The 68,716-nt window shown below is 50.8% G+C and overlaps 3 protein-coding genes across 5 annotated transcripts; 2 read left to right on the top strand and 1 right to left on the bottom strand.

The window, feature by feature from the left end:
* Nucleotides 1–24,288: 24,288 nt before the first annotated feature.
* Nucleotides 24,289–30,934, top strand: RND1 (Rho family GTPase 1). Its single transcript, XM_059404831.1, has 5 exons — nucleotides 24,289–24,511; nucleotides 25,324–25,411; nucleotides 28,017–28,126; nucleotides 28,999–29,133; nucleotides 29,853–30,934. Exons 1-5 carry the CDS (start codon nucleotides 24,392–24,394, stop codon nucleotides 30,096–30,098), a joined length of 699 nt encoding a protein of 232 aa, XP_059260814.1. The 5' UTR covers nucleotides 24,289–24,391; the 3' UTR covers nucleotides 30,099–30,934.
* A 3,132-nt stretch (nucleotides 30,935–34,066) lies between these two features.
* On the top strand, nucleotides 34,067–48,985 carry DDX23 (DEAD-box helicase 23). Its single transcript, XM_059403013.1, has 17 exons — nucleotides 34,067–34,157; nucleotides 37,555–37,763; nucleotides 39,463–39,573; nucleotides 40,506–40,599; nucleotides 40,711–40,776; nucleotides 41,319–41,457; nucleotides 41,725–41,858; nucleotides 41,985–42,097; nucleotides 42,348–42,491; nucleotides 42,589–42,814; nucleotides 43,117–43,262; nucleotides 44,846–45,023; nucleotides 45,653–45,895; nucleotides 46,314–46,465; nucleotides 46,679–46,787; nucleotides 47,538–47,712; nucleotides 48,067–48,985. Exons 2-17 carry the CDS (start codon nucleotides 37,555–37,557, stop codon nucleotides 48,288–48,290), a joined length of 2,463 nt encoding a protein of 820 aa, XP_059258996.1. The 5' UTR covers nucleotides 34,067–34,157; the 3' UTR covers nucleotides 48,291–48,985.
* Nucleotides 48,986–49,755: 770 nt separating this feature from the next.
* Nucleotides 49,756–63,115, bottom strand: CACNB3 (calcium voltage-gated channel auxiliary subunit beta 3). 3 transcript variants are annotated; one of them, XM_059403012.1, is made up of 13 exons: nucleotides 63,035–63,115; nucleotides 54,735–54,857; nucleotides 54,399–54,521; nucleotides 53,836–53,951; nucleotides 53,602–53,666; nucleotides 53,365–53,384; nucleotides 53,079–53,159; nucleotides 52,830–52,888; nucleotides 52,573–52,682; nucleotides 52,122–52,273; nucleotides 51,819–51,914; nucleotides 51,569–51,718; nucleotides 49,756–51,116 (listed from the first exon to the last, which is right to left on the bottom strand). In XM_059403012.1, exons 1-13 carry the CDS (start codon nucleotides 63,038–63,040, stop codon nucleotides 50,802–50,804), a joined length of 1,416 nt encoding a protein of 471 aa, XP_059258995.1. In that variant the 5' UTR covers nucleotides 63,041–63,115; the 3' UTR covers nucleotides 49,756–50,801. The 3 variants fall into 3 exon arrangements, with proteins under 3 accessions (XP_059258995.1, XP_059258994.1, XP_059258993.1); XM_059403011.1 differs by lacking the exon at nucleotides 63,035–63,115 and adding an exon at nucleotides 61,892–62,040; XM_059403010.1 differs by lacking the exon at nucleotides 63,035–63,115 and adding an exon at nucleotides 58,518–59,134.
* Nucleotides 63,116–68,716: the final 5,601 nt, after the last annotated feature.

The raw sequence follows: 68,716 nt of genomic DNA, 5'->3' as shown, positions 1-68,716 counted from the left end.
AAAGCAAACTACTCCTGATGGTCCTTATTGATAGGCATGGAGAAAAATGCATTTGCCAGATCACCAGCTGCCCACCAGGTACCAGAGGACACAGTAATTTGTTCAAGCAATGAAACCACATCTGGCCTAACAGCTACAACAGAGTCACCACCCAGTAAAGCTTAGGATGACCTGCTGTCATTCTCCAAGAGCCATCTGTCTTCTGCACAGAACAAATAGATGAGTTGAATAGGAGTGTGGTAGGAATGACCACCTTGCATCTTTCAAATCCTTGATGGTACTAATTTCTGTAATCCCTCTGGGAGTGCAGTATTGCTCTCGGTTTACTATTTTCCTAGGAAAAGGCAGTTCTAGTCACTTCTACTTGGTCTTTCCTTAACTCCATGGGTCAGAGAAGCAAGCCGGGGATTCTGACAAATGCCGATTGCATCTAGTCCAGTTAGGTATCCAGATCTGGGAAATTAGCCATAAGATGGGTTCAAGGACCCATTGTCCCACTGTGGGTTGGACTTGAGCTGAAACTCTGTGATCACCTGAACTCCATGAACCCCTACTGTCACTGGTGGGCCACAGCGACATTTTGGGTCTCCTGGAATTTGTGTCTGTTCCCAGCCAGTGTCCAGTAGTTCCCCCAAAGTCTGATGATTTCCTTTCCCCCAGTGCACAGTTACCCTGATAAAAGGCCATTGGTTCTGACGGAGGGGGGGGGGGAGGCTAGGAGAAAGATTAACAGTATAAATCTTTGGCAGTGTCCTGGGGTCCTCCCTTAAGAGGACCCAACCTCCCCTTCATTTGGGGGGTTACTGGTCTATCCATTGGCTCAAGTCTGGAAACTCTGATTTTGTGATTCAGATTAGAATTTTGTTCACTTGGCCTAGAACTTTTCTGTTCATATAGATCAAGTGAGAATTTAGTAGGCCTCTTATCTATCTCACTTCTATCTCACCATGATCAACTAGCCAATGCCATAAGTCTTTGTAAATCACACTGTTGTGTGTTTTTAAAAGTTTATTAATTATTATTATTATTATTATTATTTGTAATCTCTACACCCAACACAGGGCTTGAACTCATGAACCTGAGATCAAGCGTAGCGTGTTCTTCTGACCAAGTCAGCCAGGGGCGCCAAGTCAGACTGTTTTAATTTCTGCTTTGACTCTGCTGTCCATTACGGTAACTGCTCCCATGTTGCCTTTGGTGGTTGAGGGCAACCACTTGGTGTCGGCTGCCCTGGGATCCAGTTACTTTTATTGCATTTTGTTTTACTAATTTGGTGACTGCAGTTCCCACCATAAGGTCTGGCCCAGAGAGAAGAGCCATCACAAAGCTGTATAAGGATGCTGACGCTCCCGTCACAACTTCTATCCCCCCCACCCCCTCCGCAGTCATGGTGAAAGTTATGTCATCCGAACCTTCCCGATGTGTGTGAGTAGATCTTAAATGACAACTCCATCCTAACATTCCAGTTCCCCTAACCCTTTGAATCCCTTTCTCTACGTGAAACCAAGTCAGGGCTGGCACTTTCAGCTTGCTTAGTGTGGGTCACCTTCTGGTCCATGTTTCTGACAACCAGTCAAACTGTTAAAATCCTTTCTAATCTCCCAGGAAGCAATATTAATTGCAGAATCCGTGCTTAATGAGCTCATGTCAATAAACTGAGCCAGAGCCAACTTGAATGTTTCTTCCATCATTACACCATACCCTTAATATCCATTTTCACACATGTTCTCTAAATTTCGGTCAGTATAAATTAAAATGCTCAAGTAGTTCTTTTGGAATGTAGTACACGTTGTGGGACACACTTTGCACCTCACCTTTAGGGACCTGCTGGGACTCGAGTCTGGTTATAAGCCTGAAGCAAAGAGGGGTGGTGCGTGTGGGTCCTGAAGAGAATAGGCCTTGTCTTGCATGACAACTGCTTCAGGGGAGGCCAATCCCGGTTCCTCAGGAAATGCAAGGTCAATTTCCTCAGATGGGGGGATAGGGAGGCCAATACCACAGGGGTAGAGAGGCCTTTTCTGAAGAAGACTTGTTGGAATTTAGGGGCTCAATGACCACACCTTCATCAGGGCCTTCCCACACATCCCCATTCCAGTTTTGAAGATCCCATTCCTTGCCAAACATTGCCCTTGCTTTAACAGTAGACACCCTGGGAGACTGGGAGTTCAAGTTGTGTTGTAATTCAGATGAGAATCTGTGTTTGGTTTTCAGCCGTGTCCACCCTGCTGCCAGAGGAGAGAGGGGCTCTTTGAGGACACATGTAGTAGCTTAAAGGTCACTTATGTGGCACTTGAGCTCAGAATTTGAATCTCTAAGCTCTTCCTTTTCTTTCCTCGTTTGTCCAGTAACAATCAGAGCAAGAAGCTAATCTCATTATTTTTGTTAGTTTGCCAAAAATGTTAGAGTATCATATACACAGTACCCAGGTCCTTGTTTCTTATAGGGGGTTGATTAAGAACATCCAGTGGATTATTTAAAAATATATATTTAAAAATTTTAAAAAATTAGTAAAAATTTAAAAATTAAAAAAAAAAAGACATCCAGTGGTAATATTTTGCATACCTCTCTTGCCAGATCATGCCCTGGACAATCAGTGTTCTCTTTATCAATGGAAACAGAATCATGAGTGTCTTTATATCTCATCAGATTAGAGAGTCAATTCCAGAAACCCCAGAACCAATTCAGAAAACTCAACTTTAAAGCTCTCTTCATCAAGAACCACTCCCACTACCAACCCAAATCTGTAGTACTCAGGATTCTCCAGGGAAACAGAACCAATAAGAGATAGATTAGATAGATGATAGATAGATAAAGAGAGACATGACAGATTTATTATAGGAAATTGACTCATGTGTTTCTGGGGGCTGAGAAGTCCCCAGATCAGTAGTCAACAAGCCGTACGTAGTGTGGTATTGCCTTTTATTGAAATGTATGTAAATAAAAGCAATAAGCTTATATGACTTGTATATTGTTCCTGTTCTGCTGTCAGTGCACATTGGGATTGTTTCCCGTTTAGAGCTGTCACAAATAATGGGACGGTGAATATTCTCGTACATGTTCCTTGGGGGCACATGTGCATGTATTGCTATGAGTCTGTACGAACACCGGTTCACAGACTGTGCACACATGAAACTTCATCAGAATAGACTGAGCTATTTTCCAAAGTGGCTGTGTCAGTTTCTACACCCACCAGCAGTGTATGAGAGTTCCTGGTGCTTCACATCCTCCCCGCACTTGTTATTTTCAATCTTTTTAATTTGAGTGTTTCTGGTGGGTGTGTATTTTCTTAATGATTAATGAAGTCAAACACCCTTTCCACTGTTTATTTGCCGTCTGGCCATCCAATTTTGCAGGATAGCCATGCAAAATTCTTGCTCATTTTTATGTTAGGTTTTTTGTTTTGTTTTGTTTTGTTTAAAGATTATTTATTTATTTATTTGACAGACAGAGATCACAAGGAGGCAGAGAGGCAGGCAGAGAGCGCGGGGGGTGGTGGGGGTGGTGGTAGGGGAGCAGGATCCCTGCCAAGCAGAGAGTAGATGCCAGGCGGGCTTGATCCCAGGACCCTGAGATCATGACCTGAGCTGAAGGCAGAGGCTTAACCCACTGAGCCACCTGGCGCCCCTTATGTTGGGTTTTAGGTCTTTATCTCATTGATTTGTAATACTTTGTTTTATATACCAGAGGGAGGTCCATTATCAGGATATGTGTTCCAAATTTGTTCTACTTTGTGGCTGAACTTTTCACTTTCTTTTCCTTTTCTATTCAAATGCAGTTAGCATACAGTGTTATATCAGGTTCAGGGGTATAATACAGTGATTCAACACTTTTGTATATTTCTCTGTGCACTTTCTTTTCATTTTTGCAAAGTTTAATTCACATACTATATTATTAACCCTTTTCTTTTTCGTATTTCAATTTTTTAAAAGGATTTTGTTTATTTATTTGACAGAGGGAGAGAGAGAGAGAGAGAGTGCACATGAGCAGGGGCAGAGGGAGAGAGAGAGGGAGAGGGAGAAGCAGGCTCCCCATTGAGCAAGGAGCCGGATATGGAGCTCGATCCCAGGACCCTGGGATCATGACCTGAGCCAGAGGCCGAGGCTTAACCAACTGAGCCAGCCAGGTGTCCCATTTTAATTATTTTTTGCTTGTTTCTAGCCAAAAGAATATTTTAAAAGTTTCATGTGGGCAAATGTATTGGTGTTTTTCTATAGGCTTATCATTTCCTTTTGTATACTGTTTAAGAAGTCTTTCCCAGGGTGCTTGGGTGGCTCAGTTGGGTAAGTGTCTGCCTTTTACCTGGATCTGATGGAGCCCTGTGTCAGACAGAGCTCCCTGCTCAGCAGGGAGTCTGCTTGTCTCTCCCCTCTGGATCTCCCCACTCTTGTGCTTTCTCTCTCAAATAAATAAAATCTTAAAAATAAAAAAAATATATCTTTCCTTATCCTAAGGTTTTCAAGATATTTTCCTGCCTTACTTTCTAGAGGCTTTATTGTTCTGCCTTTTACATTTATGTCTATAATTCACCTTACTTTATGTCTATAATTCACCTCACATTTATGTCTATAATTCACCTCACATTTATGTCTATAATTCACTGGAAGTTGATTTTTGCATATTGTAATTTTCTATATCCCTCAGGGATATTTCCTCATTACTCTGCACTGTCCCCTTTATGGTAAACCAAATGTCCATATATATGTGGGTTTGTGTTTTAGTTATTTATTCTATTTTGCTGGCCTGTTTCTTTATTCCTGTACCACATTGTCTCAATCCTGATAGCTTTGTTATAGCTTTGTTATAAGTCTTTATATATGCTACACCAAGAACTCACATCTTCTTGGAGAGTGTCTTGGTTATTCTTGGCCTTTTGAGTCTCTATGTAAAATTATGAACCAGCTTGTCAGTATCAACCTGTTGGTATTTTACAGGGCATTGCAGTGAATCTCTAGATAAGTTGAGGGAGAGTTGCCATCTTTATAATATTGAGTCTTCCACTTCTTGGACATGATATATCCCTCTATTTCTTTATTCCTTAATTTCTTTTAATATTATTATATAGCTTTCCTATTAGAAGTCTTAAACATATTTTGTTAGAATTATTCTATGATATTTGATATTTCTAATTCAAATGTAAATGGTATCTTTTATAATTTACTTTTCCCGTTTGTTGCTGATATATTGATTTATATGAAACATTGATTTTTGGAAACTGATCTTGTATTCAGCTATATTGCCAAATGGACTCTCTTAATTCTTAATTTATTTGTAGGTTTCTGTAGATTTTCTTTTTTTTTTTTTAAGATTTTATTTATTTATTTGACAGAGAGAAATCACAAGTAGATGGAGAAGCAGGCAGAGAGAGAGAGAGGGAAGCAGGCTCCCTGCTGAGCAGAGAGCCCGATGCGGGACTCGATCCCAGGACCGCGAGATCATGACCTGAGCCGAAGGCAGCGACTTAACCCACTGAGCCACCCAGGCGCCCGGTTTCTGTAGATTTTCTATATCACAATTATATCATCTGTGAATAATGACAAGTTTATTTCTCCTTTTCCTTAAATCTTTTATGTCCTTTTCTTGCATTGGTTAAGACCTCCAGGACAGCATCAAGCAAAATTGAATAGAAAAATGATAGGGGCATTTTGTTGTTGACCTCCAAGGGAAAACTTTCAACATTTCACTGCCAAGTGTGTGATGTTCGGTCATGGGGACTTTGAAATTATTCTGTATCAAATGAAGAAACTTTTCATCTATTCCTTAGTTTAACATTCTCAGTGTTTGGTTCATACAGTGATTTACACTGATTTTCAAATTGTAAAATAACTTCAGTGCAGAGCCTGCTTCTCCCATTGCCTGCCACTCCCCCTGCTTGTGCACTCTCTGACAAATAAATAAATAAAGTCTTTTTAAAAAGTAAGAAAAATAAATGGCAATCATAAGTGTTTATACTATAAACAATTAGAAGACTTTGCTTATTGGACTTTGCATCTGTGATCAGGAATCTAATTTCCCTTTCTCTTAATGTCTTTGTCAGTTTTGATATCAAGGTTATGCTTGCCTTATAAAATGAGTTGAAGAGAGTAGCCTTTTCCTCTATTATTTGGAAGAATTTGTGTTCAATTGGCATTTTCCCCTTAAATATTTGGTGGAGCTCACTAGGGCCACTTCAGGGCCTGGTATTTGATTTGTGGGAATTTTTATTTTTATTTTTTTAAAGATTTTATTTATTTATTTGACAGACAGAGATCACAAGTAGGCAGAGAGGCATGCAGAGACAGAGGGGGAAGCAGGCTCCCTGCTGAGCAGAGAGCCTGATGCAGGGCTCAATCCCAGGACCCTGAGACCATAACCTGAACCGAAGGCAGAGGCTTAACCTACTGAGCCACCCAGGCGCCCCTTGTGGGAATTTTTAAAATAAGAGCTTTATTGAGATGTAAGCCACATACTATACAATTCACCCACTTAAAATATGCGATTCAGAGGTTTTTAGTACATTCACGGAGTGGGGCAGTCATCACCACAATCAATTCGGGAACATTCTCACCACTCCCAAAAGAACCCCAAACCATTGGCAGTCACTCCCCTTTTGTGGGACTGTTTTATTTAAGGATTTTATTTATTTATTTGAGAGAGAGAATGAGAGGGAGCATAAGAGGAGAGAAGGTCAGAGCAAGAAGCAGACTCTCCGTGGAGCCAGCAACCCAATGTAGGACTCGATCCCTGACTCCCGGATCATGACCTGAGCTGAAGGCCATGGCTTAACCAACTGAGCCACCCAGGTATCTTGTGGGACTGTTTTAAATTACAGATTCAGTTAAGAGTTTTCACTTCCTTCAGGGTCAAACCCAATGCCTACATTCCAGGATTAGCTCTTCCCTGAGACTCCTGCTCCAGGCTCAGTGTCAGCAGTGTGCCCTGCACTGGGCACAGAGACAAGACAGGAGATGAGTGCATAGGAATGAACTCAGGCTTTCAAGAACTCTGAGTTACAGCCTCAGGTTAGAGCTGAGCTTTTAGACAAGCTTAAACTCTGAATCTGCATCTTTGTCTGCCAAGTGGGGAGAATAAGCTCTTTTCTCTTTTTCAGGATGGAGGTGGGACATGAGAGAATGTGTGTGAAAGCGCTTCGAAAATTGTAAAGTGTTAAGGTGTTATTAGCGAAGGGTTGCCGGTTGAGCTAGAGAAACACACATGATAGCTAGACATGGACAACAATAACCATATTTCTGAGTACTCACTGTGTGCTAATAACTGTTTGCAATGTTGTATATGCATCCCCTCATTGGATTCTTGCAATAACCCGGGGAAGTACTTACCAGAAGTACTTACCAGCACTTAGCAGAAGTAAGTGCTGCTAGTATTTTTATTTTACATTTACAGATGAGAAGTGTGATGCTTAGGGGGTCAAGTAAGTCACCCAAGTTCACCCCTCTACGAAGGACCGTCCGGCCCATGGGGAGGGTTTGGTCAGTTTGGACTGACCAGTGGGCCAGGAGGGGACTGCACTTATGGCCTGTCCACGAAGATGCCTCTCCTCACAGGGCACAAAGTATGCTAATAACCCCGATCAAGCAAACCCTCCCCGCCCCGGGTCTCTCCTCCTCTCCCGCTTCTGTGAACGTTATCTCTTTGGCCTTCCTCTGCACCGTCCACCCCCCACCCCAATCCAGATTCTTCTCATAGCTTCACAAATCAGCTCTGGGATGGACGCAGAGGCTCTTGTTTCCATGGTGATGCGGGGAGGGAGGCTGGTGCACCCCCACGCCAAGTGTAGGCAGGCAATGCAGAGAATTGGCTCCGGATCCAAAGGTGTCGGCAGTAGCCAGGCTCCGGGAAAGAAGATGGATCTCGCAGAAAGCCGAGTGACTGGAGGAACTGGAGTTCTAGAAGAACCTCCACCCCCACAGCGCCCCCGGCCCTCCCCAAACTCCCAATTTGGGAGAAGTTGGGACCCTTGGGAAGGGAAGCGGTGAGAGCTCCAAAGCAGAAACCGCTGGCCTTGCCTCGATGGAAAATAAAGCCTTCCTTTGCAGGGAAAGACTGCCCGGTGGGGGGGCCGCCCCCTACCCGGGACCCCCCAAACCACCCACCACACACCCACAACCCCACCCTCTCCACCACCTGAAATGTTTTGCCTGACTTGGCTTTCGGGCTCTGACCTCATTCTTTGCGCGGCGCTGAAAGGGAGAAAGGCAGCCGGCAGGGGGCAGAGTCTCCCTCGTTCAGAGCTCCTGCAGGACTCTGTCCTCTCCTCTGCCACCCCTGCTCCCCTGCTATCGCCACGATTATTTTCAGCGACAGGCTGCAAAGGCGCAGTAGGTTATGTCAGGACTGGAGATGGGTTCCGGCCACTGGAGCTTTGTTCTGAAGCCGTGGGACCCATGGTGGGAGGGATGTTTGAGGCCACGGAGTTAGGGGCTGGACTTGCAAAGGTTTCTTCTGAGGTTGGACTGGATCGGTTGAACATATTTGAAACACCCCAACCCTGAGGTGGAGGCATAATCATCCATTCAGTAACTGTTCATTGAGTATCAACAACTCTATTCATGGATGGATGAATGCAATCAAAGACAAGTGTTTACTGCTGCCTACTCTGTGGTTCTCAACCTTGTTTTGGTGGGGGCTGGAGAAGGGTGTTACATGTCCTTTGAGATTATGATAAAAAATACAGACTGTCTCCCAGGAAGGACACACTACGAATCCATAAACATTTTCATATGATTTGAGGAGCCTTGTGAACCCTTGGAAGCTCATCCATGGGCCCCAGGGCATAAACTCCTGTCTGTTATGGGCCCTGTGTTGGGCTCTGAAGATCCAACAGCAGATGAGATAAATATGATCTCTGCCCGGCCTGAGTTTGGCAGGCTAGTGGGAGACATAGCTAAGTAAAGGGATGCTTAAAGTACAGCAGGGAAATCCAGATGCTAGGAGACCCACTGGCCTAGACCAGGAGACTTACCAAAGCCTTCCTGGAGGAAGTGGCAGGTGAGCTGAGACCCGTAGAAGGAGTAGGAGCTGGCCAGGCAAAGACCTGAGGAAGAAGACTGGGCAGGGAAAAGAGCACATGGGAAGGTCCCAGGGAGGTTGAACAGCCATCCTGAGACTCTGAGAGCAGGCTTGTGTGGCTTGGCCCAGACATGTCAGATGGGGGACTGGAGAGAAATGAGATTGGAAGGGGATGTCTGGGTGTCTTAATGGGTTAAGAGTCTGCCTTCAGCTCAGGTCATGATCCCAGGGTCCTGGAACTGAGTTCTGCATGGCCTGCTTGCTTAGTGGGGGGCCTGCTTCTCCCTGTCCCTCTGCCTGCCCCTTCCCTGCTTGTGCTCTCTGTTTTTCTCACCAATGTATAAAATCTTAAAAAAGAAAGAAAGAAAGAAAAAGAAATGAGGCTGGAGGGATAAGCGCCAGTTTAGGGGTACAACAGAGAAAAGGGGACAGTTGTGGCCCTCAAGGACATGCATAAGAAAGCCAGTTCATTCCACTGGGAATGAACACAGGGTCATAGGGGAGCAGTGGGAGGAGCTTTAAGTTCAGTCTTGGGGATCAGACCCAGGCCTAGGAAATGGGGCTCAGTGATATACTCCGTGTACCCAGAACACCCTCAGCTTCTGAAAACAGCTGGATGGGGAAAAGGCTGGGAGGAGTCCAAGTGCACCGTGATTTGACTGTAGCCTATCATTCCGAACACCTTTTATTCTTCGGTGACCAGGGCTGGGTGGGAATGAACTCAGCTCTGCCTCCTTTTTGAAGTACCAGACTTGTGGCCAGAGGCAGCCACAGCTAGAAAAGCAGAGAAGGAGAGAGAGCAGTAGGCTTGGCCCCTGGCTGGAGGTCTGAGAGTGGGGCGGGGTGACTAAGAGAGCATGGAATGAGACAGAGAAGCAGATGTCGCCATGATTTATTGCCAATGATTTATTTGACTTAACAAACACTCATACTGTGCTTACTACCTGCCAGGCACTGTCCTAAACACCTACTAAATGTTAACTCATGACCTAGGAGATAGGCATGATCATCATCCCCATTTCACACATGGAGAAATTGAGGCACAGAGTAGTTAAGTAACTTGGAAAGATCAAGTAAGTGGCAAAGAGCCACCGTCTGAACCCAGCCTGCCTGGGTCCAGAGTCTGGGCTCTTCACAACTAAACCATGCTATCTCTTAAGAGAAAAGGCAATTGCAAGAGTTAAGAATTGAACCCCGGGGGCACCTGGGTGGCTCAGTGGGTTAAGCCTCTGCCTTCCGCTCAGGTCATGATCTCAGAGTCCTGGGATCGAGCCCCGCATCGGGCTTTCTCTTCAGCGGAGAGCCTGCTTCCCCTCTTCTCTCTGCCTGCCTCTCTGCCTACTTGTGATCTCTCTGTCAAATAAATAAAATCTTAAAAAAAAAAAAAAAATTGAACCCCGGCCTCCCACATAAGACCCATGACAATTCCACCATTGCAGCTCCTAGGACACTGAGAAAGTACAAGGAGCACCCTCTATGTGGGAGGGCCCAGGGAAGTGGGAGACGCTATGGGGAATGGTGGGGCTTTGCAACTGGGGAGAGCTGCTGGAGACCAAGGCCTGGGGATCCAGAACTGGAGAGGGAGGGGCAAATGGTTGAGAAAGACGGTCAAGGGGCTGGGCAAAATGGAAACTCCTACTGTGACCTAGGAGGTCTAGTCTCTTTTTCTCTTGTCAACTTCATCTCTTCCCATTCTCTCCTCAATCACAAGCTTCTCATCACACTGTTCTTTCCTGCCCCAGGGCATTCTTACTTGCTATTGAATCTGCCCTGAACACTTTGCCTACAAGCATACGCAAACACTGTCCCCACTTTTCCCAGGCTGACCCCCCCAACTCATCCTTCAGATCTCAGCCTCACTGTGGGTTCTTCAGAGAGGCCTTCTGGGAGTCAACCTCTGAATTAGATTTCTTTTGTTATTGTCTCATAGTAGTATCAGATTATTTTCCTTTATCACCCATGTCATCAGTTGAAATGATAGATCTGATTGTTCGTTTAATGCCTGACTCTCCCATTAGACTATGAGCTCGTTGAAGGCAAGGATCCCATCTTCTTCTCCACTGGAAGCCATGCTCCTGGCATCGCGTTGGGCGCACAGGGATACTCTGTAACATTTTGCTTAATGAGTTCATGAATTTAGAGGGATCTCAGAGGCCTACTTGTCTGATGCTTCTCTCTTCTCCTTGAATACTACCAGTGACAGAGAACTCACTGTGTCACCAAGAGGACCATTCTACTTTTGAAGAGATTCAATAGTTAGACAGTCTTCCTTATCAAAGAAAAATTGGACTCCTTGTTACTTCTTGGTCCTAGTTTGGCCCTTTGCAGCTGGATACAATCAAGATAGTCTTTGTATTACAGAGCTGCAGGCAGCCATCATGTTCACTCCTTCTGCCCTCAATCCTTCTCTGTGTCACCTAAACAGTTCTTTCAGTTTTGGTAGGCCTAGTTTCTTAGCCCTTCTCCACCCTGTTCCCCTTTCTCAAGAAACACCCCCTTTGGTCAGCACACAGGATGTAGCCTGATTTATGAATTCTTATCATCCTCCCCAGCCACCCCCACCTGGAATACAAGGCCAGCAGGATAAGGGGGAACAGGGAGGAGAAAGTGAGAAAAGAGAGCTGTTTCTTCCTCCCCAGTGTAAATGGGGATGTATTTCCCCAGGAAACAATGTTATTAGGGATGGTTGGGGCCCCGGGCTAGTCCTGAACTAGATGTACCATTGTCAGCTTCGTTCTGGGTCAAATGGTCTTTCTGGACCCATTTAATACTTTTTCTCTGGGAAAAATGTGTTTGGGTTCCAAACAGCCAAGTTATATATAAACCCTTTAGATAACCAGCTTACGGATTGGGAACTGCTTCTATAGAAGTATTTAGGTAACACCGAGTGGGAGAGTGAAGGGATGAGAACAGAGTGGGCTTGCTCAGAGAAGTTTCCAAGAGGTTTTTGGAGCAAAGATGGTGAAAGTGGTAAGGCACACAGGCGTTAGTCAGACGAACCTCAGACAAACCTCCGTTTAAATCTCAGCTCTGCACTTAATGTTTGTTGAGACCTGCTGGCTTGATCTAACTTCCCCTTGGGCTCCTTTCTCTAAGGAGGACGGTAGATTTTACCTGACAGAGTTGGAGGGGGCATGAAAGAGAGATTGCTTGTTGCCTTCAGCATGGTGCCTGGCACAGGAACACTGATGGGGGATGTGTATTGTCCTGTTTTCAGAATGGGGGTCTTCCCCCTCCACTGAGGTGACAGGCTAAAGTCCCTGAAGCCGGCCGGCCCTGTTCCCGTATGTGGAAGGGAGTCCAAGCTGATAACGGTGAAGACAGTCTTCTGCTACCCTAAAGAGACATTTCAAAGGATGGCTTCAAAGAGGGGGCTCCAGAGGGGAGTTAGGGGGACAAGGGCATAGGGGGTCTGAGTGTCACCAAAGCCCCATCATGCTTTGGCACACGCTGCTTCTGCAGGGTGTGTGTCTCTCTGGGCCCCACACAGCTCTGCTGACTCTATGCGTCAGAATGACACCGTGTGCGAACCTTCTACCGGTCTCAGTGGGACTCAAGATTCCCCTCTCTCTGTCAGGCTCCATTACTCAGCTTTTCACAGTTCCAGGCCTTATCACTTAGCCGTCTGCCCTCTGGCCTCTTCCTTTTGTTTACCAACTTGGCTGGCTTTCTCCTCTGGGAACAAAGGAGGTGTTCAGTTCTGGGTAGTGCCTGGCTCCCACTACCCCACCCCCACTCCCTTCCCTTTCCAGGAGCATCGCCCCTCCCTGTCTCAGGCAGACCCCTGGCTTCTGAGAGGCCCCTTCCCACAGTTCCAGGGAGAGGAGAGACTGAGCTCGTTGCTGGCACCCCCTTTTTCTCACCCTCTGGCCCCCAATCTTGTCCCCACCAAGGCCCCTAAAGCTTCACTTGTCTGGGCGGGAGGCAGCTCCTCTCCCCATTGTCTGGCCAGGATTTGGAAGCTCTGGTTTCCATAGCAACCCCTGGGCATTTAATTAAGGGAGGAGGCCTTCATCTCTTCTAGTCCAGGCAGTTCCAAATCTCTACCCGAAAAGGATACCCTGAGGGGGTGAGGAGAAGCATTGTCCTCCAGCACAGCACAATTCTGGCTTCTCCGCATAGCCCATTATAGCTTTCCCAGCCCGCCCCCTCCCACCTGCCACCCCTGTCCCCACCCCAACCAGAGCGGGCTGGGGAGACCTCGTGAACCAGCGAGGGCAAACCCCAGGTCCCAGGATAGCGGGGGTTCTGAGGGGCGGTGGGCACCCTCCCCCGTGTACACTGTTGCTTTGTTTCCTGGTTGGGGCTGGGGTGGCTGATACTTCGACATTGACCCTACTATCCAATTGCTTTACTGTGGAATGGGTTCAGGGGCTCTTTGAAGGGAAGTGAATCAAAAATGTTGTATAGAAGTTCATTACAAGCCTTTTTTGGGGTACTGGGTACACAGTTTCTATCAGATCCACAAAAGGGATCTGTGAGCTCCAAATGGTCCCTAGCTCCGCCATTTGCCAGCTGTGAGACCTTAGGCAAATTACTTAACCTCTCTGTGCCTCCTGGTCCTCATATGTAAAGGGGTTTCGTATCTCAAGCTTGGTGGCATCCGCTGAGCACTAAGTAAGGGGCTGTTGTTAAGAGTATTTGTTACTGTGAGAGATGGTGAAATGGTAGACCCCCCCACAGCTTTTCTGCTCCACACTGATAGCCCTCAAGGTGCCAGGTCCTTAACCTGGGAGGCATGAACCTTCCTCCAAGCCACGGTGGGCTGGCTTCCCTCTCTGCCCCACCCAGGGCTTCTGGAAAGTGCTCGAAGGACTCTTATGGGAAGCTGGCTGCTCTCCTGAACTCGTCATGGGGTGGAATTTCCATGCTCCGGTCACTGAGATCCCAGTTCCTGAAATTCCTGCCTCTGGTTTCTCTGCCGTGGCTCTGACCACTTTTCCCCATTTCTGGTTAGTTGTGTGTGTGTGTGTGTTTCCTTTTCACTGTATTTTTAGACTTAGGAAAAAATAAACACAGTTCACACACTAACACCTTCCTGATGGTTGGGTTCCTCGCAGGCCTGAGGGTGGGGGCCTTTGTTTCCCCTGACCGGTCTTCAACTCGACCTCCCGCAGCTACCTCCTTACCTTCAGTTGAAAATTCCCAGACTTACCCCACCCATCTTTCATCACTCTGCCTCTCCCACCCCTTCAGCACCGATCAAAGCAGATTGTAACGGCAATTCTGAACTGTACGTGCCTCTGGGTCTTTTATCCTGGTTATATTTTTATCTTGCTTCCCTCCTGGAAACTTCCCCCACTGTTGCATTTTTTTCTCCCTTCGGAAGAAGCAACTCTATCCAGGCAGCTCTTGGCTGGTCCCACTGATTCAAAGAAGGAGCTGGGACATCAGAGGAGCTAGGGACCGGCACCCCTCTTCCCCCGGTTATTTTGAGGCTTCATCCTCAGGAAAACCGATTTTACCTAGGACAGCTGCAGAGAGATCTCAGCACAGTAATTTGAGGAGAGCCCCCAGCGCAGTGCCCTGCAGTGGCAGAGGCCTCGATGGTGAAGCTCTTACTCCCCCAACAGAGGGCCCCCCAGGATGCAGGGCTGTAGCCCTGTTTCCCCCAATTCAGTTCTCCCAGCAGCCAGAGTCACCTGGATGGACTCCCGGCAGCCGCCAGTGTCAGAAGGCACGGGTGACACAGGGAAGTTGTGAAGGAAAGATGTGAGAAGGGCTGAGAACTTGCCTGGGGAGAGAGAGAAAGGGACTCACTCAGTCCGCACAAAACCGGAAGAGGGAAGGACAGGCTTCTTAAGAACAGCCTTTGGGGCTCTCTGGCAACTCTCCTGACTCCTTCGGGAAGAGGAAATGGAAGGGTTGGAGAGACTGAGGCTGGCCCACAAAGAATGTCCTAGCTGTGGATGAAACCTCTGGCTCAGGAAATCCAAAGTCCTTGCTGGGGAAGCTGAGGCTCCCAGAGGTCAAGGCTTAAGGAAGGTCACGAGTTAGACTGCGCTGCGCCCTGGACAGGACCTCAACCCACCCAGCGCGGAGGCCAGGCCCCTGTAAGCTCCTGCCCCGGAGGCTGGCGGGGCCCTGTGGGCAGGTGGAAGGCGGGCTGCATGGAGGCTCCCAGTTCACTTAAGACTTGCACCCCATCGGGAGGCCTGGAAAGAACGTGAGGTAAGGCCAGTAATGCCTTGCAATACTAAAGAAAGCTCGGGGAGAGGTCGGGTAACCTACCCAAGGTCCCATGACTAGTGACTCTGATGACTAGTGACTGTGAGGGTCCGGACTTGGATCCAGGCAGGCCAAGGGCTCCAGCCAGCACTCCTACCTGTGCTGCCGCTGGAGGTGTGGGAGTCAGGCTGGGAATGTGGCCTGGCTGACTCCGGAGCCAGCATGCTGACGATCCCCTTCTCCCCCCGGAGCACTGAGGACTGAGTGAGACGATGCAGGTGGAGCACAGGACACAGAGAGAAGCCAACAGGGCTGGTTTCATTGTGTCTGGCTGCCTCCAGTTCTGCCTTCTCATCATTTGCTTGGCTCCTGGGCTTCTACCTTTGGCTCTTGCCAGCCTGGAAGTAAGGCCCTGTCTTCAGTGGGACATAGGATTGCGGGTAGACGGGTGACTGCCTGACCATCAGACCCTCCAGTCTTCCTCTCTCCCTGCTGGACCCTGCTGTCTGGAGTGCATTCTCTGGTATGTCCTTGAAGACTGACCGTAGGTACAATCAGAAGGGCTCTCAGAGAGCAAGTCCAAGTTCGAATTCTGTAGATGACAATACTAGGGCCCAAAGGGAGAAAGAGTCTTGATTGAGTCATTCCTTCAGGTCTGCAAATATTTCCTGAGCGCCGGCTTTGGTCCAGGCACTGTTCAAGGCCCCAGGGAAAGGCAGGAACCTCACGGAAAAGGCTCAGCTGCACTCCCCTCCCCCCGCACCTTGTCAGAACAGAGGAGAAAGACAAGCAGTTAAAAAAAAAGAAAATCAGTCGACAAAGAACATAAACCAGAAAATATTGTAGTGACAAATGCCAGAGAACATGAAAGCGAATGATTGCATGGCAACTTTAGCCTAAGTGACCTCTCTGGGTAGGTGACTCTAAACATGAGATCTAGGGGATGAAAAGGTACCAACTGGGACCTTCAAGAAGGGCATTCCTGGCAAAGGGAGAGCAGTAAAAGGCCTGAACCTAATTTCCAAAGTAAATGCTTTGGCCCATTTTAATTTCAATATAAATGTAGACATATACGTGAGTCTGTGCGCTATCTATGTGTGTATATATACATAAATGGGTATGTATATAAGCGTGAGTGTGTATATGTTTTGGGTTGTGATTAACATGTTATTACTGGCTGTGACTTGTCGACAGAAAGTTGGAAAGCCATTGTTGGAGGAATCAAACCAAATTCAGTATGGCTGGAGCGTAGTGGGAGGGAGGAAGACTGCAGGGGAGGAGGCCAGCTGGGGGCAAGGGCAGGTCAGGGGCAGGTCATACATGGCTCCAGAAGCCAGGATAAGAACTTGGATTTCATTTGAGGTGAACCCGACCCCACGCGAAGGCTTAACCCGAGGATGGCCATGATCTATGTAGTTTCTTGGTTTTGTTTTGAATCTAGCCATGTAGAGATAGAACAGTCTCCTTGGAGCTCCTGCCAGAACACATTTGCCTCACTTTTGCAGATAAGACATATGGGGAGAGGTAGAGGGGAGTGTTACACTTATGTCCATCTTTGCCTGATCAAGAGGGACCAGATCAAGGAACCCAGGTGAGGCTCCCCAGGGAGGTGGAAAGAAGGTGGAGGGAAGCAGAGGAGGCCAAGGGAATTGCTGCATGGGAGGATGGGCTTGGGAGTAGGTCTGGCTTAGAGTCCCCATCCTCATCCAGCTCACTCTCATGTTCCTGAGGTCTTCTCCTCCCTGAGGATTCTGGCCCCCAAACCCGGCACAAGGCCTCCCTACTACTCACCCCATAAGTGGCCACCTCGGTCCTGCCCCAGCCCTGGCGATGGCAAGAGAAGGCAGGCAGGCCTGCAGCTGTGGTCTCACCAGTCTCCCGCTCCAAGTGCCTGCTCTGGGTATCGTTGTGCTTCCTCTGGCTACCTTCTGCTCCTCCATTCCTCCAGCCAGGTTGGAACCAGACAGAACACAGACTTTTTCCCCATTTCCCCGACTGCCCCACCCTCTGCCATTCCCATACCTTCCTCCTAAATCTCAGTCCAACTCACAGAACTTTGTGTGTGTGTCTTTTCGCCTCCCATGTACATCTTTACTCACACACACGTGTACATGCATTCCCAGGTCCTCTTTCCAGACTTCTATCTCTTGCTTCCAAGCTACCCTATTCCCCTAGAATATTCCCTATACTCTGGCCCCACTTTTTTTTTTTTTTAAATAAATTATTTCCTTATTAGAGAGAGAGAGAGAGAGAATGCATGACAGAGGGAGAAGCAGGCTTCCCGCCAAGTAGGGAGCCAGATGGGGGCTTGATCCCAGGACGCCGGGATCATAACCTGAGCTGAAGGCAGACACTTAACCAACTGAGCCACCCAGGAGCCCACCTGCCCCCTTCAGCATCTCATTCTTGTTTTACCTTCTAGCTCAGTTCTACTTCCTCTAGAAAGTTTTCTTGGGAAATTCTCCTCTTTCCTTTTGTTTCTCCTTCGTCTCTCACCAGACTCCTGTAACAATACCCAGCTCCCAGGAAGAGGAGTGCAGAAAAGCATGAGAAGGGGAAAAGCCCCAGGAAGGGGCCTGGCACTCACACCTTGGCTTTGGTTTTCTCCCGGGGAACATAAACAATTTCCCAGAATATCACCATCAACCAGGCCATTCTCTCACCATGCTAGGTCAAAAACAAGACTTCCCTGTAGTCACACCCACACTCAGACAAAAACAAGAACATTGTCCAAGCCACAAATATGACCAAATACCCCCCATCCCAGCCCATGGCAGTGGCTGCTTTTTCTTCCACCCATCCCACTTTTGGCCCAGTCGTACTCCTCCCACCTTCTCATAAGATGTATTAAATTTCCCAATCACAGAATTCCCCAGCTTTCTGATAACAGAGCAAAGCCTCACTTCTTTGATCTCTCCCTAAAACAACAAATAAAAGTCCAAATCCCAGGTCCTTTCTATCCCCCTTTCCCTGGATGCCCACAGCTCCACCACGGTGCGTGTTCCCGTTGTTGAAATGAATCCCTACACCCAGCTTTGTTCCACCAACACTGTTGCTGGTCTTTGGCTGGAGGGCATTGAGAATCAGGAGCCACATATAGGTATACACTTTATGTAATTTTTTAAAATAAGATTTTATTTATTTATTTGACAGACAGAGATCACAAGTAGGCAGAGAGGCAGGCAGAGAGAGAGGAGGAAGCAGGCTCCCTGCTGAGCAGAGAGCCCGATGTGGGACTCGATCCCAGGACCCTGAGATCATGACCTGAGCCGAAGGCAGAGGCTTTAACCCACTGAGCCACCCAGGCGCCCATATGTAATGTTTTTAAACTACAGACTCCTATATTTTGGTTTTAAGTGCATTCTATGGTATTTTATTTATTTAATTTTTTAAAAGTTTAATTTATTTAAGTAATCTCTACACCTAATGTGGGGCTTGCACTCATGACCCCACGATCAAGAGTCACATGCTCCTCTGACTGAGCCAGCCCCCATTTTATGATATTTTAGCACCAGATTTCCTTTCCTAATCCTGTTCTCAGGCAAAGCGCCCCACCCCCTACCCTGACTCATCCTTCCTGTCAGTTGGATGGATTCTTCAGTCCTTGGGCAGGCTGAGCATTTTCCTGCATCCTTACTCTTCCCTCACTAGTCTTATATCAGAATCAAGATCCTGGGGGCACCCGGGTGGCTCATTCAGTTAAATGTCTGACTTGGTTAAGACTTTTGTTTTCAGCTCATGTCATGATCTTGGTGTCATGGGACAGATCTTCGCATCAGGCTCCATGCTCAGCTCAGAGTCTGCTTATCCCTCTCTCTCTCCCTCTCTCTCTCTCTCAAATACATACATACATAAAATATTTTTAGAAAGAATTGAGACCCTCTTCTATCACCTTCCTGATAATGTAACCAGATCTGAACCCTCCCTCCTCATTACTCCTACTGCACTTGGTGTTAATTACCCAAAGCGGTCTTGCTTTCTTCTGCCTCACATCTGTAAACTCTCTGAAGGCAAGCACTGAGTCTTTAAAACTTGGTTAGCACTCCAGGGGTTGCTCCAGCTAAAATGCCCAAAGGTCAGGGGCTCCCCAGTGCTTGGAGCCAGAGATCCTTGAGATCATGAGAAGTTTTGGCTTTAGGCTAAAGGAACAGGGCACCAGAGTCCTATGAGGGGAACTCTGGTCCCCTTAAGAAAGAGAAAGCATTGTCCCACCATACTCATAGGGGTTGTAGGTGGCAGGTTGCCTGGGAGCTCTTTGTAAGAATCCCTTGGGCAGAGAAAGACTAGGCTTGTGTACCCTCTGGTAAGAATCTGAGTGAATTTGAATTTGCCATCACTCTGAACACCTTTGCGTATTATGTCACTGTCCCAGATAAGGAATTTATCAGAGTAATCAGAGCCAAAAAAAGATAGGGCAGTCCTGAGCTTTGAACCTGTGGTACACACACAACACACACACAACACACACACACATCCCCCACACCATGCTATCCTATCCAGGCTAGTGGTTTTTAAACCATGTCCCCTGTAGTTTGGGGAGGGGAGACTGACTGAGCCCCACTCCAAGTCCCTCAGTCTCATTCAACCAGAGCCGTTTGGTTTTTCTTCTTTGAGTCCCACTCCAAGTCCCTCGTTCTGATTCAACCAGAGATGTTTAGTTTTTCATCTTTTTTTGTGTGTGTGTTTTGGGATGCTACAAAGACTTAATGTGTAAAGGAGCTTTACTACATGTAAACAACACCATGAAGATGTAATCAGCAAAATCCCAAATCTGGAGGACACTGTAGAATAAACAACTTGCTTTTTTCGACAAATGAATCACAAGGGGAAAAAAGGGAGATAGAACCTATGAAATAGAAGACATTTAAGAGCCATATCAACCAGATTCAACTTGTGTGCCTCGTTTTAGATTAAATCAATGTATGACCCAGTTGGGAAAATAGTAACACCGACTGGATATTTGATGATACTAAGGAGTGAGTTATTTATTTTTAGTTGTGATCATGGTATCATGGTTATGTTAACACATTGCTGTTGGAGATGAGTACTGATATATCTATGGATTAAACGATATAATGTCTAATGCATGTTTGGAAGTCAGCTAGTACAGGTGTAATGGGGGGGAGGTAGGTGGGGGGAATAAATGGAGCAAGATTATGGTGGTAATTATTGAAGTTGGATAACAGGTGCATAGGGATTCATTGTGTTATTCTTTCTCCCCTTTATTTATAAAAAATATTTTATTTATTTATTTGACAGAGAGACACATGAGAGAGGGAACACAAGAAGGGGGAGTGGGAGAGGAAGAAGCAGGCTTCCCACCAAGCAGGGACCCCGATGTGGGACTCAATCCCAGGACTCTGGGATCATGACCTGAGCCGAAGGCAGACGCTTAATGACTGAGCCAGCCAGATGCCCCTTCTTTCTCTCTTTTTAAATGTTTGAATATTTCCACACACACACAGAAAGCCTTCTAAAAAAAAAAAATAAGGTAAAGGAGACTATATGAATAAGATTTGGGATTATAACCTTATTTTTTAAAGTAACAGATTTATCAAGATATGATTTACATACCATATAACTGGCCAATTTGAACTGTACAATTCAGTGGTTTTTAGTATTTTCATAGAATTGTGCACCCATCACCTAATCAAATTTAGATTTTCATCTCCCCCGCCAAAGACACCTTGAATCCAGTAGCAGTCACTTCCCATTCCCCTGATCCTGATAGTCCCAGGCAGCCACTCACCTATCTGCTGTTTCTTCAGTCCATCTACTCGGAATATTTCACACAAATGGAATCAGACAATATGCGGTCTTCTGTGCCCGGCTTCTTCCACTTTAGGATAAGGTTTTCAAGTATAACCTCTTTCTTGATAGTAAAGAGCCACCTTGTAAGTTTATTACTCTGTTTATGGATTTTTAAATAAAGAGACTTGGGAAAGGTTTAAACAAACATAGGGAAGGGAGTCTAACAAGAAAGAAAGAAAGAGAGAGAGAAGGAAGAGAAAGGAAAGCTAAGAACCCCATTCTCCAACCCAAACCCTTCACTTACATGCAAGGTATGGGCCCAGAGAAGGAAGTGACTTAGGCAAACATCCTAACAGCTTGTTAAGGGCAGAGCAGGGTCTAAAACCCACACCTGCTGAACTTTGACTCCGTTCTCTCTTCAAGTTGCCACGCTGCTGTTCTGAACTCACACACAGACATACATACACATCTCTTTTCCCACCACAACTCATAACCATGTGACCCACTAACTGTCTTGCAAATCAGCCATGATGGGGGCTGCTTTGTCTCATAGCTCAGGCTTCCTGCTGCCCTGCCCTGAGACACAGCCACCCAGGCAGGAATCAGTGTTAGCACAGCCTCCCAGAATTCCTGTCTCAGAGGAGCTCCAGAATAGCAATCTTGTTAGAAGCCAGAGGAAGCTGTTTGGGTGGCAGGGAACAGATTTCACTTCCATGGAATGTTTCTTCAGAGTGGCTGGTGGAGAGGGTGTATGGGGGGAGGCTGGTAGAGAACATGGGGGAGAAAGAGGGCTAAAGTCTTTGGGTTTGGGGTCCAATGGGGGCTTAACCGAGTTAAGTGTTAAGAGGATGTGGGCTCCGGAACTGAGTCCAGATGAGACTGAGGGTGAAGAAGAGGAGGAAAAGGTCAGGCTGAGGGAAAGGACACCAGGTTGAGGCAGTCTGTAATCTTACAGCTGTTCCTGGAACTCTCCCAAAGTGTACTTATGGGCAGTTCAGAGCCGCTGTCAGCCTGCTGGAAAAGGGCAAGAAGAGGACAAACTCTACAGCCAGAATATCATCTGAGGGCTGAGAATGAGGCATTGGAGATGAAGTGGGGGGAAAAACTTCCAGAGAGCCTGGGAGTGGAGGCTATGGTGGCCCCTGGATGAGTCTTACTACTCTGAGGTTCCCTTAGGAAGGGGTGTCTCAGGAGATGAGCAGAGGACCATGTGACACTTAGTCCCAGAACCCTCAACCAAGTAATTTGGACTGGATGCCACAGGATTTGACAAGAGGCACAAAGGTTAGGCTGTATTCTCAAGATACCCTCCGTTCTCCAGTCTATAGTGCGCATTAGAAAGCTCACTCTTAGAGGTCTGTCCCTTTGGGTCTGGGAAACGTTTATAAACACCCTTTATTTATTCATTGATTTATTTTTCAAGATTTTATTTATTCATCTGAGACAGAGAGAGAGAGAGAGAGAGAGAAAGGGAGAGAAAGCATGAGCAGGGAGGAGAGGCAGAGGGAGAGGGAGAAGCAGACTGCTCGCTGAGCTGGGAGCCCGACTTGGGCCTCTATCCCAGGAAATGGAGATCATGACCTGAGCCAAAAGCAGATGCTTAACCATCTGAGCCACCCAGGTGCCCCTATTTATTTATTTTTATTCTTACTTTAATTTTTTTTTAAAGATTTTATTTATTTATTTATTTTAAAAAGATTTTTATTTGTTTATTTGACAGACAGAGATCACAAGTAGGCAGAGAGGCAGGCAGAGAAAGAGCAGGAAGCAGGCTCCCTGCTGACCCCGATGTGGGCCTCGATCCCAGGACCCTGGGATTATGACCTGATCTGAAGGCAGAGGCTTTAACCCACTGAGCCACCCAGGTGCCCTCTTATTTTAATTTTTAAAGATTTTTAAAATTTACTCATTTGAGAGAGAGAGAGCATAAGCAGGGGGAGAGAGAGAGGGAGAAGCAAACTACCTGCTGAGCTGGATGCCTGAGGTGAAGTTTGATCCCAGGACCTGGAGATCATGACCTATGCTGGAGGCTGATGCTCAACCACCTGGCCACCCAGGCATCCCTAAACATCCTTTACATCAGGGGAAGTATGCCTGGGTAGGACAGCAATGAAGGTAGAGAGAGCTCAAATGGGACAAGACCCAGAGCAAGCTCCAGAGGTGCTAAGCTAGAAAAGGAGAAGGGACCTAATGATAAACTCTGGGGTGCTCTCATTTTTGCCCAAGATCAGCTTTACTCCAATTCCTAATTCCTAGAGGCCTTATTTAGACTGTTTTTGTTCCTGAATAATCAGTGGGCTTTTCAAGCTGTGTATATTCCACAGTTCTGACTAGGGGAGAGGCTCCTTAACATGCCAGGGCTCTGAGGGGAAGGGCTGGTAGGCAGTTATGTAGCTCCTCTCAACCTTGGGTTGCCCTCCAGCCTACTGATCCCAGAGTCCCAGGCCCAGTCTTCCAGTCTGGACTTTAACCAGATGACACACAGAGTGTGTCGGCATGAGTAGGTATCAACCTGGAACTGGACCTGTGCCTGATTCATCCAGGAAGAGGACCCTGGGCGGCAGAACAAACACCCTTAAGCACCTCCTGCTTGGTGGTGAGGCATGGGGTGAGAAGTGATCTGGCCCAAGAGGGACTTTGTTTGCTTTGTTCTCCTCTTCTATGTCATCCCCAGTTGCCAGACACCCTCATTCCTTTCTCTCTGCCCATCTCTGGGTCAGGAACTGTATGGGTTTTTTCCTAGATGATGCAAGAAGATCGATCTATCTAATCTATCTATCTATCCATCCATCTACCTATCTATTACCTATCTGTTGGTCTATTTAGGTGAAGGCGATTCCAGACTTGGGGTTGAAAGGGGTACAGCGGGAGCTGATAAAGGGGTACGGCAGGAGTCTCTGGGAGAGAAAGCCAGAAGTAGTTTGGATGGGTATTAGACGGAACAAAGAGGTCAGAGATCTGTGGGGTCACCGTCCCACCCCCCAGCCCCGCTCCCACCTGTCTGTAGTTGAGGCAGATCCTGCTTTTCTCTTGGGACAAAGCCAGCTTGACCTCATTTTCTGCCTTCAGGGCCAGTTTGCTTTTGACACTAATTGATGGGCACTCAGGACCATTAATTTTGCTTCTCGTCCCCCTCCCCCCTTCCTAATACAAATGCAAACAGTGTGGGAATCCCCTTGCAGAGGAAGCAAAGATACGGCTTTAAGAGAAAGGGAAGGGAGGAAAAGGGCACTGACTCAGATTCTCCTACCATTGGCTGCCGGAGGGGATCCCACCTCAGGGATTGGTCCTGACAGAGTCCGCCTCCTCTTGTGATTGGCTCGACCTGGGCCATAAAGGCGGCCGTGCCAGCCTCCTTTTCATTTGGAGGGAGGCGAGCATCCCGGCTGGGTTTTTGTGCCAAGACGCACCTGGCGCAACCCTCTCCTCTCTGACTCTGAGTCCACGTCCCGCGGAGGCTACAGCCATGAAGGAGAGACGGGCCCCCCAGCCAGTCGTGGCCAGATGTAAGCTCGTTCTGGTGGGGGACGTGCAGTGCGGGAAGACGGCGATGTTACAGGTGTTAGCGAAGGACTGCTATCCCGAGGTGAGCGGCCCGCCCGCCGGCCAGCTTTTCTCCTTGCCTGCCCGTCTTCCTGTGGCTAGATTCCCACCTGCCGGGGGTGAGGGAGACCTAGCTCCCCCGTCCCCCAGCTTACCGCACGCCACCCTGCCCCATCCTCAGCCGCCCGGCTGGAGGACCGCCCTGCCTCAGCCTCCCCTGAGACCTGTTCCACTTCTGCCGCCCCGCTGGCTCCTCCTCACCTCTTCACCCATAGGCCCCGATCAGATACCCTCCTCCCTCCCTTTATCCCGGGGTCTACTCTCGGGAGAGGGAACTGGAGGCATCTGAGAGTCTGGGGTTTCTTCTTGACGTAATACCTGCCGGTCTCCTCATCCCCTCAGAGGTTCTGCGAGCCCATCTCCAGGCGGGCTTCTGCTGCCCTGCTGGTCCGACAGGCTTGTGGGAGAAGATAAAGAGCTAGCATTTCCTTGGGGCTCTAAAATCCGGAGACATACAAGTCTGGAGAGGAGAGAAATCTGTATGTTTGCCTCTCTGACCATCTAGGATTGGGGTGGGGGAGCTTTGAAAGGAGGGGGCTTGTCCCCCATTGGAAGTCATTCAGATTTCTTTTTCCCATGGAGCAAAGTGCCTGTGCCTCTACACTGCCCTCCTCCCTGTCCCATGTGTCCCTCCTGCCACAAGTAACCCCCTCCCCTCCCCTTCCTTCCCCTGCCCCTCATCTCCTGCCACTTTAGTATCTCATAGGATGAGTGGCTTCCTGTGTAGCCAGCACTAAACAGAGGGTTATGAAAGTAGGGGAGCCCAGGGTGTGACGAGCTCCTTTCTTTTCACAGACATATGTGCCCACCGTGTTTGAGAATTACACAGCCTGCTTGGAGACAGAGGAACAAAGGGTGGAGCTCAGTCTCTGGGACACCTCAGGTAAGACTGCTGGCCCCAGATGCCCCCTTCCCACCCCCACTGGTCTGTTACAGTTGCTGGCTTTAAGAAACTATTTCCCTCTTTGCTGGGGAGGACTGTGTATGATGCTGGCTGGGAAGCTGACAGAAGGGGACCTGAAGATTCCCTTGGTTGGCATGTCCAGGGGCGCAGAGTGAATGAGCCCCAGAAGCCACTTCTCTGGATCTAGCTCCTTCTTTCAGAGGGCTGGGATGGTGAGGTGAATGGACCCATGAATATAACTGGGGGGCAGTCAGGCGGGGCTTCTCCATTTCCAGCCCCTGCCCTCCGTGTCCTCCCACCTCCGCCTTTACGGCCCCATAGTCAAGCCAGATAAGAGACAGGAGTCCGTGCTGCTGGAGGGAGTGGTGGTTGAGGCTGGGAGACAAGCCTGCTTTGGGGAAATACTGCTCCTGACTCAGTTTTCTCTCCTGCTTTCCGTCTTGGGCCACTGCTGTCCGCCTGCCGCAGCTCGGTTCCACTTGTCATACTGCTGCAGCTCAGGGATGAAGCGATGCATCATCGATGTTTTGGAGGGTGGGGGAGATGGCTTTAATGTGGGGCACAGTCTCGTTGTAGATAGTGCAGGGAGGGGGGTGGCTGTGACAGTCACCCCCTCCACCCCCACCCTACCGTACTGGGCTGAGGTAGAAGATGCTGGGTCTTTCTGGAATGTAGAAAGCAGTATTTTTCCTCTCAACCCTAAGCCCTCAGTGTTAGGCTGTCCATTGCTTTGATTTTGATCCCTTCCCATTATCTCTTTTACCCCAGTTCTTTTTTTAATAGACTGGGCTCCGAGTCATAATTAAGGACTAAAAGCCCAGAGTAACAGAAAGAAAATAAAATCCACCCTCCAAAAATGCACATTCAGGCTGAGTTCAAAGAGGATCTGTGTAAATCACTAGGGGTTTCCTGTTACATATAATAAATATGCCATCCTATTCCTCTAAGAGCTGTTGTTGTTCCCATGGTCTAATTTTTGAGGTCTGAAAAGATTGGGGGTAGGGGGGTAGATAAACAGAAAATGAGCCTTCCCCTTGCTTCCCCCCTCCCCCAAACAAAGCAAAACAGAAATTCCTCCACCTGGTATGCCTTCCTCTGATGCAGTTCCAGGGGTTGGGAGGCAGGGTTCTGGTTATCCTGGACTGTGCTATGCTGGCTGGATCCGACCGGAATGCAGCTCGGCTGCAGAATGTATGGGGTATCGGCTGCCCTACCCTGCCCACCTCCTGAGTCTTCCCAGAATCTTACTGCAGCTCATCTCTTTTTACTACCACTGCCCCCAGAGTGCCCCCGCCCCGCCCCCACGTCAGAATGCAGCCCTTGAATCCCAGTCCAGATAATGGAAAGTCAGCAAAGTGGTGTCTGTTCCTGGTGTCGCATCCCCACCCCCCAATTTCAGAAGGGATGCAGCCTATCAGTCATCCTCCAACTCCTTCTTTCAAATTAGGTGCCCACAAGGAAGGAAGAAGTGATGGCGGTGTGTGGGATGGGGCTTCCCAAAATCGGGGCCAGGGTTGAGCCTGTTCCCGTTATTCACTTGCTGGTCTTAGGGGAGGGGGATTGCCTGGAGCCAGAATGGAGGCCTCCTCCCCTCCCCTCCCCCTTCCCCAGTGCTGCAGTGCTCCCTTTGCTCAGTGCTGGCGAGCTAAGACCCCACCTCAGACAGGGGATGGGGGCGGATTGCTGAAGGAGCAGATAGTTATTGCAACTCCTCTTTACTCTTTCTCTCTCTTTTTTTTTTTTTAACCAAACCCCCACCCCAGCTTGGATTCCCCCCAGTTTCCATGGCGATTGCGGTGCAGGGAGAGGGGCTGCTTGCTATTCTGAGCACGGATTGTCTGGGTTCCAAATCTGCTACTGTTCCTTCCCCAGGGCTGGGGGCAGGCTGAGCCCCTAGCGGTCTCCCATGCTGGGCCACCTGGGCCTGCAGTGCCCTCTGCCCTGCCGGTGAAGGACCCTTCCTTGAGCCTCCAGATCCCTAGCTATGGGTGCTGCTCTCTTTGAAACTGCCTCTCTGAGATCTTGGGGGATAGGGGCTGCAGTTTTTCACAGGCGGAAAGAGTAAGGCACTGAATCCATGCTGTTCCTCCTCCCCTTTCAGCCTCCTAGAGTTCTGACCCCATGGCAAAGAAGCCAGGCAGCCAGTTATGTAACAGGCAGGTTTGTTTCTTCATTGGAGAGACCCTGGAGCAGAAGCAGGGAGCAGAGGTTGGGCAGCAGGCAGACTCTAGAAAAGACACCTGACCCAAGCATAGTCTCTCTGCAGGGGTGGGAGCATCCCCCTCTGGGACTCATAAAACTGGCAGACCTGAAATTAAGCCCACTGTAGGAGACAGGGCCAGAATATAGTCTATGCCCCTGCTTTTGTTTCCCCTTTTCCCTTTTTAAGGACTAAGGAAGATGATATTTCTGTACTGCTTTCTGGCAGGTGTTTGGGTCCCAACATTTTAAGCTGCAGCCTATTCCCCGGGGACGTGGGTGGAGCCAGCTAACCTAGGGGTCAAGAACAGGATTCCTAGGGCTCATTGGGCTTAGGAAGGGCAAATGCCACAGCTTACCATCAGCTCTTTCTCCCACATACCAGGATCTCCCTACTATGACAACGTCCGTCCACTCTGCTACAGTGACTCGGACGCGGTGTTACTATGCTTTGATATCAGCCGCCCGGAGACAGTGGATAGTGCACTCAAGAAGGTGAGTCTGGGCAACTGGGCAGCCTCCAGCTCAGCTGGAAAATAGAAAGGAATCTTGGGGACCTTGCTGTCCAGTCCCCCTTCTGTAGCAGGAAGAAACTGACGCCAGGGAAGGAAGTGATTTGCTGGAGACTGTACCCTTAGCTCCAGCTCTGGGGCTAGAACCCAGACTCCCTCCCTCTCTGCCCCCTGCCCTTGCCATAGCCCGTACTGCTCTGCCAGAGGCCCAGCAAGGGAGGGTGGTGTTGAAGACACTGAAAGTGAAGGATCGAGAGTCAGAACCTTTCCATGACGGAGTTTGAGGCTTAGATAGGGGGTATTTGCAGGGAGCTTCTGTTGCCTTTGATCCCAAGCCCACCAAGACAGGGCAAGCCATGCAGGCAGGAAATGCCTGGTCTGGGGGGCAAAGTCTGCCCATCCCAAAGAATCTCCCACCCTGTGGAAGTAGTTTTCCAGAAGACTTTGGGATTGCTATCTCCTTTCCTCGGGAAGAGACTGGTTGGCTTCCTCCCTGTTGCTCCTGGCTTTCTGGACCTGTGAAGCCCTTTCACTGAGTGGAGGGAGCAGAGCTACGCCACACATGCTTGGTAGAGAGTGGGAGGAGATTTTGCCCCCCTGCTTCCTTTGGTGAACTGGGCTGTTGAATGAGGGGCAGGCTCTTGGGGTCAGCACTCCTGTGGCCCCAGAGTCCTCACCGGCGGGAAGATGATGTAATTAGTACATTGGTGATGGTCTGTGACTTAGGGAGGGCTGGGCTGGTGATATGCTGGATGGCTTGTCTGATGTTGCCTGCTGGGCTTCTCCAGGTAGCTGTCAGCCACTGACTGTTCTTCCTTCTTCCCTCCCCACCTCCCCTCTCACATGGCTCTTCAGTGGAGAACGGAAATCTTAGATTATTGTCCTAGCACCCGTGTTTTGCTTATTGGCTGCAAGACAGACCTGCGAACAGACCTGAGCACACTGATGGAGCTGTCCCACCAGAAACAGGCACCTATCTCCTATGAGCAGGTGTGTGTGTGTGTGTGTGCGCATGTACATGTACACATGCACGTGTTGGGGTGGGATGGGGTGCCGAAGGCTACAGACAAAGGACTTGAATGAAATGTGGCCCTTGCTCAAGCTCTTACTTTGGCAAGGGAGAACTGGTGTTCTGGGGAGCCATCTCTAAACAGCAGACCAGTCATCTTGCTAGAGGTGGTAGGCAACTCTTTAACCCCGATTCATTCCATAGGTTGGCCGATGAGCCATTCCTGTGTGCGCTAGTCTTTTTCAGATTGTTTTTTGCTGACTGCCTGCCTTAGAATCACCAGATGTGCTTGTTAGAATTCCTGACTCCATACCTATCAAGTCACTCTAGGAGAAAGATACAGAAATTGCGTTTCTCATGAAATTCCTGTGTAATTTCTTTCACACGTGGGAGCGTAAGGCTCATTTCTTTTAAACCAGTGGCTCCCGTTAAGAGTCATCTGGGGAGCTCTTAAAAATATGAATGCCTACCCACAGAAATTCTGATTTACTTGGTCTGGCATCAGGATTGTTCTAGAAGCGTTACAGGTGATAGTGAGGTGCACTTAGGCTTCCCCTTCAGAAAATCATCAGCAGAGGGTGGTGGTGGGAGATTGGCCCTTGTCTCATCAGGAGGAGCCTGGGGGAGTACCATTAAGACAGAAGGCAGTGTCTCGGAGCCATCTGGGACAACAGCCTTGATGACCTCACCCCCTCCACAGGGCTGTGCAATAGCCAAACAGCTGGGTGCAGAAATCTACCTGGAAGGCTCAGCTTTCACCTCAGAAAAGAGTATCCACAGCATCTTCCGGACGGCGTCCATGGTGTGTCTGAACAAGCCCAGCCCGGTGCCCCCAAAGAGCCCTGTCCGAAGCCTCTCCAAGCGACTGCTTCACCTCCCCAGTCGTTCCGAACTCATCTCGTCTACCTTCAAGAAGGAAAAGGCCAAAAGCTGTTCCATTATGTGAAGTGGGGGTTGGAGAAGGGAGGCAACCTCCCACTTCCTCCCTTGGGTTGCAGAGGCACGGGGGAGAGGGAGGATGGGACAATTTAGGACACTGGACATGCGTTTTTCAGATGGCCACGGTGAGGGCTTGGAAGGAGTCAGGAACAGGACAAGGAAAGAGCCAGGCCCGGCTTGAGGACCTGACACAGAAAGAACCATCACACCCCAAGCCAGGCACTAGGTTGTGGTGGGGGTGGCTGCCCCAGTGTCCCCCCCGCTCCAGAGGAAGGAAAGGTGTGGGGGTGTGGGGGGCATGCTGGCCTCATGGGCTTGGGGGCCTCTAGGAGCCTCACCTTCAGCATCATGCCTCTTCCACACAGCGCTTCCATGTGGGCCAGGGGACGGGAGGGGTCCCCGAGCCCTTCCCTTCCCCTCTGAGGAAGCCGCACAGGAGTGGAGTGGGGAAGCCAAGAGGTGGCTCCCTTGGGAGCTGAGCCCTGGTGCTTCATAACTGAAAACCAGAAGGGCAGGAGCTGGTCAGAGCCAATGAGAAGGAAACCTCATCTTTGCATAGCCCATGCCTCATGGAGAGGTGACATCATACATTCATATGCTTCTCACCTAAGTCCCCAGGGTCCAAGGGAGAAGCCCCAGACCCCCTTCTCTTGCAGTGTGGGGGTGGTGGTGCTGCAGGGGGCAGGGCTGGGTGGGGGGTCACCAGACTTCTTCTGCCCTTAGGGCAGTACAGCTGGCATTTGTTTTATAGACTCTTGTCTTTGGAATTGGGGGGAGGGGGGAGTGTTTCAATCTGTTCTATGTTCCGTGTTTAAAGAAGAAAAACCTATTTATTAATGAAAAATACAACACATACAAAGCAGTTGGCTCTGTTTTCTTCGTTTCTTTCTCCGTTCTCCTTGTTTTTTCTTTGCTCACAAGGAAGAAGCTATCCTGGGGCCCTTTCTGTGGGTCGCAGAGTGGCCGCCTCTACTGTTCCCCGGCATCTCCAACAAGGGTTTCCCTTTCCTCCTCCTCGCTGTCTCACCCAAACCCTGCCCACGTCCAATAAGCCAGTAAAGAGCTCTTTAGCCCCAGGGGGGGTTTCTCAACCTTCGAACGAATGACATTTTAGCCTAGGTCATGCCTTTGATGCTGGGGCCTGTCTTGTGCATTGGAGGATGTTTAGCATCATCCCTGGTCTCCACCTGCTAGATGTCAGTAGCAACCCCCTGAACCCCCCCCCCCCCCCCATCACAATGTCTCCAGATACTGTTAAATATCCTCTGGGGGCAATATCAGGCCTGGTTGAGAAACACTGCCTTAGAGAATCTAGAGGAGAGAGACAAGCTTTGGTGAAATCCTCAGTAGACGATCCAAGTCACTGAAATTCCAACCCCTGCAGAACATGGGACGGACTGAAGCCATGGTTCAGGGGCAGTTCCTATGGTTCCAGTTTCCTACAAGTTGAAGGAGAGGTAACGTCTTTTGCTTTCTTGACCTCCCGGTTCCATTGCCTGTTGATGGCAGCTCAGGAGCCTTAACATCCCTTCCTTTCAGTTGCTTACAGCTCTTTTTTCCAAGTTTCACAGTGCACTGGAAATAGTTACTATATATTGCGCTCCTACTACGTGCCCAGCACTGCTGAGAGCTTTACCTGGATTATCACACTTAACTTTATAAATGATAATAGCTAACATTTGTTAAATGTTTATTATGTGTCAAGGGCACTTACGAGTTCTTTCTGTTACTTAATTCTGTGCTAACCCTAAGGTGTACTATCTACCTCCTTTAACTGATAAGGAAACTGAAGTTCAGAGAAGTTAATATGTCCAAGGTCACACGGTTAGAAAGTAATAGAACCCAGATACAAATCCAGCAGCTGGATTCCAGAATATGCACTTAAAAAACAGTCTGTGAGGCAAGAAATACTCCTATTTTATAAAAGAGGAAAGAGAAAAGTCAGAGATGCTGTATAACTTGCACAAGATCGTACTGCTAGTAAGTAATGGAGTCAGGATTCCGACTGGGTCTCAATGTTAACTATACTCCCATGGGCTCTATATTGTTAGCTGTGCTGTACCTAAACAGGAGATTCTACTTATGGGCCAAACTCCAAACTCCCATCTCCAAAGACGCGTGTATGAAAGAACTACCAGGGGCACCTGGGTAGCTCAGTGGGTTAAAGCTTCTGCCTTTAGCTCAGGTCATGATCTCAGAGTCCTGGGATCGAGCCCTACATCGGGCTCTCTGCTCATCAGGGAGCCTGCTTCCCCTTCTCTCTCTCTGCCTGCCTCTCCGCCTACTTGAGATCTCCGTCAAATAAATAAATAAAATCTTAAAAAAAAAAAAAAAACTACCAGGGTAGGTGGGACAAAGCATGTGAGTATCCTTGAAGCACAATGCTTACCTGTGTCATGAGAAAGCTATGCACAAACACTAGGGGAACTCTGCCACTATGAACTTGAACAAACCTCACCACCTTTCCAGTTTCTCATCTTTCCAGCTTATCTGTAAAGAGTAGTACTAGCCTGGAAACGGGAAGAGCATGGATTCCAAAACGAAATGAACTTGGAGTTGAACCCTGGCTTCATTCTTGTAACTATGTTGCTGCTGAAGGCATAATTCAACAGTAAAATGATAATACCTACATCATACTGTTACCAGAAATAAGTAAGCTAAATAATAAAAGTGTCCAGCATAGAGTTGGGCACCTCGAAGATTCTCAGTAAATACTACAGCTGCCGCTCTTAAGGTCTACACCTTCAGTCTGATCGTTCAAGTTCCATTCTATGAGCGAAGAGCCCTCCAGTGTTCACTGCATGAGTTACATCGAGTAGATCTCAGATATCCTTTCCCCTCAGATCTTCCTCTGGGGTAAAAGTGGGCAAGTCAATGGCAGTAGAGTTCTAAGAGCCAAAGCCTGTCTCTCCCAGGGTTACTTTGGGCCATTGTGTGTGGTGTTTCAGGGGTTTAGGATTATTTAGGATTATTTGAGGCTCTATTTGAAGAGAACTTAACATACATTTAGAGAGAAAAGCCAGACCTACAGCCCAATAGTATTGAAACCAAAATGCTGATGATGGGAAAATGGGAAGGGAGAGGACATTAGACACCTCCCTGTATCTATCTAAACCATCCCAGAAGTTGCAAGGTTTGGCTTCTTTGGGGCCAGTGGGGCTGGTGAACTATGAACCGTAAGACCAAAGAGAAACTACAATTTGGGATAGAGAAAACTCCATGGATGACTGAAGAGGGGGGACTAGGAGGAAAAAAGAAGCAAACCTAGGAAGGTGGTCCAACAACTGGGTAGATTCCAAAGGGCAAGAAAATAAGGAAGCCAGGATCCTACTTGGAAAGTCGAGAAAACAGGTGCCACAGCCCAGGTGATACCATCCTTCTAGGAGGGCTCTGCAATCCATGTATGGGTTCATCTGGAGTTGGCATAATAACTAGGGGTTGTTCCTGCCGGGCCAACGTTGTTAAAACGTCCTCTTGAATTGGGGATAGTCCCACACAATGAATTGTCCCATCCTCATTGTGAAACACTAGGTTACTCCTGTAACCTAACCTTTAGTTTGTCTACCCGTAAAATGGGGCTAATCTATCTCACCTTTGTTGTTGTTGTTGTTGTTGTTATAAAAACGCTCTTCCACACACGGTACACTATTTGTTGTTACTGTAGTTATTAGTGAAGATTAAGCGCTATTGATAGCTCAGGAAGCCCTTAAATTCCGTCGTCGTAAGCCACTTTCTGGGAGGACCAGCGCATTCCAAGGAAAACTGCGCGGCGAGAGAATCCTTGGTTGGAAGCAAACCCAAAGGTAACTCTCACTCCCGCAGATTCAGATGTTTGGAGAACCACATTGCCCAGCAGACCCCTCGGCCCGGGACCGGCCCTCGCGCGGTGCATTGTGGTATTAGTAGTTCTCAGGCCCCCGATGTTGGCCTACGCTGCCCTGCACCGGGAACTCGCCTTCCCAGCTTGCCTCGCGGCCGGGGAATGCATCTCGGCGACCAGGAAACGGGAAAGATGGCGACTGCTCGGAGACGTTGAGGCCGCGTTGGGCGGTTCAGACTCAGAGTGGTGAGTCCCGAGCGATGGAGGCGGTCCCCACGAGCTTGCAGAGAGGGCGAGGGTGGGGGCACGGCGGTGGCCCCTGCCTCCGGGACGAGGCGGGGAAGAACGCTTCAGGGTAGAGGCACGAGCCAGGAGAGCTCTGGCGGGCTGGAGCGAAGGGGTGCGGGCCCCAGGGCGGAGTGTTGGCTCCTGGGGACACAGGCCAGGTCTCTGGACGAAGTTAACGGGCCAGACTCTTGCCCATGAGCACACAGCACCTGTGAAACCCTCCATTCGAGCTTATTCCTTCATGTTTCGAGTAGCCCTTGCTCCAGCCAAACTGGGACTTTGGCTTTTCTCCCAGAATCAGTCATGTTTTCCCGCCTCTGCGCTTCCTGTATTATTCTTTTGCTGGGAATGACTTTTCCGCACCCTCAATTACACGTCTTCAAATTCTACCTATACTTAAATGCTCAAGAGCCACTTCCTCCACAGATCTTTCCAAAACCTCTTTTGCAAATGAAAAGAAACTTCTTTGAATTTCTAGAATACTTCATCTGAGCCTTCATCTTGGTAAGTGCCTCATACCCTCTATTGTTCTGTAACCTACCTTTGGACAGGATCTTCCTGATTTCCTTTTGTAACTCACCACAATATCTAGCACAGTGCCTTGCATATAGTAGATACTTGATAAATATTTAATTGGATGAGAAAGAGGATCTGCCCCTACCCTACAAGAACTGAGGAACTCAGAGACCTGGAGGTTTGCAAGGAAGGTTCCTGGGAAGCGATGGTCAGGGTAAGCCTGGTTATCAGGCCCCTGTGATAAGTATAACCTATAATAAAAGTTGTCCATATTTATTTTTTCCTTATTATCACTTCTCATTCTCTTCTAAACCCACTCCACTCAGGCTTCTATTTTTCTCCAGGCTGTCAAAACAGCTCTTGTCCAGGTCACCAACCATCTCCATTTTTCCAACTGCAATGGTCACTCCTCTATATCCTAGTCTTTTTCCACTTGGAAAAGTTGCCACTCCCTCCTTGAAACACACTTTTGGCATCTGTGGTGTACTTTTTCCCCCACTTTCTTACTGGGCTGCTGCTTCTTCCCAGTCTTTTTCTCTGGCTCCTCCTTTGCCTGACCTCTAAATGTTACAGTGTTCCACAGTTTAATCCTGGTTTTTTTCTATTTCATTCTTAACTATACTGCCTACCTAGGTAATATGATTTAGTGTCCCATGGCTTTAAAAGCCATCTATATATTGATAACTCAAATTTTTGTCTCCAGGTTCTCCTGAGTTCTAGAATTGCATTTTCAAAATGAAACTTTTGGTTTCTTCCTAAGTCTGTTCCTTCTTCTGTCATTTCTGGTCACTAATGGCACCATGAACCATTGGTCAAACCTTAAATTTGGAGTTATCTTTGTCTTTCCTCTTTCCCTTTCTCCCTTCATCAGTTAAGTCCTGTGAGCTTGGCCAACAAGTTTATCCTGAAGCTCTCTACTTCTTTCCATCTCCATTGCCACTTTCTTAGAAGAAGCTACTGTTATCTCTTGCCCGGACTATAAATGGCATTCTCAGTGGTCCTTTTTCTACTCTTGCCTCCCTATTCTATATTTTCTTGCAAGTCACCAAATTCTTTAAAAATGTAAAATTAGATCACATCACTTCCTGTTTAACACCCTTTAAGGTTCCTGTTGCTGTTAGGTTGAAATCCACTTTCCTTTCCCCTGGTCTAAAACACATTCCCATGATCTGACTCCTGACTATCTCCCTGAACTCAGATTGAATCAGTCTTCAGTACCCCCCCAACCCCTCCAATCACTGTCACTCAGCCACACAAGTCTTTTTTTAATTGGCAAACATGCTGAGCTAGTTCTTGCCCCAGTGTCTTAGTACTTGCTGTCCCTTCTACCCAACAAGATCTTTTCCCTGATCTTCGCAGTCTCTTTCCCATCATTCAAGTCTCAGCTTACATGTCATCTAAAAAATTCTTTCTTGAGCCCTCTCTCATTCTTGCCCTTCCCCGTCATATCCACCCTGTTTTATCCTGTTTATTAGTTCTCATTACTATTTGAAATTCTCTTACTCTGCTTGTTATCTGCTTCATTGGAATTTAAGCATTATGAGATCCGAGACTTTTTACTGCCATATCTCCAGTAGGTAGAACAATTTCTGGCACCTACCAGGTGCTCAGTGAATATTTGTTGAAAGAGCAAGTGACGTGGAGGATGCTTTATAAAGAAGATAACCTTTTTTCTGGATTGTTCTCTTAGGGTTCTAAATAGAAGGAGATATAAGTATAACTGCATGATGTACTAATACAGAACATTGAGTCATTTCTTAGACAGTTGTGAGGCAAGATGTGTTGTCTTCACCTTTTGAAAGTGCTACTTGTTCATTTATCTTTTCTTTACACATTACCCTTTCTTAAAGATATATGGCAGCATATTACATGAGGAAAGGAGATCAGAAGTGAATGCCTGGGGAGCTGCTATTCAACTACACTATTTGGGCATAAAATAATTTCTGATAAATGTATTCTGAGTCTTAGGGATGATGGTGATGGTGATGGAGTAGAGGTAGATTCAGACTTAGTGTCATTTTAGCTCCTGGCTGAAGCAGATTTTGTAGTCTGAAGGACAGTTGACAGTGCAACATGGTGTTCAGTGACCTGCAGGCAGGAGGGGACAGAACAAATTCCTGCACAGAACAAATTCATGGGACAGGGTAGTGGTCAAGACTGTGAGAATCTGAGTAGGGAATGCCAGTCAGGCCATCTGTGACCTTTCCTTTTTTCTTTCTATTCTGAAATAATTACAGATTCACAGTGAGTTGCAAAAAAAAAAAAAAAAGTGCATAGAGGTTCTGTGTGCCCTCCACAAAGTTTTTCCCATTACATAATGAAAAGTACATTTCTTTTGATCTGGGTGAAAGTGAGTTTGTTTCTCCACTTAAATTTAGGTTTTCTTTGAGGTCCTGGTTATAATCCCAAATCTTAAAGTTAAACTTTTTTTTCCCCTCTTTTGGGCTTTCTTTGTGAACTCAAGAGAACTTACCTACCTGAGCTTCCATTTCCTCATCTATTAAGTAGGTGTTCTTAGGATGCTTGGGTGGCTCAGCTGTTAAGCATCTGTCTTGGGCTCAGGTCATGATGTCAGGGTCCTGGGATCGAGTCCTGCATTGGGCTCCTTACTCAGTGGAGAACCTGCTTCTCCCTCTCTCTCTGCCTGCCTCTTTTCTTGCTTGTGTTCTTTCTCTCTCTCTCTCTCTTTCTCTGTCAAATAAATAATAAAATCTTTTTTTAAAAAGTAGGCATTTCAGTATATCTACCTCATAGGGTCATTTTGAGATTAAGTAGATTATATATAAACAGTTTAGAGCTGTACCTAGTACATCATAAGTATTCCTCTTATCCATGACAGATGGCAGGAGAGATAGCTGATAAGAAGGACCGGGATGCATCACCTTCCAAGGAGGAAAGGAAGCGATCTCGGACTCCTGACAGAGAGCGAGATAGAGACCGGGACAGGAAATCTTCCCCATCTAAAGACAGGAAGCGGCATCGTTCAAGGGATAGGCGTCGGGGAGGCAGCCGTTCTCGCTCGCGTTCCCGTTCCAAGTCTACAGAAAGGTAAAGTAACTTTGCATGTCTTATATGGGAAGGGAGAGTACATTTCAAACTTCCTCATTCTTGGTTCCTCTCATGCCTCCGGTATTAGGACTTTATATATATTTCTCTACAGTCTTTCATATATTTCTTATATTTCTCTACAGTCTAAACCTAGTAGCCCAGTAGCTCTTTTTTTTAAAGATCTTATTTATTTATTTGACAGACAGATCACAAGTAGGCAGAGAGGCAGGCAGAGAGAGGGGCAGGGAAGCAGGCTCCCTGCCGAGCAGAGAGCCTGATGGGGGGCTCAATCCCAGGACCCCAGGATCTGAGCTGAAGGCAGAGGCTCTAACCCACTGAGCCACCCAGGCGCCCCAACCCAGTGGCTCTTAAAAATTAAGAGGGATTTATAAATAAACTTCTTTGGAAAATAGCCACGTTCTTTCCTTTACATATTATCTATAGCTGTTTTCATGCTAAGCAAAACTGAATAGTTGTGATAGAGACTTTATGGTCCACAAGGTCTAAAATATGTATTGTATGGTCCCTTACAAAAAAAGTTTGCTGGGGCGCCTGGGTGGCTCAGTGGGTTAAGCCTCTGCCTTCAGGTCAGGTCATGATCTCAGGGTCCTGGGATGGAGCTCTGCATCGGGCTCTCTGCTCAGCAGGGAGCCTGCCTCTCTGCCTACTTGTAATCTGTCTGTCAAAAAAAAAAATTTGCTGATCCCCACTTCAGATTGGTTTAAATTACTTTGGGGGGTGCCTGGGTGGCTCAGTGGGTTAAAGCCTCTGCCTTCGGCATGAGGGGTGATGGCATGATCCCGGGGTGCTGAGATCGAGTCCCGCATCCGGCTCTCTGCTCGGTGGGGAGCCTGCTTCTCTGCCTACTTGTGATCTGTCAAATAAATAAATAAATAAAATCTTTAAAAATAAATTACTTTGGTAAATAGGACTGTACTGTATCAAGTAAAAACATCCTCAAATAAAATAATGTGGGTTAAAAAAAAAAGAAAAGGGCGCCTGGGTGGCTCAGTGGGTTAAGCCGCTGCCTTCGGCTCGGGTCGTGATCTCAGGCTCCTGGGATCGAGTCCCGCATCGGGCTCTCTGCTCAGCGGGGAGCCTGCTTCCTCCTCTCTCCCTCTGCCTGCCTCTCTGCCTACTTGTGATCTCTCTCTGTCAAAAAAATAAAATCTTTAAAAAAAAAAAAAGAAAAGAAAAAAAAAAAGAAATTAAGAGGGAACTTGTAAGATGAAGGTCCAGATGATCAAGGATAGTCCCTCTCTTTGCATAGGCCATGGCCCATTGTTGCCATTAATGCTTAGTACAGCTCTGATCGAGAAAACTTTTCTTTTCTTTTCTTTCTTTCTTTTTTTTTTAAGATTTTATTTATTTGACAGAGAGACAGTGAGAGAGGGGACATAAGCAAGGGGAGTGGGAGAGGGAGAAACAGGCTTCCCACTGAGTAGGGAGCCCGATGCAGGGCTCAGCCCCAGGACCCTGAGATCATGACCTGAGCCAAAGGAAGATGCCTAATGACTGAGCCACCCAGGCGCCCCTAGAAGACTTTCATAGAATTCCCTTATAGCTTCCCCTGGACATATATACCCCAATTTGTAAAACATTACTTTGTGGAGAAAAGAGCATGAGAACCTTTTTAGTGCTGCAGTGAAGCTGGATACTCTGCTAATACTACATGATTTCTTAAATTTGTTGTCTTTAGAGAGCGAAGGCATAAAGAACGAGAACGGGATAAAGAGCGTGATCGGAATAAGAAGGACCGAGACCGGGACAAGGATGGGCACAGACGGGACAAGGACCGTAAGCGATCCAGGTAGCTGAGAGAATGGGAGTGGGCTTTAGGAAAATGGTCCTATCTCTTACCGTCTGCCTCTAAGCTGGTTCGGTGTCATAGGAAAGTAAATAGTTCTTAGCGGCTCCTACTGGCAGTGATTGCAGAGCTGTCTTTTTTAGAAGGCGTCTATCCTTAGATGCTATAAGCAGTTTCTTGGGTCACAGTCATCTAGGGTCAACTTGTTCTTAAAGGTTAGAAATTAGTTTGGGAGGGTTACTAGCCTGTAAAACATTCTCTTAGCTCAGTTGGACCATTTGGGTTTCTACCCAAGATAGACAACATATATCTGTTGGGATAGCTTAATGCCCCAGTATCTTGATCTCTTTCCCCTGGAAACTTTGTATGCAAAGTTTTTATTAGGCTCTGAGTGTGTAGGTTAGAATTCAGGGCAAAGGATGTAATTCCATAACAAATAAGGGGGTTGTTTAAGATCTCTTATAGATTGGGCTTGTAGCAGTTGTGGGGGAAGGATCATGGGGACTGCTAGGAAGGGAGAATGGGGACACAGAGCAGGTACAGAGCAGTATCTGGGAAAGGTACATGGGTTGGGGGGACCTTGTAGACTAAATTCATTCTGTATATAAAGTTAAGTAGGATGTTTTTCTTCAATGTGCACCTGCTATTTGGAAGAGGTGTTTTTGCCCTTGGTACTGAAGACCCACTTGCGAGAAGAGATTAGTTTGGGAAAAGGAGAATCAGATAGAATAGGGCCAAGACAGGGCCATCATGAGGTTTCAGAACAGACAGTGACCATGCCTGTGAAGGAAGCTTCAGGGTGTGAAGGATGGCCAATGGCCAGTCTTGTGGAGTCATGGAAAAACTTCCATCCTTTCCAGGGCTCAGCCTGACCCTCATTGAGGGGGTGGGGTTAAGAGAGTGATATGGACCTTTCCTGTTCCTTTTCCTTAAAGCTTATCTCCTGGCCGAGGAAAAGATTTTAAATCTCGGAAAGATAGAGACTCTAAGAAGGATGAAGAGGATGAACATGGTGATAAGAAGCCTAAGGTAAAGGAGAGGAAAGATTTCTCTCATCTTCTTCTTCAATTCAAATTCTCCGTTACCAATCTCCAAAGGGAGAGAGCCTTTATTGACTGAAGTCCTGTGTTTTATCTTCAGGCACAGCCATTATCCCTCGAGGAACTTCTGGCCAAGAAAAAAGCTGAGGAAGAAGCTGAGGCTAAGGTGAGAATGTGGGGGTCTCTATGATTGGCAGGGCTGCGCTTACAGAACATTGCAGACTGAGGGACAGAAACAACATAAATAAATTTTCTCTCCGTTCTGGAGGCTAGAAGCTGAGATGGATGTCTGTAGGGTTGTTTCTTCTGCGACCTCTCTCCTTGGCTTGTAGGTGGTTGTCTTCTCTGTTCTCACATATCTTCCCTCTGTGTGGGCGTGCCCCCACTGTCTCTGTGTGTCTAAATTTTCTCTTAAAAGGACACCCGTCAGTTGGTTTAGAAGAGCCTCATTTTACCTTAAACACATCTTTAAAGGCTCTTTCTCTAAATAACAATCATACTCTGAGGTTCTGGGCGTTAGGGCTTTGACACACAAATTTTGAGGGGGACATAGTTCAGGCCATAGCGGGGTCCTCAACCTATCCATGTTTTCCTTACCTGGTGTAATGCCTGAGCAAATACTGTCGGGCTCCCTGCCGTCTCCTCATCAGTGGTGCGATTATATCCCACTTCTGTGTCCTTTATATATAGTTCCAATCTGTTTTGTAGCCCAAGTTCCTCTCGAAAGCAGAACGAGAGGCTGAAGCCCTAAAGCGACGGCAGCAGGAGGTGGAAGAGCGGCAGAGGATGCTCGAGGAAGAGCGGAAGAAAAGGAAACAGTTCCAAGACTTGGGCAGGAAAATGTTGGGTTCGTTTCCCTCCCCTGTGTAGCCCCCGTGCAGGGTAGGATTGGGATGGGATTGTCGTGTCACTCAGTCACTCAGTCACTCAGGAGGGCCGGAAACCAGTTGGTCTGGAATTTGGAAGAGGGAGGGGTGGGGGAGTTGATGAGAAGACTGTGTTAGAGCTTGTGTCCTAGAGCTGCCCCTTCTCATTAGCTGTCCGCTTCCTCTCTGCGCCCTCTCTTTTTTCTTGCACTGAGCTCTTCTGCAACTTTGCTTTCCTTGGTCTGCAGAAGACCCTCAGGAACGGGAGCGTCGGGAACGCAGGGAGAGGATGGAGCGGGAGACCAATGGAAATGAGGATGAGGAAGGGCGGCAGAAGATCCGGGAGGAGAAGGATAAGAGCAAGGAGCTGCATGCCATTAAGGTGCAGGCCTTGGTTCCGTGTTCGGTTCCCCCACCCACCATGGAAATTTGGCTTGGCCCTCAAGCCCTTCTGATCTCCACATGTGAGCCTGGCTGGGCCTTAGCTTCACTTTTTGTCCCTGGGCAGGAGCGTTATCTGGGCGGCATCAAGAAGCGGCGCCGCACGCGGCATCTCAATGACCGCAAGTTTGTCTTTGAGTGGGATGCCTCTGAGGACACGTCCATTGACTACAACCCCCTGTGAGTGGTTCTGGACCTGAGTGCTAAGTCTTGTAAACTAGTCTTTTCAGCTGGTCCTGGAGAGAACTGGCGGCTACAGATAGAGAAGTAAGATTCGGGGCCGGGGATGTTGGCTGGCGTATAGGCAGCCAGCTCTCTGGGTGAGGAAAGACCCTGGCTGGGAAGGTTGGACAGATCAGGACGTACTGGTAGTCCGCCCTTCCCTGCTGCTGTCACCGCTTCTGCTTTTCTCCCTCCGCCTCCACCTCAGGTACAAGGAGCGGCACCAGGTGCAGTTGCTGGGGCGCGGCTTCATCGCAGGCATCGACCTGAAGCAGCAGAAGCGAGAGCAGTCGCGTTTCTATGGAGATCTCATGGAGAAGAGGCGGACGCTGGAAGAAAAGGAGCAGGAGGAGTGAGCGGCGTGGCTGGGGGTGGTTGGCCAGAGCCCAGGGCCTGCAAAAAGGAGCTGCAGGGTACTGATCCCACTTGCCCCTCACGTCCCACTCCAGGGCCAGACTCCGCAAGCTTCGTAAGAAGGAAGCCAAGCAACGCTGGGATGATCGGCACTGGTCCCAGAAGAAGTTAGATGAGATGACGGACAGGGACTGGCGGATCTTCAGAGAGGACTATAGTATCACCACCAAAGGTGGCAAGATCCCCAATCCCATCCGGTCCTGGAAGGACTCTTCTCTGCCCCCACATATCTTGGAGGTCATCGATAAGTGCGGCTACAAGGTAAGGAGGGGCTGATTGGCTCAGAAGACCTGACATGTTCCTACATTTTAGGGGAAATAGGCTTCATTTGGGAACAGAGAGCTTTGTTCCTTTGTTCCTCTCTTTGGTGCCTTCTGTGCCAGGGAGCACTCAGGTAACCCTGTCTGTTCCTTTCTGGTGGAAATATTGGCCTCTGGTGACCGTGTTTCCTCCCCGTGTGCTGGTATCTTCCTCCTGTGCTGGCACACGGGCCCACTTCTGTCAGCTGTAGTCCAGGACTCAGAGCTCCATCTGTATCCATCCCTCTCTCTGGGTCCCTGCAGGAACCGACACCTATCCAGCGTCAGGCAATCCCCATTGGGCTGCAGAATCGTGACATCATTGGTGTAGCTGAGACCGGCAGTGGCAAGACAGCAGCTTTTCTTATCCCGTTGCTGGTCTGGATCACCACACTGCCTAAAATTGACAGGTGGGGTCAGCAGGTACCCGTTGGGGTGGGTTTGGCTGGGTGGGAAAGGTCACAGTGGCAAATGAGCGTTTGGTTTTCTTTCTTTCTTTCTCTTTTTTAAATAAGTTTTACGTATGTATGTATGTATTTGTTGTTTAAAATATTTTATTTATTTGTGTGTGAGTGGGGATTGGCAGGCAGAAGGAGAAACTGGCTCCCCGTTGAGAAAAAAGCGTGATGTGGGACTCAATCCCAGGACCCTGGGATCATGACCCAAGCCAAAGGCAGACTTCTTAACCAACAGAGCTACCCAGGTGTCCCTGTATTTATTTTTTATTTTATTTACTTATTTTTTAAAGATTTTATTTGTTTATTTGACGGCGAGAGAGGGAACACAAACAAGGGGAGTGGGAGAGGGAGAAGCAGATTCCCTGCTGAGCAGGGAGCCCGATGCGGGGCTCTATCCAGGACCCTAGAATCACGACCTGATCTGAAGGCAGACACTTGATGACTGAGCCACCCAGGCGCCCCTTAATCTTTTTTTTTTTTTTTAAGATTTTATTTATTTATTTGACAGATGGAAATCACAGGTAGGCAGAGAGACAGGCAGAGAGAGAAGAGGAAGCAGGCTCCATGCTGAGCAGAGAGCCTGATGCGGGGCTTGATCCCAGGACTCTGAGATCATGACCTGAGCTGAAGGCAGAGGCTTTAACCCACTGGGCCACCCAGGCACCCCCACCTTATTCATTTTTAACCAATGTTTGTTTATTTTAACACGGGGCTTGAACTCACATGGGGCATGAACTCATAACCCTGAGATCAAGACCTGAGCTGAAATCAAGGGTTGGATGCCTAACTGACCCAGCCACCCAGGTGCCCCTATTTTTTTTTTTTTTTAAGATTTTATTTATTTATTTGACAGAGATCACGAGTAGGCAGAGAGGCAGGCAGAGAGAGAGAGGAGGAAGCAGGCTCCCTGCAGAGCAGAGAGCTCAATTCGGGGCTTGATCCCAGGATCCTGGGATCATGACCCAAGCCGAAGGCAGAGGCTTAACCCACTGAACCACCCAGGCACCACCCCGGTGCCCCTATTTTTAAGTAATCTTTGCACCTAGGGGTCGGACTCATGACCCGGCAGTCAGTAGTCCCATGCTCTTCCAACTGAGTCAGTCTGGTGCCCCTGTTTGGTTTCTTTCTTTTAAGTCTATAATCAGAAGCCACCTTCTTTGGTCTGGGTCAGATATTAGGGAATGATTGGATCACAGTATCAAAGAAATATATAATTTGGTTGGCCAGGACTACTCCCTGAAGAACTTGACTGTCCTGGAGTCTCTGATTTTTTTCTTTTTTCTTTTTTTTTTTTGGTGGGCAGCAAAGGAAAGTTTATTGAGCAATAGTAAAATGATAGTTCAAAGCTCCCAAAGAGGGAGGGGACCCAAGAGGGTTGACCTGGAGTCTCTGATTTTTAAGTAGATCTTTGCATCCTTTTCCCACCACCCTCCCCATCTCCATAGCTACCCTTAAGAATGACTTTGTCTTGCTCCTGTTTGTGGTTGGATGAGAACCAAAGCTCATGGAACTGTGGGATGCCCCATTTACCACAGGATCGAAGAGTCAGACCAGGGCCCTTACGCCATAATTCTGGCCCCCACTCGTGAGTTGGCTCAGCAGATTGAGGAAGAGACCATCAAGTTTGGGAAGCCACTGGGCATCCGCACTGTGGCCGTCATTGGAGGCATCTCCAGAGAAGACCAGGGCTTCAGGCTGCGCATGGGCTGTGAGGTTTGTTCACCTAGCTGCAGCCAGCCCGCTGTGGGAAGGCTCTTCATTTGGGGGCTGTGTTTCTAGTTTCTGCCACAGATGTACAAGAAACTGAAGAAAAAGATTGGCTTGTATGTTTGATAGGTTGAGTACCTCCATTGTGCAGGGGAAGCTGGGGCTCAGGTCAGTAACTTGCCCAGAGTCACAGCTGGCAGTGAGCAGAGCTGAGGTTCGTATCTGAAGCTCCTATCTGTGCTCTTATTCTGCCATAGACCATGTCTTCTCAGGGTGGGGGAAGAGAGCTTTTGACAAGAACTCTGATGCAGGAATTGAGTCTTTCACAGACTTCTTGCCATAATCCCTTTATGTAATCCTCTCCATAGTTGCCTTTATTTCTTCTTTGTCTAAGAAAGTTCCTTCTGATTTTGCCTCTTCTGTCTAACTTCTGGAGATTATTCAGGGACCTTATTCATTCCTAAAAAAAAAAAAAATCCAAGGTGGCAACAAGTGATTTTGTGCCAGTTCTTAGGAATCTTTGTTGCTTAGTTCCTTAGCATGGGAGGTCTGTTGCCCAAGTGGGGGATGGTTCACAGGAGGGAGAAGAAAGAGGTGCATGCTGCGGCTACATATGTCTTCACTGTGCCCTCCAGATTGTGATTGCTACCCCAGGACGTCTGATTGACGTGCTGGAGAACCGTTACCTTGTGCTGAGCCGCTGTACTTATGTGGTTCTGGACGAGGCCGACCGGATGATTGACATGGGCTTTGAGCCAGATGTCCAGAAAATCCTGGAGCACATGCCTGTCAGCAATCAGAAGCCGGACACAGATGAGGCTGAGGACCCGGAGAAGATGTTGGCCAACTTTGAGTCAGGAAAACACAAGTACCGCCAAGTAAGGCTGCTTCCCTAGCCGGGAAATCAGGGCACAGTGCCAAACCTGCTCTGAGGCCTTTCGTGCCCCGGGTGGGCCCAGAGTACAGTTGCCGGCATGCCAACCCTCTGGAAGTCCTAGCAGTGGAGCCATTGGCTGTGCCCTAGAAAATGATTCCAAGGCCTCATGCTGGTCCCTACCAGGGGTGCCAGCAAATGCTCTCAGCCCTTCCTGCCATTGTAGGATGTAAAGGACCTTGGTGAACAGGTACTGAGGGAAGAAGGGGGAAGGCAGAGGACACAATCTCTTCTGGTGGGACTTGTCAGAGCTTACTCTGTGGCTCATTTAGGTTCATTAGCCCAGGCTCTGCTGCCTGTGGCAATGGGGGAGACGTGGCAGTGTCTGCCCAGGCCCAGGTCTGAGCTTCCTGTTTTCGTAGACAGTCATGTTCACGGCCACCATGCCCCCGGCGGTGGAGCGTCTGGCCCGGAGCTATCTTCGGCGACCAGCTGTGGTATACATTGGCTCTGCGGGCAAGCCCCATGAACGTGTGGAACAGAAGGTCTTCCTCATGTCAGAGTCAGAAAAGAGGTACGGGGGCAGCTGAACCAGCAAGAACATATGAAGAAGGGGCTTTTTTCAGTATGAGGGTTGGAGGATGAATGTTCTGCTGTGTTAAAGAGCTGCTGTTTTCTTGTTGGGGGTGCCATGGGCTCAAAGGTTATGGGATTGGTCCTGGTAGACCACGGTGACCTTCTCATGGAAGCATGCTTCTCATTATTCTCCTCTTCCTCTTTTCCCCAGGAAAAAGCTGCTGGCAATCTTGGAACAGGGCTTTGATCCACCCATTATCATTTTTGTCAACCAGAAGAAGGGCTGTGATGTTTTGGCGAAATCCCTGGAGAAGATGGGGGTATGTCTTGCAGGGGAGAACCGAGTGGGCTTTCTCAAAATAGAGGGCCCCTTGAGTTCTATCTCATTATTAACCTCTTTAATATACAAGTCAGGGCCTGAGGGAAGAGGCGGCTTGATGGGGATGAGGAACTGGGTCTCTTGCTGTGATTGCCTGTCCAGATCAGCAGTGCTAGCCAGAGCTGCCTTGGGTCTTCCTCCAAGGGGGCTGAGCCAGGGATAGGTTCTGACATGCACATTGTGGCCAGATCTGAGGCTGTGGAATGGTGGATCAGAGTTCTTTGTGTTGATACATGTTTGGGAAAGGGGGTGGTGTGATCAGGAGGGAGATGGGGGTGACCGGTGTCCTTTAGTCCTGCTTTTGGTGTTCGAAGGGGAGGGTGAGTCCTCTCCACTCAACACTTGGGACTTCCTTAGGTGTCTTGGTCCCTGCTTGCCACCCTCATCTCAGCCTCATTCTCTCTTTGATGACTTCCCTTCTCTCTGGCTCCACATGTCGTGACCCCCAGCTGCTTTACCTTTGACCTTTGTCTGCCCCGGCCACACCACATCCTGTTCTCTCCCTTCCCTTTCTCCAGCTTGCCTGTCCTCTTGCTTTCAGTTGCACTCATCCTCTCTCCTTTTTCCTTCCCCTTCTACCCTGCTGCTCTGCAGCCCTCCCTCGGTGTCTACAAAGAAGTCTTTACCCCTGTAACTTCTTTGTCTTTCCATGACCCTGCTGCTCTTCCTCACCTCACCATTCTCCCAACAGTACAATGCGTGCACGCTACACGGCGGGAAAGGCCAGGAGCAGCGAGAGTTTGCACTGTCCAACCTCAAGGCTGGGGCCAAGGACATTTTGGTGGCTACAGATGTGGCGGGTCGTGGTATCGACATCCAAGATGTGTCTATGGTTGTCAACTATGATATGGCCAAAAACATTGAAGGTACGTGCAAGGGAATGCAGCTTCCATTCAGGTAAAGGGCGGCTACTTGTTGGGTGCTCATTCCTCCCAGCTCTGAGTCTGGGATTGCTTGTCCCACTGAGACAAGCTCTGCTCCTGTCTCCCGTGGGTGTGTTGTCTTCGTATGAGGGACAGAGTCCCGGGCTGTGGGGAAGCATGGCGGGGGGCTGTTCTCTGGCAGGATGATCACCATCAGTAGTGGTGGGGAGAGCGCAGTGGCTGCTGCAGGGTCAGGTGGCTCGAGCGGTATCTACTGCCCTCAGAGGTGGGCTGGGGTGGGTGATGGCTGTCGAAGTGAGGCCTGGTATCCTCAGTGGCATTCCTCCCCCTCTCCAGATTACATCCACCGCATTGGCCGCACGGGACGAGCTGGCAAGAGTGGTGTGGCCATCACCTTCCTCACCAAAGAGGACTCCGCTGTGTTCTATGAGCTGAAGCAAGCCATCTTGGAGAGCCCGGTGTCGTCCTGCCCCCCGGAGCTAGCCAACCACCCAGACGCCCAGCACAAGCCAGGCACCATCCTCACCAAGAAGCGCCGGGAAGAGACTATCTTTGCTTGACACAGCACACTTCCCGTCAGTTTCAGGGCATGTTCTGGAGCCTGTTCCTCAGGACCCTCGAATCTTTCTTTCCAGGTCCTCACTCTCACGGGGCCTTAGGGAACAATCAGACTCCTTGGCCGCTACCTCTGGTCTGCAGGCCTGAGTATGGGGCTGCAGTGGGAGAGGAGCCTGCTGCAGGGGCGGGGAGAACAAAGTACCCTGGGTTCTGGCCCAGCTCTGCCCCTCCAGAGGCCTTCAGGATTGCACTGGGCCTTCAGCTCTTGCCGCCATGGGGGCGGTCGGTTGGTGTTGAGGTGAGTGGAGTACCTCGAACCACAAAGCCTGGCTGCCTGGCCTCACCTCTTTGGCACGGACCTGACTGCAGAAGGGGCATCTGGGTCGCTGCCCGAGCTGACCCCGGGGGGCCTGGCACGGTGAGGGTGAGGGACCTTGGACTCTGTCACTTTGGCAGCCGTTTGTCCTTTTGGATTATAAAACAAACCAGTTGAGAGCCTTGTTTCGAGCTGTGCACGGCCCCTATGCCAAGGGGTACTGGGTGCTCTAGACACCCCTCTCCCAGGGAATTTTTTTAGTAGATGTGGGGACAGGGTGAGCCGGCTGTGCCCATCTTGAAGTCACTGAGTGAAATTTCTGTTTTTTATTCTCTGAGAAGATGAGTTTGTATGTTCTGAGAATAAATACATGAAGATGAAGGCTATGTCCCATTCTGGCCACACTCCGTCTCCTGGGTTCTCCCTGCTGCCACAGAAGATGGCAGGATGGCCTTGGGCTCACTGGGTTGACTTGGGAGATGAGAGAAAATTGCATCCGGAGAAGAGACCAGGGCCTCAGCTCATAGTCTGAATTGACAGGAGGCCACTTGAGGGGAGACAGAAGAAACACGGCAGGATCAGAACGCGGCTCCCCTGCCGGCTCTGGCCTCACTTCACATGTAGCTCTGACTACCCGGGCTCCCACTGGGGAGCATTGTGCAAGGGTGGGCATGGGGTGCAGCCATGAAACTTGGGCACGTGAGGGACAGTTGTCCCCTGTTGTAGTGCCTCTGACACCCAGTCTTCACAGTACCTTCGCTCATGGCTCCCTCATGGCCCAGCCTGCTGCTCACAGGAGGGGTGGAAATGGGGGACCTGGGGCATTAGAGTCTAGGGGAGAGGGCTGCAGAGCTGGGTAAGTATGTGACAACTCGTGGGCCTTTTGGACCTGAGGCAGGGACATTGTAAGGCTATGACTAAGCCTCTTCTTTCCCACCTCCCTGGACAGGTCCCTTCTGTGCTGCCGAGTGCTTTCCTTCTGGTACCTGGGTGTCGGGGGGTTGCCTGGGAGCATTGGGTTCCCTGCCAGCTCCGGCCTTGTTCCCTTCCCACTCAGTGGCTCCTTTGTGAGAGAAAAGGCCCAGGAGACGTGTTTATCTCCTCCGACGAACCCGGCCATGTGAGCCGGCAGACAGAACAGGAGCCCACCAGACTGTGCATGGTGTTTATTAGTGATGACAGTGAGGTGGGGGTCTTGTGGAACATGCTCTGTAGGTCACACACTAGAGCCATAAGGCAAGGGTAGTCGGGTAGACAGGGCCTCTGGGGGCTGTCCACTGTGTCCCTCTCTCCCCACCTAACCCTAACTTAACAAGCAGCAGCTATGAATCAGCAAATAAAGTTGGGCCCATATTCCCCAGGAGGCATGAGGGCCAAGAACAGAAAGGACAGGATGCAAGAGCAAAAGAATGAGGGGGACACGGAGGCCCCCAAAGCTGTTCCATACGTCCTCCGCTACACACGTCCTCCCTTCCCAAAGCCTCAACCCAGCTTGGCTCCTGCCCGCCACCCATTGGGCTTGACCATGCTCCGGTCTCTGGTGCTGGCAGATATCAAGAAGCTTTCCTGACAGGTGAGCTGGGGAGCCACTGGCCCCAGCCTCGCCTGCCTGCTGCTCTGGCCTCGTGTGTGGGTGCCCCACTCCAGCTGATGGACAGGAGTATCACCTTGTTGGGCTCTGATTGTCTCGTTTCTAATGTGTGGTAGTGAGGTGAGTGGAGTACCTCGAACCACAAAGCACAACCCCTGAGTCCCTTGACCATTAGGACTCGTGGCCGCTCAGGGACCTTGTTTCTGCCGCATGCCATGCTGTCCACACCCCCACCCTCTTGTCCCTTGGAGGGGGCATCCCTTCCCTGAGTCTGGTGGGAAGGCCCCTGTGAAGGGGATCCTGGCCTGAGGGCACTGCCCAGTGGGGCAGCTTCTTGTGCAGGAGAGGAAGGTGCCAGGGGTGCAGCACACACAGCTAGTACCTGGAATGGGAGCCTAGGGGGGGTCACTGTTCCCAGGAGGTAAGGGGGCTCCCTGCTTCTCCCAGAACCTTGGGACCACAGGCAGCCCTGGAGCTGGGGCTGGGCAGGGGGTTGTGGGGGCTGAACCTAGTGCCAGCCTACTGCCAGTCTACCTCCAACCTGCCTGGAGTGGGCCCCCCAGCCAGCTATCCCTGCGCCCACCAGGGGAGGGCAGTGGGAGGCGGTCAGTAGCTATCCTTGGGCCAGGGCCGGTTGCGCTGCCAGTTCCGGTCATTGTGGTTGTGCTCCGAGTCCTGGGCGAGGAGCCGGTCTTGGGGGTCATGCCCGTTAGCACTAGGCAGCCCCGAGGTGTGCTGGCGGTGCGGCTGGTACAGGTCCTGGTAGGCGTCGGCATAGTCCTCCTCCAGGTGGCGGGAGCTGCGCTGTGAAGAACCTGTCCAGGCTTGGCGGGAGCTCTCACTGGCCTCATCTGAAGGCATCAAGCTGTCCCTCTCCAGGGGTGAGTGCTCTTCGCCGCGCTCCCCCAGCAGCTGCTGGTTCTGGGGGCAACACAACAGCTCTAAGTATATGGGGTTAACCTCACCTAGGCTCCCCCGACCTCTAGCAGGGTGGGGGTGGGGAGTCTCCCCCCATCAACCCTCAGTTCCCGGATATAGGAAATGGTCCAAGGAAGGAGAAGCAGCTTCCACTTGAGACACGGAAAACCAGCTTTGGACTCCTGCAGAATTCAGGCTCTGCCTTCAAGACAGACTAAGAGAAGGAGTATGTTTCTTCCGAGTTCAGAACAGTGACCTCAGATTACCCATCTCCTTGATTTCTTCCCTCTCATCAGGAAGTTCCTTTGCCCATCTGCCCCAGCTCTGTACAGCAGAGCTGAGTTCTCTGATCCTTCAGCCCTCGAGCTGGAGGCCAAGGACGGTTCTCTGGGCCAGGAGGGGGCAGTGCTTTGGCTGGCTTAGCCTGAACACCTGTGCCCACTGGAAATGGGTACCTGAAGTCCGGGGATGGCACTAGGAGGGCCCAGAAGCCCAGGGCCAGGAGCTGGGTGGTGGGTGGCCCTCCAGTAGACCTCTAGGTACTCCGCCAGGTGCTCACAGGCGTCCTCCAGCTGGTTCTCATCCAGAATCACATCAAATGACTCCTGGGAAGGAGAGGGAAAGCAGTGAGCTTGGCTTCCTCTCAGTAGCAGCCCTCCACCCATCTCCAGTACTTCTCCAGCAGTCGCCGGCACAGGCACTCACCGGTGGGCACTGGACCAGCTTATCGTAAGCCATCATCTGTACGGTCAGGTGCTTCATCTGTGACTTGCCCCGGGAGCGGATGAGGCGCTGGAGGACCTAAGGTTGGAATGGGCAGAGCTGGGCCCAGTCCTGGGGCCTGTCTCCCCACTTGGGATACGGTATTGGAAGCAGGTGAGGGCCATCAAGAGGGGGCATCGAGGGAAGGGAATGCAGGAGCCCTGGGGCAGGGACCAGGTAGAGCTGCGCCGCCACATGGCACCTGGGCAGCCCCGTGGGCCTCCACTGCAGCCACCACTGACGTACCTTTGGGGAGGACACTTTGACAAAGACGATGATGGGGGCCAGTGAGGTCTTGGCCAGCTGCGCCGGGTGGTTGATGGTGTCGGCATCCAGCACTACCAGTTGCAGGGATTTGGCCAGCTCAAATATGCGCTCGATTTCGCTCTGGACTTCCGCTGTGGAGGGGGCAAGCAAGGTGAACCGCTCACCTTGGGCCCACACCTACGTTTTCCTCCAGCGGGGCCGCGGGCTCTCCGGGATGGTAGATGGGAAGGAATGGGAGAGACAGGGTATTCCTCAAGGCCCCGGGCAGGCAGAGAAACAGGGAACCGGGCTGACTGGGGTGGTTCTCGCCAGTCCTGGGGCAGGCGGAGAGGCTGGGCAAGACTGCGAGGTGCCAGGGAAGAGAAAGGTAGGAGGAAGGGTCTCAGGAATGCTTGAGCGGGCCGAGAAGCAAGAGACTGGGGCTTCTCACCGATGCTGGAGCGGGCGGAGGAGCGCTCGATGATGGTCCTCTTGCCCGGATTGTTGAGCACGGACCGTTTTGCCAGTGAGAGGTCCGCTGTGACTCGGGTGATAGAGATCCTGGGGTGGGGGGTGGAGAATTACAGCCCACCTCTAAATTTCAAGCCTCAGGCCTCTCCTTACCCAGGTCCCACTAACTTTCTCTTTAGAGGAGATCTTGCTACAGGCACCTGGAAGGAGATGCCACCTGAGGCCAGAGAAGCTCACCTGCCATCAAACCTATGTTTGAGGAAGTCGAAGAGAGCCTTCTGCATCATGTCTGTGACCTGGGTGGGAGGGGTGAGGGGAAAGGCATGTGACTGACTGGGAGCCAGCATCCCTAGGCATGGCCCTAGAGCCTGCCCCCCTCCACACACAGAACTGATGAAGAGAGAACACCCACTCCCACCATCCCTCAGGCCTTCCCGTGGCAGGCTGGGTAGAGGCAACTCTTTGGCGACAGGGACCTTCTCTCACCTCATAACCTTTCAGAGAGGGTCCCACCAACACCACAGGCCGCATGGAGGGTACTACATCATACGGGGGAACGTGTTCTGCCTGCAGAATTGACCTGAGGTCAAGCAGGGCCGTGGCCCTCCCGCCTGTCCTATGCCTCCCTGGTGCAGGGCAGATTTGGAAGTTCTGGGCTCCCTCCCTTCTCTGCTCTCCTGACCTTCCAACAGCGACTGCCCAAAAACCTGTCCCCACAGCCATAAGTCATGAGCTCCCCACCACCCCAGCCCAGATCCCTTCCTTGACTCACCTGCTTTTGCTTCTGCTTGGCTTTTTGGAAAAGGAAATAAAAGATTAAAGTTGGTGAAGGGGGAATGGCCCTGGGGGTATGGTATTCCCTTCCCCAGGGGGAGACACTAGGTTTCTCTGAGCTCTTTTGGTCCCTCCACCAACCCCTTCCCACACAGCTCACCTGGGAACTGCTCCCTCTCCCCCCTGTGTCTTAGTCACCCACCTACCCAAGATGAGTGGGTCAGGGGGAGGCTACCTAGAGATGGAGGAGGGGAGCGTCGGTTGCCAATGTCAGTCAGACTGGAGGGGTTCCCAGATCTCCTGAGAGCAGAGAGGCCAATTAGTATGCATGTTCTACGTGTTACTTAATAGTTGTATACATTTCCTTACATCTTAGTGAGGAAGGGATGTGCGTCATGCATATCTGCACGTGTGTCAGCTTCAGGATACGAGGAGTTTATGTTCATAGAGTCACAAACCCTGCTCTCACCTGGCCTTCTGCTCCTGCTTGAGCCGGATGCTCTCCAGGCGCTGGGGGCTGGGGATGAAGGCGATGTCCCCACCCTCTTTCACTAGCCTCCCGATCCACCAGTCATTGCTGTACTTCTGGGGGAAGGGGTGGTGAGAGGAGGCACCCAGGCCTCAGTCCTGACTCTTCAGTGTGAAGGAGCCAGGGAGGCATTCAGAGAGCTGGTCTGAGGAAGGCAGCATGAAGGGAGGGGGGCAGGAGAAGGTACCAGAGGGAAGGGCAACCAGGTTTGAGCCACCCAAGATTTCAGTGGGAGGCATCCTTGACGTCACAGAGGACCTAAGAGGCAACTCATCTAACTGCTCGCTTTACACAGTTGGAGATGGAGGCCCAAGCCAGGTCTCAGAAGGATGGAGGCCCCGGGGATTGGGTTTTAGATATGAAGGGCATACAGGTGTGTGTTCTGGGTAAGAACTGAAGAGTCTGGGGAGTTGTTTATGGATTGAGACTGAAGTAAGAGGCATGGGAGCTAGGGCAAGAGCGGGGGTATTAGGTGGCTTCTCTCTGGGATTGGAGTTGGTCACCTCTTTAATGTGCAGAAAATCTTTGGCCTCAAAGTTGACTCCAGAGCCCTGGACTGGGCACTCCTCGTCCAGCACGCCACAGTAGCTGACATTGGTCCTCACAGCAAACGCCACAGGTTTGTGCTAGGGAATTGGGCCATCACTGCAAGTGAGGGGGGCTTCACAGCACCCCTTCTAACATCAGTGCCCCACCAGTACAGGGAGGAGGCCCCAAGAGAACGCCCATGACACTCACACATGCGCACTCATGAGTATCCTGTTCACTGACCCCTGGGGACCGAGGGCTGAGCCCAAGTTTCCACCCAGCCTGGCCTGGCCGCCCACCCGAGTTGATACCTTGGCCCTTTCAAGCTGCTGCTGAGCCTGGCTCTCCACTTCCCGCCGGGCACTCTCCCGGTCCTCCTCCAGGGAGACGTCGGAGTCCAGAGATGGGCGGCTGGTATAGGAGTCGGCTGAACCCTGGCATGGGGGAGAGGCTGTGACCCCTGGGCTCAGGTGTGACGGGCACTATAGGCACGCTCTAAGCCCTACAGCAGGGCCTCCACTAAGCCTAGCCGGTCCATGTCCACACGGGCGGCTGGGCTGCAGTGGTCCCTTCCATCTCCCCAAGAAGGGCCCAGTGCCTCTGGGCTGCAGGAAAGCCAGCCCTATCCATATGTGCTAAGATCTGGGCCCCTCCCCCCAAAGCCTATTAATACTGCAGCCTTGAATAGAGCTTTCACTTTCCTCTTTCCTCCCTTTCCTCCTCTCTACCCTGGCCTCTGGGGCAGAGTGAAGGGAGATATGCTGAAGATGATATATCGGAGATGATTCTGAATCTAAAAGACTCAGCCTTCTTGCTCACATCAGCCTGCAAAGCAGCCTGGACCTTATCCCTTTAAAATGCGTGGCATGGGTACAGTCAGCCGGGAACAGTCGAGAGACTCTGGTTGGCATGGCACTGGTCCTGAGTGTCAGGATAGAGCCATCCACCCCCTCAGAGCTCATCTCCCCCAGTGCCCACTCTTCCAGGGTGAAGAGGAGGACACAGAGCTGCCAACTCCTGGAAGTCACTTCCTCTCTACTCTCCCTGCCCCCACTTCCTTTCCTCTCACACCTGCTGGGGCAACTGGCCAGGTGTGGGCAGAAAACAAGACACAGACTGAGAAGACAACACAAAGCTGTCTCCCTGGGCCCCAGTGAGGCTCGGCCACGCCTACCATCTGGCCTACATCTCCCCAGCCCTTCCCCAAGGGGATATCAGCCCTAGAGGAAGGACCTGTAAGTGCTAAGCAACCCAGCCGAGGACCCTGGGGATGTCAGGACAGGGTCTCTGGTAACCTGAGCCAGGAGAGTCTCTGAGTCCTGCCCATTGGAAGGGTCTTTGGGCAAGGGGTACATCTGGAGGGTTGCAGAGCTCAATATGAGGGAGGCCCCAAGGGAGATGCACAAATGAGCAAGGGAAGCTGGACCTCAGGACAGGAGGATAGAAGTCAGGGTGGCTGGGATTCCCCCCCAGTCTAGAGCCAAGGGAATCTTTTGGTTTCTATCTCTTGTTTTCTACCTCTTTCTACCTGTTGTTTTCTACGTCTTTATGATCAGAAGCCTGACGTGGTACTTCCATCAGTTCTGAGGTGCAGGTGGCAGAGAGAAGATAGGGCCCTAGATAAGGGGTCCATGTGGGAATGTGTGTGGGGTGGGTGGGGAGGGGTTTTAGAACATTCCTTCAAGACCACCGTGCATGACCACTTCCAGAAGGCCGCGGAAGCCAAACTCTCAGCGGGGGAGACAAACACACATATAGCCATGCCCTCCGCCCAGCCCCACAAGAAGTGGTCAGCTTGCTATCGGCCCAGGGCCCTGAGCCTCAGCTAAAGACAACGTTTGTGGTAGATGGAAGGCATGAAGATAGCACAATGGAGAAAAAGCTTTCATTTTACGGAGGACTAGAGTCGGCCTGCTCTTCCCCATCTCTCGAGAACAAAATAAGGCTGGATAAAGAGCAGCTGAGCCCTGGGGAAGAAGCTTCGCCCTGTCACTGGAGTGGGGGGACCTCTTTGCGGGAGTCTCTGCCCTAAGAGACAGCTGACTAAAGTGAACAGGGGCCAGTGGGAAGAGAGGCAAGGGACAAGGCAGGATGACCGCTCACTTGGATGAGTATACATCAGATGCAGGCTTACGCCAGAAGAGGAGTCTGACCTTTACCCTCTGCCCCACAGTCTCTTGGCCTAATTTCATCATCTTAATGTCCCTGCCTGGGCCATCTGGGTCACCTGGCCTCTCACCTCAGGATGGGAAGGACTGGACCTCCCCCTTAATGTTTAATGAGTTGTGCTCAGCCTGGAACCCGTCTCCATGATTCCCGAGTCCTCAGAGCTCCCTCATCTCTCCTGCACGGGTACCACCAGGGAGGCCAGGACTGCCCTGCCAAGTGTGCTCGGGGGTCTTGCTGCCCTCACCCCCTGTTAGGCCCAAACAGCCAGAGGCTCAGTACTTCTGGAGCTGCCAGGAGTTGGCACAGTGCCTTGGTGTTGCCCCCCTTGCCTGGTGAGTGTGTGGGCAGGCTGCCGCTCCACTCTTGCCTGGCACGGGGGAAGGAGAGGAGGGAGATGAGCCGGTGGATTTATTTAGAGCCTGATCTCCCTCCTACTGCTTCAAAGGGGGCCTCAGGGAGAGCAAGGAGCAAGGCAAGAGAAAGGGAAGTGGGGGGAGGGTGATCCGGGAACCAGCAAGGGGTGCTGAGCCAGTGAGGGGGCAAGAGGCCTGCCCCAACACCAGCCACATGTCAGTCTTTACCTCGCAATAGCCCTTGCCATCTCACCAGGGCTGGGAAGGAACCTTCTAGGGCCCTCCAGCCCCTCGGAGAGGTTCAACTGCAAGCTCACCTTGGCACCCTGGGCCATGCCAGCTGTCCCTTCAACTGTCAGAAAGAGGTGTCCACCAGAGCCTTGCAAGTCATCTGCTCTAGCTGCAATGTAATTAGCCCCTGAGGCCCAGTGGGGAAATTGGGCCCAGCAGGAGCCCAGTCCCAGAAAAGGACTGATAGCTGTCTACTCTACCCTAGAACTCCTGTATCCTGGACTTGGCAGCAAGAGATGGAAGAAAATGCAAACGCTGCTCTTTTGACCCTCCACCCCTCTCAGGGACCTCTTCCAAGCCATCCAAGGGTCCTCTCCAAAGGAGGCCTTCATGCAGGAGCTTTGAGGGAAGGGACCACGAAGCTGTTCCCCATCCTTGCCCCATCTTTCCAGGCACTCTCCCTGCTCCCTGAGCTCCGGGAATCACTGCCTAATGAGCTGATTTGTCTCAGTGGGTCAGGAGATAAAAGCAAAGAGGAGAATTAAATATTTATCAGTTGCCTAGTTCTCTGAGCAAAGAGCTTCCTCTCCATCCCCAGTCCCTCAGCCCCTCTGGCCTCACCCCCAGGCCCTCCATGCTGAGCAGGAGCTCAGGAAGCCCACTGCTCTGAGGAGGCCTCAGCAGGAGGTGTGGAATAGACAGGGCTCAGTCAGCTGGCCCACCCATGTGCTGGTGCCTAGTTTCCAGCCTGGGAGAGAAGCTGGGCTCCACGCAGGTTGAGGAAACGGCAATGCTCAGGGATGGGAGCAGAAGGGAATAAGGGAGGTCCTCAAGTTTATGACCCTTCTGAGTCTGGGACCTGACTCTTGGATGTTCTCCTAGGCTCTCTAAATTTGTCCTTCCCTTGAAGCATAGGAGGTCTGAATGGTCCTCCCCCAAGAGAGCCCCAGCTTCTCCTATAGCTTCTGTGTTCTGACCCCCTCAATCCTCCTTTGGGAACTTGAGACACTGCGTGTGCCCTCTCTACAGCCTCTGTGCCCTCAGCCTCCAGCCCTTCCTCCTTCTACCCTGCAGTCCTGGGCTCTGGACACCTGCTTGAGCCTTTCCCCCACACTACCCCCACCTCGCACACACCCTATATACCCCTTGGTCTAGAATTGAGGTCCCAGGAAGCCCTGGGCACGAAAACCCCTGTCCCCACTTTCCAGGAGCGCCCCCCAGCCCCTGCACGCCCTGCCCCTCCACTGAGGCGTTTGTCAAAGTCCTGAACTGGGGAAGGGTCCAAGGGAGAAGACGAGTCACCCCAACGTCCCCACCCCCACCCTCACCGTGGGCACTCACCGCCTCCGAGTCCTCAAACCCGGGCACGTAGGAGTCGTCATACATGGGGGAGTCCGGGTGGGAGGGGAAGCGCGCGGCGCCGGGGGCGGGGGCAGCCCGGAGGCAGGGGCGAGGACAGCGGGCCGCGCCCGAGAGATGCCGCCGAGTCCCGCAGCCCTGCGGGTGGCGGCGGAGAGCGAGAGAGCGCGAAGGAGAGAGCGAGCCGCGAAGACCAGCTGCTCGGAGCTCAAATCAACGCTCCCCCCACCCCACCCCCCCAAACCCTGCCGGTCCCACCCCGAGCGCGGCTGAGGAATCTGGCGCCGGCTCCTACAACAATAGTGCCCGCCCACCTGACCCCCTCCCCGGCAGCTGGCGAGGGCGGCGGCGGGGGGCGCCGGCCACCCGGGGAGCCCGAGACTGGGCCGGGAGAGGGTGGCCGGCCGCAGCCGGGGAGAAGGTGGGTCCCCAAGCACCTATGGGGCACAGGGGCGGCGGGGAGGAAGGGGAGGAGAGACTGCGGGCGGGGCGGATCCGGGCTCAGAGGAGGCGGGGCGAGGAGAGATGCGGAGACAGAGACGCTCAGCAACCCAGGAAATACTCCGCGGGGAAACAAAGGGCTGGAGCGGGGGAGGGGAGGGGGCGCGGAGATGGTACCCGAGCCGAGAAAGCCGAGGGCGCTGATTGCGGGGAGGCAGGAGGCAGAGAAAGGAGGGGTCGAGGCAGAGGGAGAAAGGCGGGGGGAGACAGGAAATTGGGGAGACTGGGGGAGATAGGAGAGGCGGGGCGGGGGCGGGGAGACCCGCGGTCAATGGGGGAGGGACCCAGGTGAGAGGGCGGCGGATCTGGGCCCAGGCGGTCCAGAGACTCGGAAAGCAAACCCCCGCAGTGGTCCCGGGGAGGAGTGGGTTTGGCGACCCCTGGCCAATGCCGTGAAAGTAGCCCCTACCCCAACAGGTGCTTGTCCCCCTCAGGGCTGGGATCCTGCAGCAAAGGGCCTTGTCGCCCAACCGGTGCAAAGGGGTTGGTTTTGGGTCCGGCCGCCCCACACCTGTTGCGCGATCGGATTCCATCCTAGTATGGCCGGGATGGGGGTTCCCTTCCTCACTTCCTTGCCAAGGACTGAGCCAGGCGGTGCCAAGGCATCCGTGGGAACTGGGGGAGGGAGGGGCTGTTTTATGTGAGCCTAAGGGGAGGAGGAAAGAAACCGGAGGGTGGAGGTAGGGGGACTGTCAGGGCTGGGACAGAAGGTGGGATCCTGGCCACATGGGGTTAGGACGCGGTGGGGGGGGGGGGGCAAGACGATGGAATCACTAGTGTAAGGCCTCTTTAGAGAAGGGATGGAGCTGGGGTCGCCGGTATCTGGGTTGGAGCCTCAGTGCCACTCTGTACCAGTCAGTCTCCTTCCCAGGAGCACCAAGCTGTGAGGTGAGAGACAGAGCCCCCGCCCTCATCTTGAGTAAACTTCCCCAAAGATCCACCCATTTGAGCTTCTTCCTTTCTTCTACCTCCTGAGCAATACTGTTCCTTCGAATTTGGATTACCTAACTGCCACCCTTCTGGACACGACCACTCCCCTCTGGGGATGTGAGATAGAAAAGGGGTTACACTGGGAGCCCTTTGATCTCAGTCCTTCTCCAGTCCCAGTTTCTCACACCCAGGAGGGTGAATTGGGATCTGCTCCTCGCTTTACCTTCCTGAGCTATAGGGGAGTCAGAAGATGGAAACTGACAGGGTCTGATGAGGTCTAGGGGGGAAGCACTGTGCTCAGGGGAGAGGAAGAACACCCAACCCAATTGGCTGCCCCATTTATGTCCCTTGTTCATGTTCCATTGCTAAGAAAGAAGGAGAGAAGGGGCCTCATCTTAAGACTATCTTTAGTCTGCCTTTAGTCTGTCTACCCCTGTGAGTGGTGCAGCCCAGTTCTGCTTAGCTTCTTCCTCCCGCTGGATTTGACAGACAACTTTGTTGGAGCCCTACGGCCTGGCAAGAACTGATGTGGGGTGCGGGGGAGAACCCGGCTGTCTCAGTTCCCTCTGCAGAGTCCAGCACCCTTTGGGGGTGGTTATACATTGGGTTCTTTGGCAGTGCCGGTTCCCAGACACAGTTCTTTTCACTTTCGTGCCCTCTTCCAGTTCCTCAGAATTCCTCAGATCCTCCTTTTTTATTCTCTGCCTCTTCAATTCCTTCTGTTTTTCCAGAAGGGCAGAAAGGAGGCATGAAAGAATAGGGCCTTCCAGGCGCTCTCTCTACTGGAAGATGATTCCAATGAAGACAGCTGCTGAGACATCTGCTTCCCTTCCTGTCCCCTGAATCTACTCTCTCCTGGTCTCTCCTTTCGGGACTCTTTCCGCCACCAGGGAGTCCCGGGGGTTATGGTAACACAGCAGATCTGCCATCACTTTCACTTCTTCCTCACACATCTTGTCTTCATCCCCATCTGGGACAGTGGTGTCTAAGTTGGTTTCTGAGGAGCGAGTTGCCATGCCAACTGCCCCGGGGGTATACGATTTCAAGTTTTTCATACCTGGGCCCATCCCTTGGGTCTTGCAGGAGCTTCAGAACTGCTCTCTTTCCTTATCTCTGAGTTACTACTCAATGCCCCCTTCCATTTCTCACCTTACCCACACCTGCATGCTCCTGTTCTCATGCCATGCCAGTTTCCTATCCTGAAACAAGACATGCGCCTGTCAGCATCCATGGGGCCCTAACCCCTTTTCTTTTCCGTGGCTGAGCATAAGAGGCGAGGGAGATGGCACAAAAAGGATTCGAGGAGAGGATTCCTACTCTCTTCGTTCTAGGAGAGAGCTGTTAGCTTGGCAGCTAACAGCTTGGCAGTAGCCAAGGCATGGACGCAGGACATTGGGGGGTGGGGGACAGGCAAGCAGGGAAGCCTGGATAACCAGCCAGGTTTGGGAGCTGGACTTCTTGAGAGCCTCCAGAAGACATTCTAGCTTCTTCTATAAGTGCACCAGGAAGCTGGACAGATCCTAATCCTTCTGCATTGAGTGGGAAACTGAGTCAGGAGCTAGTACCTCTGGGAAGTCCTTCTCCCCAGCAGTCTTTAAGATCCAGACCAAGCCAAACCCCGAGCATTCTAGCTGCTAGGCTGCCCTCAGGGAGCCTGGAGAGGGGCACCAGGGGAGCTCGGTGGATCCCTCTTATCTCCATCCTCTCATCTAGCCCCTTTTCTGGCTCCCCAGGCAGTCTTCCTCTCCCGTCCCAATCCCAGCTCTGGTTGCTCCCTCCTTCCTTGCACGCCTCTTCCACCCTTAGCCTCACCTCCTCGACCTTCCTCCCTCCCCATCACTGCAGTCTCCCCCAAATGAAGGCCCTCTTCCTAGCTTGGAGTGGGGTTCTCCTCCCACCCACTGGGGAGGGGCCCCCGCGTTTACCTCATTCAGCAGGAAGGTAGCACTGGAGTCAGAAAAAGACATAGACCGGGCTAGCGGCCTTTCCCCCTCCCCCGGGCCAGGGGCTCCGAGGCTGGAGCAGGACCCGGCCGCCGCTCTGCACACTGGCTCCCGCCTGCACGCCTGGCCTCGCCCCACGCCCGCCTGGCTCGCCGCCGGCTCGCGTCCCTGTCTCTGGGTTCCCTCCCCCTTCCCCCCACCCTTCCCTCCCTCTCCCTCCCCTCCTCGCCGCCTCTGTCACTCTCCCTCTCCCGTTGCCTTTCAGTGCTGCTCTCTCCATATCCATCTCTTCTTCCTCTCCGCGGCCCGCGTTCTCCGTTTATCTTCGTGCCTCTCACTGTCCTTCTCCCCCCCCCCCCCCATCTCTCCTCCCTTCTCCGCCTCCTCCTTCCTCCTCAAGCCCCCCCGTCCAAAGGTAGGGGCTCAGGAGCTCCCGCTGCCGCAGGCAGAAGGGCGGGAGTCGCTCCGGGTTCGCCCGGATTCCGGAGGTCTGGGCGGAAGGTTCTGGTCCCTCCCGACCCCGGCTCCGTGAGCTCGAGGAATCCAAGCGCCCGAGCTCTACTCCGACCTCAGCAGGGGAAAGGAGCGCAGGGAGGAATGTCCGAGTGCGGCTCGCTGGCCCCCGCAGCAAGGCGCCCCCTCCGCGTTCAGGGGAAGCCACGTGCTGCCACCCGTCCCCGACCCTGTGTCTCCAGCGCGCCCGGGAGTCTCTCGATCTCCCTTCTCTGCCGGGTTGTGGCGCCCCGGGACTCAGGCCCCGAAGGCGCGGGGCAAGGCGAGGCAAGGCCGCTCCTCCCGGGCTGGCTGCAGCGCCCCCTAGGCTCACTCGCCGGGTGGCCGCACACGCCCTCCAGGTGGCGGCATCCGCCGGGGGGTCCAGTCTGTTGCGCGGCTGGGGGCCCGCGCTGCCAGCAGGAGGCGCTGCGCTAGCGGGAGCGGAGGGGGCGCAGCCCGCAGCCAGACCCCCCACCGAAGTCTAGGACAAACCCCTCTCCTTCTCTTTCCAGGAACTGCGGTCCCAACTGATCGGACCCCCAGGGTGGAACTCCAGGCTGCAGCCTATCTCCACCCCCGTAGGATTCCTTGGAGACACTTGGCTTCTCTGGGGCCTTAAACAGCTCCTACCTCCATATTGGTCTCCAGGGGCGCCCCCGCTGAGCCCAGCAGCTTCCCGGCCAGGCCTGGGATGCTGGGAGTCCAGAGTCGCGGGACCGCTGCTCCGGTCAGTACCCCCTCCGCCCCCTTGGGCGGGCACGTCAAACAGGACAAGCCCAAGTTCTGGCGGGGGAAGGGGGGAGCGGGGGTGTAGCCCCAGCCGGCTCTCTTCCTGCACCCTTCTAAGCGGATCAGCTTCTCATTGGTCCCTCCACACCCCCAGCACCCCCAGGCTGGACTCTTGTGTATACCAAAGACGGTGACTAAAGGGGAGGGGGCGGCCTGATGCTGACAGGAGTTCCTAACTTCCCCTCGCACCACCTAAAACTCTGCCCCTTAAGATCAAGGGCACTCCACCAGCCCTCCTCAGCCCTTCTTTTGCATTCCTTTCCCTGGGAGGGGGGGGGTGGGGGGAATCCTGGAACCCCTCCCCAATCCTTCCTTCCCCTGGGGATCTTGGAAGACTTCTCTCCCTCTCTGCTCAGCTGACCCTCCACTTGCCCCCATTCCAGAAAGAGCTAAATCGGGGAAAAGCAATTCTCCTCTCTCCACCCCTAGCTCCTCCTCAGGCTGGACTTAACCTGGAAAGTGCTTTTCGAGGGCACCTCCTCCCCTCCCTCCGTGGTCTAGTCCAGGGGGTCCAAGGATCTCCTACCCACCACCCACCCTCAAGTTACTCAGCTTTAACTATTCAGAGGAGACAAAGAGGTCGTGTGTGTTATTAAAATGTGCATGGAGGGTTTTTTTTTTTTTTTTTGATAGGTTTTGTTTTTTTGGCTTTAATAGATGGAGCAGAGCTTTGCTTTTCACTTGGCAATAAGACCTGGAGGGAGAGAGAGCCCCCCCCCCCCCACACACACACCCCTGCTGACCACAGCTAATGGACTAGCTCCTCTGAGCCTCGGGGCAGCTTAAGTTTCCATATGGGAAAGGGGGGTGGTGGGAGTGCCAGCCAAGGCAAGCATTGTCCCTGGCTTTCCCGGTCCCCCCCCCACCTCCACTCTCCCAGAACCTACTGCTTAGAACACCATCTCTCTCTCCACCCCTTATTTTAAAATAGAAATATCAATGACTTCTCTCTGAGCCTATCAGAGGGACTCTGAGGTGACTCGGGATAACTCTGCACTCTTCACTCTTTCTTACTTTCACTCCAGCTGCTGGACCACACCCCTCTCCCTTCTGACACAGAGAGAAGGTAGGAACCTCAGAACTAGAGCTGGGAGCCCAGCCTGCAGGCCCCCGAAACTGTCCCACCCGCTCTGTTGAGATGACTTGCAGGGTTGTCCCTCTCGGGCCCAGTGCAGGCCCCACACCCTCTTGCTCCCCCCTCTGCCTGCTTTGGGTCCCCCATCTCTGGCTCTGACCTCGCAGTATCTGGCACCTTGCTAAAGGGAGACCCCAGACTGGACACACTCCTGGTAGCCACGCCTGCCCTTCAGGTCCTCAGCTCCCAGGTACAGGCCCCCAGGACTTCACACACAGCCTTTAACCCATCTCTCTGGGGTTAGCTCACCATATTCTGTGACCTCCCAGACTCCCAGGGCCTTGGGACCTTGGCATATATCGCTGGGCCTCTGCTCACATTTCTGGTTAGTTTTTGTGCAGATACATTCTCTTTATATCTATTCTATTGGGACCAAAAAGGGTCTTCCCAACTCTTCTGAGAAAGCTCCATGGGGGTAGCTGCCACAGGGAATCCCCAATTGCCAATTCTGTCTACCACTCTGGGGAAGTTCCTCCAACAGCCCACCTCGATCCCTTCTGCTGCAACCTCTTTTCTTCTCTCCCCGGCCACCACCTCTAGGCCCATGGTGATATTTGATGCATCTAGGCACTTCTCTTCTCCATCCCCTGACGCAGCATTTGCTATAAATATGTCTGAAGGGTTTCTTGCTGACAGTGCCCAGCAAGACTGAACCTTCCTTCCCACACCAGGCCTCTCTGGAGAGACTGGTCTCTTAGTTATGGCTTGGAGACCCAACTCTTGCCAGCTCTGGCACAGGCAGTGTGACTGCTCTGTGGATTTGGGGTTTCCTTCTTGTACCCAGGAAGGAGGGGAGGTGAGAGGGCTGAGGAGCATCGCTCTCGTTCTCTTGCTACCCAGAGTCTGGCTCAGCCTGGCACCTGGCACGCGCTTGGTACATGCTGGTTTATTTTTAGATCTCAGTTACCCTCCAAATCCACTGCGTGTGATTGGTGATTCCCCTTCCCCAGGATGAGCAGGAGTGGGGAAGGAGGCTAGGACAGGAGAAGAACGGCAGGGCTGTGGCAGGTGGAGGAAGGGGGATTAGCAGCAGGATCCCTAGGGTAGCCTGGGGAAGGGAGCCTGGCCTACACCTCCCTTGCTTTCTCTTCTCTTGCCAAAACCCTCAATACTTTAGGACTCTGAATCACAGTGCACCCCAAGGGGCCAGTTCAAATCCTTCCTTCACTTCCACATGTTTATGAGCTTTGTAAACATCAGAGGTTAGCCATGGAAGCTGGGGTTGAGAAGAGATGGGTGGGGGTGGGAATCCCTGGGAGGCGGTCTGAAATGTTTGACTCAGATTACTGGCCTAAATGGTCAGAGCTCTTTGCCGGGAGAGTTCCCCAAGCAGGGGCAGCTGAAACATCCCAGGGCTTTCAAAAGTCTGGGGCAAAAGGGACATGGGCATCCCTTAGGAGGAGGGTCTGCCAGCAAGGGGATGAAGATGGCCTTGAGAAGGCTCAGAAGGTACCCTTCTGCTTATTCTCACTAGCCCTCTGCCCCTTGCGACTGCCACCCCTCTCAATTTACAGATCCCAGTGGGGTACCCATTGCAAGCTCAGAATGAGGACATGGAATGAATTATTGAAGAGAGAATAATGTTAACCGCTCATAGCTGCTGCCCCTTGGGTCCCCCATCTCTTCTCTCTGCTGCTCACTGCTTCTTCACCAGCTCCAAGGGGCATGAGAGATGGGGGTATGAAGGAGAGGCGGGAACTGGGTAGAGAAGAGGAGGTACAGCCTCGAGCTCTGGGGGAGAAGCCTCCTGGGGAGGAGGGAAGACGGCTGGCAAACAGTTGTGGCCCTTCCTCAGGAATCCGGAGGGCCGAGGGAGTCGACAGCTGCCCTGAAGCCAGATTGGGCAGTGAGATTGGAAGGCAGTTGACCCCAGCGACTGCCGACGCACATCTGGCTAACACAGAGCCAGAAGGAGTCTGGATCCTTCTTTGACCTGGAGTCAGCACCAGGAAGGGTATTAGGTCATTCGGGGATGCTCTCTGCAGAGCCCTCCCTCCCTCCCTGGGAAATGACATCTTGCTGAGAATGGAGAGTGCAGAGCTGCTGGGAGCAGTGCTGTGCCAGTGCTGGGAACACAGGGACTGTGCAGCTAGGCTCAGGAGTCCCGGGTAAGCTGGCTGGCTGGCTGTGGTGCAAAGAAGACAGGGCTTGGAGACTGAAAACCAGAGGGCACGTTCTAATTCTGTCACTTAGTAGTTGTGGGCAAGCCGCTTAGTATCTCAGAAACGGAGTTGTGGCGGTGTTGTTTTTTACCTTTAAAAAGGGGAAAGGACAATGCTTGCTTAAGGAGAGGTTCTGTGAGAATTCGACAGGAACGATTGTATTTCATAAAATGGAAATCGCTACGGAAATGTTAGTTGTTATTCTTGGGTGAGCCTGTCATGTGCAAGGAAGCAGCAGGCGGTGGACAGAACCCGCACTGTGACCAGCTCTTAGTCTTTCCACGTCTGGGGCCAAATGACTTTCGAAAGGCCACAGTCCGTCCATGGTTGATGGAGCGTCAGACCCAGATCTTTCAGATTCTACCTCCTGGGTTCTTTCCATTACCCTGTGTGGGCTGGATCCTCAGCTCCACGCTGACCTTCCATGTGCTCAGCCCTGGAGATTTCTCCTCAAAAGTCCCCACACCCGGATGCCATAGTGATTAGTACTTCATTCCTCTGTAATTTGTGTGGCCACACCCCTCTCTCCTTTAGGAATAATTCAGCAAGTACGTCTCTTGGCTGCCCCCGCCCTCCTCCTCCTCTGCAGCACCCCCCCCCCAGCCCTCCCCACCTCCTCTGCCTCCCACTCCCCCCAACACCCGCCCCTGCCAGACAGCATGAATAATATTATGGAGTATTTGGAATGCCCTTTAAAAAATAGCCTTTTATTATTACAGAAGGAGTACTTATGTATTGTAGAAAATTAAAAGTACAGATAAAGAACATGACAAAATAAATCCAAACAGCATTCCCAGCACCCAGAAAATAACACTATTAATACTTTTTGTGTGATCCTTTCAGATTTTTTCCTTAACTTTTTTTTTTTAAGGGTAAGCATCTTTTTTTTTTTTTTTTAAAGATTTTATTTATTATTTATTTGACAGGGATCACAAGTAGGCAGAGAGGCAGGCAGAGAGAGAGAGGGGGAAGCAGGCTCCCTGCTGAGCAGAGAACCCAATGCAGGACTTGATCCCAGGATCCTGGGATCATGACCTGAGCTGCAGGCAGAGGCTTTAACCCACTGGGCCACCCAGGCACCCCTTTCCTTAACTTAAAAAAAATTGACAGCTAACAATTGTATAAAAAGCAAAAGTATTAAATGTATAACTCAATGATCTTTTTTTTTTTGGCCTGTGTATCTCTATATCTGTGTCAAGGTTTATGACATTCCCCAGCCCAGGGGCTTTCCTCCCGCCCTGTCAGCTCCCAGTGGCAAAGGCTGTTCAGTCTCTTATCAGGATTTGCCTGTTCCTGAATTTCAAAGAAAAAGGATCATACAGTGTGTACTTTTTTGTATCTGGAGGCTTTCCCATGACATTATATTCTTGAGATTGTTGCATTTCTCAGCAGTTCACTCTCTTTTAATGCTGTGTAGTAGTCCATTGTTAGATTATATCATTACTTATTTATCCATTCTCCTCTTGGACATTTAGGATGACTCCAATTTTGTCTGCAATGAATAAAATTGCTATGGATGTTCTTGAACATGTGTTTTTTGGTTGATATAGGAATTCATTGCTTTGGACATATATACTTAGAGATGGAATTGCTGGATTGTAGGGTAAGCTGTATCTTGCAGATGTTTACTGAGCCCCCCCCCCGCCACTAGATAATTAAAATCTTTTTTTATTTTTAAGATTTTATTTATTTATTTGACAGACAGAGATTACAAGTAGGCAGAGAGGCAGGCAGAGAGAGAGGAGGAAGCAGGCTCCCTGCTGAGCAGAGAGCCCAATCTCGATCCCAGGATTTTGAGATCATGACCTGAGCCGAAGGCAGAGGCTTTAAACCACCGAGCCACCCAGGTGCCCCGATAATTAAAATCTTAAAAAAAAAAAATCCTCCACCAGTGTAGTACATTTATTAAAATTGACAGAGTCTGATTTTGATGCATTACTAGCATCCTAAGTATACATCTCCACTAGGGTTCATTCTTGGTGTTGGATGTTCTATGGGTTTTGACAAATGTGTAATGATATCTATCATTATAATATCATACAGACTAGTTTCACTGTCCTAAAATCTCTCTGTGTTCAGCCTCCCCCAACCTTTGGTGACCACTGAGCTGTTTTATAGTTTCCCTAGTTCTCCTTCTTCCAGAATGTCATAGTTAATTCATATAAGACATAACTAGATTCTGCAACACACTTTTTGTGATATATAGTTGTCTTTTTTTTTTTTTTT

This window comes from Mustela nigripes, chromosome 6 (assembly GCF_022355385.1).
Source record: "Mustela nigripes isolate SB6536 chromosome 6, MUSNIG.SB6536, whole genome shotgun sequence".
Taxonomy (NCBI): Eukaryota; Metazoa; Chordata; class Mammalia; order Carnivora; family Mustelidae; genus Mustela; species Mustela nigripes.
The sequence above is the reverse complement of the archived record's forward strand: the minus strand, read 5'-3'. Positions and strand labels throughout refer to the sequence as shown.

Excerpts from the sequence above, each read along its gene's own strand:
- RND1 (XM_059404831.1), top strand. The coding sequence starts at position 24,392 with ATGAAGGAGAGACGGGCCCCCCAGCCAGTCGTGGCCAGATGTAAGCTC. Across the intron at positions 28,127-28,998 it reads TGGATAGTGCACTCAAGAAG|TGGAGAACGGAAATCTTAGA; the intron begins GTGAGTCTGGGC and ends ATGGCTCTTCAG. Across the intron at positions 29,134-29,852 it reads CACCTATCTCCTATGAGCAG|GGCTGTGCAATAGCCAAACA; the intron begins GTGTGTGTGTGT and ends CCCCCTCCACAG.
- DDX23 (XM_059403013.1), top strand. The coding sequence starts at position 37,555 with ATGGCAGGAGAGATAGCTGATAAGAAGGACCGGGATGCATCACCTTCC. Across the intron at positions 40,600-40,710 it reads ATGGTGATAAGAAGCCTAAG|GCACAGCCATTATCCCTCGA; the intron begins GTAAAGGAGAGG and ends TTTTATCTTCAG. Across the intron at positions 42,492-42,588 it reads GAAGAAAAGGAGCAGGAGGA|GGCCAGACTCCGCAAGCTTC; the intron begins GTGAGCGGCGTG and ends GTCCCACTCCAG.
- CACNB3 (XM_059403010.1), bottom strand. The coding sequence starts at position 58,562 with ATGTATGACGACTCCTACGTGCCCGGGTTTGAGGACTCGGAGGCG. Across the intron at positions 52,889-53,078 it reads CCTCTCTGAAAGGTTATGAG|GTCACAGACATGATGCAGAA; the intron begins GTGAGAGAAGGT and ends CCTCCCACCCAG. Across the intron at positions 51,915-52,121 it reads TCAAAGTGTCCTCCCCAAAG|GTCCTCCAGCGCCTCATCCG; the intron begins GTACGTCAGTGG and ends TTCCAACCTTAG.